Source organism: Pristis pectinata, chromosome 8 (genome assembly GCF_009764475.1).
Source record: "Pristis pectinata isolate sPriPec2 chromosome 8, sPriPec2.1.pri, whole genome shotgun sequence".
Taxonomy (NCBI): Eukaryota; Metazoa; Chordata; class Chondrichthyes; order Rhinopristiformes; family Pristidae; genus Pristis; species Pristis pectinata.
The window spans coordinates 27,474,776-27,535,723 of NC_067412.1; the positions used below are offsets into that span (position 1 = coordinate 27,474,776).

The 60,948-nt window shown below is 40.9% G+C and overlaps 1 protein-coding gene and 1 long non-coding RNA gene across 2 annotated transcripts; one reads left to right on the forward strand and one right to left on the reverse strand.

Moving 5' to 3' along the window:
- Positions 1-43,264: 43,264 nt before the first annotated feature.
- On the reverse strand, positions 43,265-50,457 carry LOC127573192 (uncharacterized). Its single transcript, XR_007956761.1, has 3 exons — positions 50,326-50,457; positions 47,752-47,852; positions 43,265-44,455 (listed from the first exon to the last, which is right to left on the reverse strand). It is a non-coding gene; the product is annotated as an uncharacterized LOC127573192 (long non-coding RNA).
- A 219-nt stretch (positions 50,458-50,676) lies between these two features.
- LOC127573191 (actin, cytoplasmic 2) lies at positions 50,677-54,642 on the forward strand. Its single transcript, XM_052021189.1, has 6 exons — positions 50,677-50,801; positions 52,175-52,310; positions 52,390-52,629; positions 53,152-53,590; positions 53,694-53,875; positions 54,012-54,642. The coding sequence occupies exons 2-6, from the start codon at positions 52,188-52,190 to the stop codon at positions 54,153-54,155; spliced, it is 1,128 nt and encodes a 375-aa protein (XP_051877149.1). The 5' UTR covers positions 50,677-50,801; positions 52,175-52,187; the 3' UTR covers positions 54,156-54,642.
- The last annotated feature ends 6,306 nt before the right edge of the window (positions 54,643-60,948 follow it).

The following is a 60,948-nucleotide window of genomic DNA, read 5'->3' on the forward strand; positions in this document are numbered from 1 at the left end:
TCAGTCTCTGAAGAATATTAGTGAATAGACTTTCATGATCACTCAATAGTTCTGAGACAAGACATTTTTAAAAAAAGGCCAGATACATTTAATTTAATTTCCCCATCTGCTATGATGCGTTTAAGTTCACGTCAGTGGATCAACAGTCTGGAGCTCTGAGCACTAGGCTAATAACTTCATCACCATGCCATCATATTCCAAGTGGGCCCTTAATCCACAACCTATTGCCTCAAAGTCATGGTTGCTACCAACTGATCCATAGCTGCTGCACAAATGCCCAGCTGTAGTCTGGCATGAAATATCCTGTTTTGGGGGAGTTGAATTCACCAGGAAACCTTTTAGTAACCAAGTGGTGATTCAGAACATTACATTTCAAAAATGTGGTGTTGCAAGGAAAAATGGATTAAGGGTGTCACCTTTTGCACCCGCATAATCTTTGTTACTGGCAAGTAAATCAACATATTAATTTCTCTCCCATTTTTCCCCTTGGTACTTTATGCTGGATTCAGAATCTAACCCTTCATATCTCATGCAAATGGTTATATGCTATATGCCTGTGATGCTGCTACAAGTAAGTTTTTCATTGCACCTGTGCATACATGTACTTGTGCATACGAAAATAAACTTGACATTGACTTTGACTCAGTATGCTTTTAAAGTGGAGTTCACTGGACTGGATAACACAGCAGGACAGTCTCCAGTTCTGGATGTTCAGCCAATTATAACACATATAAATGCTGCCTCTACTCAGATCATCACAATCTGGATGCCATGTCATTCTTGTGAGATTAAAGCTTCCCCAGTATCTCATTAACCCCAACTGACTGATCAGGGTTTATTTGTAGATTAGTCAGTCTATCTGGTATGCCAAATCCTACTGGTTGCATTCACAGATATTTATGTAAGTGCACTAAGTAAATATGCTAACAGTGGGAGGCTTTCTTACATTGAGACAATGAACAGTAAACACATCACTACCATCATGAATATGAGTCTATATGCAGTCATGCCTTATTTTGGCCTAAATATGGTCAGGCAGTGACATATTGAAGGAAAGGAAGCACTGTTCCCCTATTGAGAGGTTTGAGAGGACCCACTGCAATGTTTTACATTATGTATGCTTGTTGCTAGTGGAAGTAACAGTAACAGCATTAACAGTAGTAACAGTCAGCTAATCTGAAATTATCTGTCTATCCATGATAATATGTTACCCTAACCCTATGAGTCCATACTTTCTACTGTAATCTTTTGTGTGGTACATTTCTCAATGAGTGCCTTTGGAAAATCCAAATATACCACATCCAGTGGTTTCCCTAATCTACCTGCTAATAACAATTACAATCTCAACAAAAATGTTAGATTTGTCAAATTTAATTTTACTTTCATAAGATTAAGTTGATTGTGCTCCAACCTAAGGAGAAGTGGGATCTTAAATACGCAGGATGCTGACAACATTGATTTCCATTGCATTTCTGGACTGTTACTGCCCTACTAGTATCTTAAACCAGAGTGGTCAGTGAGATGAAAATAACCCTGCACTTTGTTCCAATACGTTGTCCCACAACACAGCTTCTTGTTTATTCTTATTTTTATTGTTCTGATCAAAAAATAATTAATATATGCTGTACATGAAACCTTCCAACATCTTAAACAAATTGTAATTTGGAAATGACATGATGGAATTTGCTTCTATCCTGAAAAAAGTACATTTGTTGGCAAACCTTTCAGTAACTATAGCATTTTGAACTACACTATTTGGGATTTTTTGTTGTGCACTTCGGAGGCCCTTGGTTGAATAGATGGGAAACTCATGGGCTATAATGAACACACAGCAGAAAACCCCAATAAGGGTACATTTTAACAAATTCTTGCCTTCCTTTACTAAAGCCACTGGTACTATGGCTCAAGCAGCTGTTCTTTATGTTAAGTTAGTCTGGGTAGGCTGTTTGATCAGGGAAAAATCACAGTCTTATTCCAAACATTGGTCCCTGCAAATATATTAAGCAGGAAAGTAGCAGAAGCAGGAATTTTGCTGATTTGTACCCCAACCCTAACCCTTCCTCCTTAACTTCCTTTGTCTCAGGTTCCTAAGCAAAACTGTAGCATCTCATTTGGCAGCTGAGGCAGAATCAGCTTAATTAGTCCAATTAGTGCAGCCCTGGAATAGCATTAGTGACATTTGGCCTATATGGATTAGCACTACTCTCAACAGTGGTTCCCCCAATTGGTAGGAAATTATTGATCATCTACTGCTTTAGTACAGATCACCATTAGAAGGTTCAATTTCATTGACTGTTGTAATCTGCTACCACCATTCAATAAGTAGGTGCAACACAAAGCTAAAGATAGAATACCAAGAATGAGAGTTTTCTGAGTTGAGAGAAGCTGCATTGTATTCCTTAGAGCAGGGAAGATTAAGGGTGATTTAATAGAGGTTTACAAAATTACGAGGAGTAGATGAAGTGTGTTTCCTCTGACTGGCAGATCAGTTACAGAAGAATGCCTTCAAGGTAATTGGAAAAAGGATCGGAGGGGAGATACAAAACTTTTTATGTAGTTATGTGTTATTATATGGGAAGAACTGGATGAAATGATGATGGGAAGCAGATTCAGCAATAACATTCAAATGAGAATTGGAGAAATACTTGGGAAAGAAAAAATTACTGGGTTATGGGAAAGTGCAGAGTTGTAAGACTAATTGGATAGTACCTTCAAAGTGCTGGTACAGGAATGATTGGCTGAAAAGCCTCCTTCGATGCTGTATGATTCCATGAATGCTTGGTAATCATTTATTCTCTAACTTTCCCTCTCACTGACAGGGCAGTTTTTAGTCTCAACATCCTTTTCACATGATGTTCTTATCAAATCTGTAAAAAGTATAAATATCCTGTTTATAAGCAACAATTGCTGACAGGGATATGGTATTCTATTCCTACTTCAGAACTGAAAAGACTATGTGCCATAAAACAGATCCAAGATAGTAGATAAATAAAGAAGCCATAGACTGCTGGTTCTGCTTAATGTCAAGCAACCTCCCATCATTCTCTACATTATGATGAAAACTCCATAGCATTATTGAGAATATTGAATATTTACAGCTAGTTTATATTGCCATGATGTCAGAATAGAGGAAGTAATTTCTTGAATGGGAGAACAGCTGACGGAATCTGGAGGCTACTAGCCAACATTGCAGGAGGTTAACTTTCGTTGCCTTTGCGCCTACTATTAATGTGTATGAGTGGGGTGGAGATGGGGCAAAGCTCTCAAAATAAGGTTGACAATCTTACTGCCCCATAAACACCAGCAATACAGGTGGCTCCATTTTGGGAGGAGCTTATCACCTGTTTCAATGTTTAAGTTCCATTTTAATGTGGAAATTGTTATTCCTAGGACATACCTCAGATTCAGATTGTCATTTTAAATTAGAAACAGTCTAAGATTGCAGTAAACCCATTAGTTCCATGGGCAACGAGGCTTGCCAGCATTATACGCTAAATTAGTGTGGTGGGGGAGCAAGATGATCTACATATCTAATTTGAGTTTCTGCTCCACAAGACCCCCCACCCTCAGTTATTGTGCTCTCCCTTTAATCCTCCACCTGCCCAACTAATACCTTGTTGGTGGTTGCTCTGGATTAATTTTGAGCCATTTCAAGGTGGTCTAGGTACCACAATGCTGGCAGCAGGAGGGGTATTTATGATAGTGGAGAAGGGAGTCCAGAGCTGTAGCAGCCCAGTTTATTTTTAAGAGGGCCCAAAGGAGCAACACTGGGTTTCCAAGCTCTGCAATAATAACTTTATTTTTGAGGCACTACCCTTCCTAGACACCGAAGAAATTCATGACATAGCTGCAGAAGTTGTTTCAGGTTCCTATCTGCATAAGAGGACCCCAATTTAAAAATATTCATGAGATGCTCACCTGAGTCAGGTAGCACTTTAAACCACAGGTGAGAAGATGGTAGTGAATCAGAAAATTAATGAGATTTTCATCACTTCTTCTGCCCAGTTTCTGCATGGAGGAAGAGAATTAAAGTCCTTAGGATCTAAAATCTTCTGAAGTACAGATCAGACCAACTTAATGATAAATACTCTAAAAGATATATATTGTAAAATATTCTTTGATTCAGCTTGAATCCTTTTCTATTCAAAAAGCTGAAAGGTCATTTCAGCTTCCTGTCATCGGCTGTTTCTTGTGAATACTGAAATATTCATAGGATGGCTGGCATTTATTATCCTGCTGCAGCATTTTAGAAAATATTATTGTAGGATTAATAGGAGTGATGTGTTGAATGTATTAGCATATTTTATTAATGTATGAAACTACAATTGGTTTAATTTATTTATGAGGCAGTATCTTCCATTTGTGATTGGTTATTTTAAAATAGCATAAACCAGAGACTTAAAATCACTGATGTGAAACCATAATTATGTGTATATAAATCTCTCAGCTAAGCCCGTATAAGCATTCTGGTTTTGCATAATTTGAGTAATGTAGAGCAACCTAAAAGTTCAGTTCATCTTTCAGATCCAATCTGGTTCAAATCATTAACTATCATTTTGTACTCACGCTTCGGACTTTTGGTGCTCAGTTGAAGTTGACTGTTTGCTGCAGGCTACTATCATGGAAGGGTGGAAAGAAACAGCCCTGTAAAAGTGGGGCAACAATATTAATAAAAAGCAGCAGTTCACATATGTCATTGTACATGATGCTTCTTGGGATTTACTGTTTTATCCTATGGAATGTACATTATATTACCAGGATCACTGATTTCCAGCTATCGAAATTTCTTATAATTTGTTGGCTGTGGAAGTGTTAGCAGTATTTCTGTTAGAATTTCATGATTCACGTTTTTCGTCACTCTGATACGTTCAGTTAAATATCTGTACATTAGATTCCTTTTCTTTTGTTTAAGGGCCATGGTACAGTTGAAGATAACAGGGAAGATACTCCTAGCTAGCAGACCTGATGCCTCACAGCTCCAGCGATAGGGTTCAGTCCTGACCTCCGATGCTGTGTGGAGTTTGCACATTCTCCCCGTGACCGCATGGGTTTCCAACAGGTGCTCCAGTCTCCTCCAACATCCCAAAGACATGTGGAGTGGTTGGTTAATTGGCGATTGTAAATTGTCCCTAGACTGTAAGAACTAGAATCTGGGCAGAGTTGGGGAGAATAAAATGAGAATATTGTAAAAAGGTGCTTGATGGTTGTGTGGATATGGTGGGCCGAGGGTCTGTTTCCATGCTGTATTTTTTTAATAAGATTTAGTTATTAGTCACATGTACCTTGAAACACAGTGAAATGCGTCTTTTTGCATTACTGAGAATGTGCTGGGGGCAGCCCGCAAGTGTTGCCACTCTTCTGGCGCCAACATAGCATGCCCACAACTCCTAACCTGTACGTCTTTGGAATGTGGGAGGAAACCAGAGGAAACCCACGCCGACATGGGGAGAACGTACAAACTCCTTACAGATAGCGGTGGGAATTGAACCCGGGTCGCTGATGCTGTAATAGCGTTATGTTAACCACTACACTTCAGATTGCAATTTCTTTTTTTCTGGTTTTTATAGGCCAGTTGAAATTTATTAGACATATGTGCATTTTCATATTCATTTCTTCAGATGTGGATATGTCAGACAAAGCCAGTGTTTATTGGCTACCCTTAACAGTCTTGAGAAGGTGGTGGTGAGCTGCCTGCTGTCCTTCTGGCAAAAGTATTCTCACAAAGGTACTAAGTAATGAGTTCCAGGATTTAGACCTAGTGATGATGAACTAGGCAATACACTTCAAAGTCAGGAAGCTTTGTGTCTTGCAAGTGGTGCTTCTATGCCAGCCACCCTTAGTTCTTTTTGGTGCTTGACATTACAGGTTCATTCGTTCCACTGTGTCACTATGCCACTCAGCTATGGATGGTAAGTTATTTAGACTTTTTGATTTATTCCAAATAAGACCATAACATTTTGTATGACCTGGGCAGTAAAATGAGTCCTGGTTGGACTCAGTACTCCATGAAAGCCCCCATCTGGTAGATACCTGCTGCACCAATATATCAGCTGTTATCTTAGCCATATTAATTCTAGCAGGAAATGCTTTGACCCACTTACTTGAGGTGTAAGTGATTACCAGGATGTATTAATATCATTCCTTGCACGGTGGGAGAGGATGCATGTAATCTATTTGTAAGTCCATCCAGAGTCCTTCTACTGGTCTGGTATGTGCTTGTCTTCTTTGTTAGCATAATGATCTGGATTGTCTCGGGCACACACCAGATTATTTACGAGGCAGGGCATGTTCCATCTCAGATTTATTTTAAGTCCTTGTCCACAGTTGAGCCTGTATAAGGTTGTCAGCCTTAGTCAGGTTAACAATGACTGTGTCTACTTGCATACCTTTTGAGGGTTGCCATGATTCTCCATCTTGGGGCACCTAACTTTGCAAATTCTTTTTCTTGTATGTTCCCTGCAGGGGATGATTTATAATGTGCTTTTACTGTAATTATGCTATATTCTTTCCCTCAGACTATTTAGATAATGTGTTTTAAGAGGGGCACAGATGGTAAGGGTATATCAACAACTGATACAAAGCCCCTTGCTTCCCATTGTAGCAAGAAATCAATTAAACTGTTACATACATACTTCTGTCCAAATATATGTCTGTTGGTGGGGAAAATGTTGGGATGACTAACCACATTCCCTACTGCTGTTAACTTGGCTGTCTGAGTGTTCATTTTAGCTGGCAGCTTTAAAGCTATTTCTTCTAGTGGTGTACCTTGGTGGCTTTCTATGGAAGTGCACATCCTGTTTTCCGATTCCTTCCTCCTCCACAGAAGATCCATCAACAAAATTTTTCGGGGTCTGGTTAGTGATTTCATCCCCATGTCCAAGTTCCTCTTCTTTTTCCCTTGGGATCATTCACTGTTCTACCTGGGATTTATGCAGCTCACTGCAAAAGCTGAAATTATAAGCAATAAAGATGGGTACCTTGATCCACTCAGTTACTATATCTTGACCCTGCACTATCAGAATCCACTGGGCTATGTGATTTCAGCTAACTGCACTGTCCTTGATCTATCAGTCAGGCAACATTGGATAGGTATATGTTCAGTGAGGACCGTTCAGGGATTCAGGCTAATTATGTACACAAAGTGCTCTACTGCCCAAAAAACTGCCAGAACATGTTGTTTGCAGACAGAAAACCCTTGCTGTCCTGGAATTAGGAGCCAGGATACTTAAGCAACCAGCCCGAGTCTCCCATGGTACTCCTTGCCAAAAACCTCAAGATGGTCGAGTATATGTGGCAACTTCCAGTAAGAAGCAGAGTGCTGGGTTTGACACCTGCAAAAGCCAGAGCCTTGGCCAGGGTGAGTGGTGCCACAATGATCTGAGTGTGTTTCTCTGCCCACAGTCATGGCGCATCATTGCTAAGAAGGTCTGATAGTGGGGAGACTTTGGAGGTAAAATCATCACCGTGGTTCTGACAGTATCCTACTGTCCTAAAGAGGATCTGAGGGATTTCAGATGGGGAGGGTAACTGCAGTGTTGCCTCAATACATTTCTTCCCAATTTCTCGCTTACTGTAGGTTACTGTAGTTACCAAATGCATAATTTGGGATTTTATGATTTGAGCTATTTTATGATCTGAACCCAAGCATTCATTTGAGATACATCATCGTTTGCCCATTATTTTCATCTGGTTCCATAGTTTTGAATGTACACTTCACACCCATATGGGGTGAAAGCTGTGCCTTTAATTTATGACTCTCATGTTGACACTTTGGGGGATCAGGGGTTTTATATTTATCTTCCCTGCCCATCTTGTGGAGGACTTTTACTGTTGCCTGTAAGCTAGCACACTTGTTCATTACTTCTTCAGTCTCAGCCTCACAGTTCCTGACAGCCCTTTCTTTTTCTAATAGGGCTGTTCAAATTATGCCTGAAACTGATTTATGTGTAACAAATGTATCTGATTTCTTCATTCCTCCTCTGACACCCATAAGACCTAGGAACAGAATTAGGCCATTCGGCCCGTTGAGTCTGCTCCACCATTCGATCATGGATGATTTACTTTTCCATCTCAACGCCATTCTCCTGCCTTCTCCCAGTAACCTTTGACGCCCTTACTAATCAAGAACCTATCAATCTCTGCTTTAAATATACCCAATGACCTGGCCTCCACAACTGTTTGTGGCAATGGATTCCACAGATTCACCATTCACCACCCTCTGGCTAAAGAAATTTCTCCTCATCTCTGTTCTAAAGGGGGGTCCTTTTACTCTGAGGCTGTGCCCTCTGGTCCTAGACTCTTCCACTACTGGAAACATCCTCTCCATATCCACTCTATCCAGGCCTTTCAATATTCGGTAGGTTTCCATGAGATTCCCCCTCATTCTTCTAAACTCCAGTGACTACAGGCCCAGAGCCATCAAACGTTCCTCATACATTAACCCTTTCATCCCTGCGATTATTCTGATAAACCTCCTCAGGACCCTCTCCAATGCCAGCACATCCTTCCTTAGATATGGGGACTAAAACTGCTCACAATACTCCAAATGTGGTCTGACCAACGCCTTATAAAGCCTCAGCATTACATCCTTGCTCTTATACTCTAGTTCTCTCGAAATGAATGCTAACATTGCATTTGCCTTCCTTACTACTGACTCAACCTGCAAATTAACCGTCAGGGAATCCTGCACTAGGACTCCCATGTCCCTTTGCACCTCCGATTTCTGAATTCTCTCCCCATTTAGAAAATAGTCTACACCTTTATTCCTTCTTCCAAAGTGCATGACCGTACACTGTATTCCGTCTGCCATTTCTTTGCCCATTCTCCCAACCTGTCCAAGTCTTTTTGCAGATTCCTTGCTTCCTCAACACTACCTGCCCCTCCATGTATCATCCGCAAACTTGGCCACAAAGCCATCAATTCCATCATCCAGATCATTAACATATAATGTTGGAATTACGGCGTTGTGGCCATTACAGAGACTTGGCTGTTGTAAGGGCAGGATTGGCTGCCTCATGTTCTGGGGTTTAGAAGTTTCAAATGGGATGGGGGGGAGGTAAAAGAGGGGGGATGGAGTGGCATTGCTAAACAGGGATAGTATCACAGCTACAGAAAGGGACGACGTCATGGAGCGACTGTCTACTGAGTCAGTGTGGGTGGAAGTCAGAAACAGGAAGGGAACAATCACTCTATTGGGAATATTCTATAAGTCCCCCCAATAACCACTGGAAAGGTGCAAAAATAACAGGGTTGTTGTCATGGGAGACTTCAACTTCCTTAATATTGATTGGCACCTCCTCGGTGCAGAAGGTTTAGATGGGGCGTTATTTGTTAGGTGTGTCCAGGAAGGATTCCTGACATAGTATGTGGACAGGCTGACTAGAGGAGAGGCCATACTGGATCTAGTACTAGGCAATGAACCTGGTCAGGGGACAAAACTCTCAGTGGGTGAGCATTTCGGAGATAGTGACCACAACTCCCTGACCTGTAGCACAGCCATGGACAAGGCCAGGAGCAGACAATATGGGACAGTCTTAAACTGGGGAGGGATAATTACAACAGTATTAGGCAGGAACTTGGGAGCGTAAATTGGGAACAGATGCTGTCAGGGAAATGCACAGCAGAAATGTGGAGGGTGTTTAGGGAACACTTGCATGGAGTTCTGGATAGGTTTGTCCCACTGAGACAGGGAAAGGATGGTAGGGTAAAGGAACCATGGTTGACAAGAGAGTTGAAACATTTGGTCAAGAGGAAGAAGGAAGCATACTTAAGGTTTAGGAAGCAAAAATCAGGCAGGGATCTTAAGAATTGTAAGGTAGCCAGGAAGGAGCTTAAGAAGGGACTTAGAAGAGCTAGAAGGGGACATGAGAAGGCCTTGGCGAGTAGAACTAAGGAAAACCCAAGGCATTCTACACATACGTGAAGAATAGGAGAATGACTAGAGTGAGGGTAGGATCACTCAGGGATAAAGACTTGACTGCAAGGATTCAGAACTGGCTTGCTCACAGAAGGCAGAGGGTGATAGTAGATGGAGAGTATTCTGCCTGGAGGTCAGTGACCAGTGGTGTTCCACAGGGTTCTGTTCTGGGACCCCTGCTCTTTGTGATTTTCCTAAATGACTTGGGTGAGGAAGTGGAGGGATGGGTTAGTAAGTTTGCAGATGACATGAAGGTTGGAGGTGTTGTGGATTGTGCAGAAGGTTGTCCTAGATTACAATGGGATATAAACAGGATGTAGAGTTGGGCAGAGAAGTGGCAGATGAAATTCAATCCAGAAAAGTGTGAAGTGAAACACTTTGGGAGAATGAACATGAAGGCGGAGTACAAGATTAATGGCAGGATTCTTAGCAGAGTGGAGGAACAGAGAGATCTTGGAGCCCAAGTGCATAGATCCGTCAAAGTTGCCATGCAAGTTGATAGGGTGGTTAAGAAGGCGTATGGTGTGTTGGTCTTCATTAGTTGGGAGATTGTTCAAGAGCCACGAGGTAATGTTGCAGCTCTATAAAACTCTGGTTAGACCACATGTGTTCAGTTCTGGTGACCACATTATAGGAAGGACGTGGAAGCTTTAGAGAGGGTGCAGAGGAGATTTACCAGGATGCTGCCTGGACTAGAGAATATGTCTTAAGAGGAAAGGTTGAGCGAGCTAGGGCTTTTCTCTTTGGAGCAACGCGGGATGAGAGACGACTTGATAGAGGTGTAAAAGATTATGAGGGGCATAGAAAGAGTGGAGAACCAGCACCTTTTCCCCAGGACAGCAATGACCAATACCAGAGGACATCAGTTTAAGGTCAAAGGAGGAAGGTTTAGGGGAGATGTCAGAGGTAGGCTTTTTACACAGAGAGTGGTGGGTGCCTGGAACGCACTGCCGGGGGTGGTGGTAGAGGCTGATACAATAGGGAAATTTAAAAGACTCTTAGATAGGCACGTGGATGTAAGAAAAATGGAGGGCTATGGGCTGTGTAGGAGGGAAGGGTTAAATTGATCATGGAGTAGCTGTTTATATAGGTCGGCACAACATTGTGGGCCGAAGGGCCCATACTGTGCTGTACTGTTCTATGTTTAACATGAAAAGTAGCAGACCCAACACCGACCCCTGTGGAACACCACTAGTCACTGGCAGCCAACCAGAAAAGGTGCCCTTTATTCCCACTCTTTGCCTTCTGCCAGTCAGCCAACCTTCTATCCATGCTAGTACCTTTCCTGTAATACTATGGGCTCCTATCTTGTTTAGCAGCCTCATGTGGCACCTTGTCAAAGGCCATCTGAAAGTCCAAGTAAACAACATCCACTGACTCTCCTTTATCTATCCTACCTGTTACTTCCTCAAAGAATTCCAACAGATTTGTCAGGCAAGATCTCCCCTTAAGGAAACCATGCTGACTTCGGCCTATTTTATCATGTGCTTCCAAGTACCCCGAAACCTCATCCTTAATAATGGACTCTAAAATCTTACCAACTACTTAAGTCAGGATAACCGGCCTATAATTTCCTGTCTTTTGCCTCCCTGCCCTCTTCAAGAGTGGAGTGACATTTGCGATTTTTACCCTTTTACATAAATTAAGATTTTAATCTTCCTTTGTGCACAATTCTTTCATACAGTTGGCTATTGCTGTCATCTTAATGAGGTTAGAGGTGCATTTTGCCTACTCTTTTCTAGCATCCTCTCAATGCTGTTGTATTGGTGTTGGTTTATTACTGTCACTTATACAGAGGTACAATGAAAAACTTGTCTTGCGTACCATTCGTACAGATCAATTCATTACACAGTGCATTGAGGTAGTACAGGGTAAAAATAATAACAGAACACAGAGTAAAGTGTCACAGCTACAGGGAAGTGCATTGCAGGTAGACAATAAGGTGCAAGGTCATAACAAGGTAGATTATGAGGTCAAGAGTCCATCTCGTCGTATAAGGGAACCGTTCAATAGTTTTATCACAGTGGGATAGAAGCTGTCCTTAAGCCTGATGGTATGTGTCTCAGGCTCCTGTATCTTCTGCCTGATGAGAGAGGAGAGAAGAGAGAATGTCCAGGGTGGGTGGGGTCTTTGATTACACTGGCTGCTTCACCAAGGCAGCAAGAGGTATAGAGAGAGTCCATGGAGGGGAGGCTGGTTTCCGTGATGTGCTAGGCTGTGTCCACAACTCTCTGCAGTTTCCTGTGGTCCCGGGCAGAGTAGGTACTGAACAATTTAATGTTCTTTCAGCATATTCAACCCACCTGGGGCTGTTTATGACTCAGGTATTTCCTTGAGCACTTTTTCCAGTCTGGACACCCAGGAGTTATTATCTGCAACTACTGTTTCGATTCAATTGGAAGGTCACAGGAGGCAACCGTAATTGTGGTCTGACACTTCTGATATACAGCCGGGGACGTGTGTTGCACAACCTCTCTAAACCCTCATCAACAATCCTTTTTTGCTAAATTCCTGTCCGATCCCTGCAAGTCAATACCCAGGAGATATGTTGAACACCCCTGAGGGCTGACTTCTAGTGTTTACTCTTGCCTGTCAAATAATCTATTTCCTCTACAACTGTGTTTTTCTGTCCGTTGATTCGAACACAGTGTGATCACAAGACTCAACCATGCCCAGCCAGAGATACCAAAATGTTGACTCTCTTACCTTTATGGGCTATTAACTGATGTTGACGACACGAAGCCACTTAAAATAAAGTCTAGTAGAACTCAGTCTTTATTAGTACTAAAATCATTTGAAGTGTATAGGCATTCAATTACTTCTTGTTGACTGTTCTAGTGTGTTACTCATTATATTGAATCGCAAAACTCAAGGCTTGGACTTAATACTGCTCTTGGGAGTTGAATTAGCCAGTTTGGGTATGACGCTACACCCTTGTCATCTGATCCTTCCCTTGGTCACTTTGTCAAGAAGTTAACAATGCTTATGAGAGAGGAGATGAGGCTAAAAATGGAGGAAGAGAAGAATATGTTTGTATCTGAATATATGTTTGAATAATAAAGAACATTTTTCCATCAGTACCTTGGGATTTCTTGGATGGTTCAGCGAATGAGCAGGTGAACCATGCAGAACCAAGGATGTGCTGCACTCCCAAAGGCGCGCCCTTTTAAACCAAGACTCTAACCTCTCAGGTGAACATAATACATTTTTGAGAAGAACAGGGAGTTCTCCCTGGTGTCATGGCCAATACTTACCTCTCATTCAACACTGCTCTTTGTAGCATCTTGTTGAGCATAATTACCCACTTCATCTCCAACTTTCCACATTCTGCAGCCATGATTGGCACTAAATAAATAGTAATTCTCTTTGATTAATCACTGTGGCCTCTCATATTGTATGCTTTCAGAGCAATTAATCATAAAATTGCTATACAGTGAAATTTTCATTGTCATGGAATATGATATGGTAGCTAATGCCAATAATAATTTCTAATGCTGTTACCGATTGCTGACCATGCAATTAACTTTTTCCCAAATTTGAATAAATGTTAATCGCTCAAATCTAAGAATACATCTTTCCTATCAGCAGCAGCGCCAGCTGCTAAACTCTGTTGTTGTGATTTGAATTCTGTTCAGGGGAAAGTTTATTGATTTGGTGTTCCCAGTAGGGATATGTGCTATAAGGGAGAGTGTCTAGATTAGGGAATGAACATTGTGGCATGAATTCTCTAATCCATGCTCCCTTACAGCACTAGATCAGCAACAACTTGCAATTAGAAAATTGAATCATAGAGGTGTAGAATGATAGAGTAGTCCATTCAGCCATTTATGCTTGTGTTGATTCTTTTCAGGAGCTATCAATTAAGTCCCATAACAGAGTAAATGTTTCCCTGTCAATTCCCTTACGAAAGTTACTTTGAATCTTCTTCCCACGATCACGACAACACGCTGAATTATCAAAAATTTAATGATCCCATTCGCCAATTGGTCATGTCTGACAGTATCCTTCATTTCTGCTGATTCTGCTGCCTTATAAATTGTGTGAGGTGCCTCACTTGAAGAATTAAAACCTTCCAAGGTTAATTTCCCATTATATTCTTGTAATAATTTAGATTATTAAAATGTAATATCCTCAACTTTCACTACACATCAGCCTCATTTCCCCTCCTCCCCCTACGAAGAGGTAAACTCCATCATGACATCAACTAACACCCAGTCATTGACACTTTCCAGAAGCGGTGTTGCCATGGCTGCACATTAGCACCGGCTGAATCCATTTACCCCAATCCAGGCTAGGAACATCCTGGTCTCTATGGCCTGATATTGCACTGGACAAATGCATGTTCAAACTGAGCACAATTGATTCATTTTCAATAAAACTACATACATCCTATTGGCAGAAACACAAATGCGAACTGGGGAGGAGAAATGCTATCCTGAGGAAGTAGATCTTGAATGAGTTAAAATGGTTTATAAGTTTAACAGCTTTCCTAGTATGTTATTCACAATGCTTTCTCTTTGCAATGCACCCTAGTCACTGGACTGCTTTCAGAAATTATTTAAGAAATGAGAGATAAAAACCTTTTGAAGCAAGTTGTGCCAAAATACAATGAATTGCACTCATTGTGCCAAAAAGAAAATCAGCAAAATGCTTTCTGTAGTTTACTCCAGCACTCAGTTGATGCAGCTGGTCTTCATCAATGGAAATTTCAACATCTCAGTACTTCCCCACTGGGACTGATAGGAATAAGCCTTTTGGCAATGGTGACAATTAACGCAAGGGGGAGGGGATGCATCTGCCACAGTTAAACTGGAATCTACCTCCTTTGATTATCTTAATTGATCCTTCCTCCTCCCTGCACATCTACCCAGTGTCTGTCCTCTACTAAGCACTAGTTCATATCTTCCTTTTGAATGAGATGTTAAACAGAAGCTGCATCTGCTCTTTCAGATGGATGTAAAAAAATTCCATGGCCTCATTTTAACGAAGAACAGGAGAACTCTCCCTAGTGACCTGGCCCTATTTATCCCTCAAACAACACCTTTAAAAAGTAGATTGTCTAGTCCTTATTACTTTGCTGTTCATGGGATTTTGCTGTGCGCAAATTGGCTGTTATGTTTCCTAGGTTATAATAGGGATTGCAGTGCAAGTATACTTAATTGGTTGTAGGAACTTCAGGGTTTCCTGCATTTGTGAAAGGCATGATAGAACCACTAGTCTGTCTTTTCTTCATCCAGTACAAAATCATGCAGCACAAAAGGTGGTCATTTTTCTTGTCACTGGTCACACACTCTTCCCCACTTTCCCTACCGTTCTGTAAATTTCACCTTTCAAATTCTAATCCCCTTTTTAAAAATTCTATAGAATTTGCTTCTATCCCCCTTTCATCAATGCATTCCAGGTTCTAACCATTCACTTCATTGGCAAGATTTTTTTTCAAAATCTATGCTTCATTCTTAAAGTTTGCAAACACATAGTACATTCATATCTCACCATTCAAAGTACAATTTCAATTATTCCACTCACAATCAGCATTGTATCAGCATGACATCAATTTTTCCTTTACATATGTTCTAGGACCAAACAGGTTCCATTTCCTCAGTGTGAAGTAGCAAGAGGACCTTTCTTTCCCCATTGAGCCTCTCTAATAGCTGCTTCAGGCATCAGTATGCCCTCATTTCTTGGAAAGTGCCACACTGCAACATTCATTCATGTACAGCTCTTCGCATTGCAAGATCAGCAAGTTTTAGACAGACCAAAGGGCATCTTCCACCCAGTTGATGATCTTCCAGCAACAGTCAATGTTTGGCTCAGTATGCATCACTGGGAATAGCCCATTGAGCATAAAGTCATGTGTTACACAGCTGTATGTTCGAACCTCAGCAAAGACCACGGCATCTCTTACTAGACCTTCCTGGCAAATGAACAGTCCAGAAAGAAATATTGACAGTCTAGTCCGCAGTGCAACCACCTCCTGGGCAATATATGGTGGTGCTGAGACTCCAATCATGCAAGAAGTATCTGACAGAGTGGGCCCTTCTCAATGCCACCCAAGTAAAGTCTTGGTGTTTACTTGTATGTTCTAGTGATGAGGCATTCTGCCAAATAACTTCAACAGGCTGCTTTCCATCAAGGCGTTGAAGACATTCCATACAGATCACTGCCTAAGTGACACTGGTAGAATTTAATAATCCAATAAAGGCAATTCCTGTAAGAAAGGCAAGTTGAAAAAAAATGTACTTATTTATTTACCTTTTTTCCCACATAAATTCCATGAGAGTAAAATTAAAATTTTTGAGTAGTGATTTGTGAATTCCGTAAGGACAAATTTAAGTGACCCAAATGGCCATAGCGTGGGGTGGCCTGTGTGCTTACTTTCTGATTGCTAATAATTTTGTTAAATGATGGCTTTGAGTCCTAATGTACTAACACAGGACTACAGCATGCTAAACAGCAAAAAACAGCATGTAATACAAGGAATGGATTACATCAAAGCTCTGCAGTCCTGTCACATCATGTCATGAATGGTGTGGGATAATTAAGCAGGAGACACCAGGAACGTCTCTATCCTCCATAATGTTGGGAACCAACATGTGTGTACTGAAGACAAGTCTGAAATATTCCCAAACAACTTTAGCCAGAAGCGATGATCCATCGTGGCTTTCTCTTGAGATTGCCACCCATCACAGAGCCAATTGTCAATTTGACACACCACATAACATCAAGAAATGGCTGACAGCACAAGATACAGCAAAGGCACTGTGATCAAATGACATTTTGGCCGTAGTACTGAAGACTTGCCATTTGAAGCTAGCCACGCTTCTAATCAATTTATTTCAGTAAAGATACAACTTGGACAATGTGGAAGAATGCCCAGTTTGTACTGTTCACAGAAAGGACAAATCCAGTCCAGCTAATTACCAACCAAACATTCCATTCTCAATCATCAGCAAAGTGATGGAAAGTATCATTGGCAGTGCTGTAAGGTGGCACTCACTCAGCAATAACCCGCTCAATGAAGCCAAGTTTGGATTTAAACAGAACCACTCAGTTCCAAACTGCATCACAGCCTTGGTTCACATATGGACCAAATAGCTGACATCAAATCAGGGTGTGGCAAGAAGGACCATGTTAACATTGAAATCAAAAGACAAAAATGGGAGAAATACTCCAAATGTTGAAAACATATCTTGCACAAAGGAAGATAGCCATGGTTGTTGGAGGTTAATCATCTCAGCTCCAGGATATCATTGCAGGAATTCTTCAGGGCAGTGTCCTAGGTCCAACTGTCTTTAGCTGCTTTATCAATGACCTTCCTTCCATCATAAGGTCACAAGCGAGGATGTTCACTGATAATTGCATGATGTTTCATTCTATTTACAACTCTTTAGTATATGAAGCAGTCCATGCCCACATGCAGCAACCTTAACAACATTTAAGCATGGCAAGATTAGTGGTAGATAACATTAATGCCACAAAATTATCAGGCTGAAGCCATCTCCAACAAGAAAGAATCTGACCACCTACCTTGACATTCAATGGCACAACCATATCAAGTACCCCATCATCAATATCCTGGGCATCACCACTGGCTAGAAACACAACTGGTCCAGCCACATAAATACTATAGCTGCAAGAGCAGGTCAGAGGCTAGGTATCTTGCAGTGAGTGACTCACCTTCTGACTCCCTAAAGTCTGGCCATCATCTAGTAGGCATGTTGGGAGTGCTATACTTCACCTTTGCCTGGATGAGTGTAGCTCCAACAACACAAGAAGTTTGATGGCATCCATAACAAAGCAGCATGCTTGAATGGCACCCCATCTCCTATCCTGACCATTCATTCCCCATGTCACTGACACACAACAGTTGCAGCATGTACTATCAACAAAATGCACCACAGTTACTTGCCCAGGTTACTCCAATAGCACCTCCCAAACCCATCAAGAAGGACAGGGGAGTGGGCACATAGGAAGACCACCAAATGCAGGTTCCTCTCTAAATCACTTACCATTCTTGACTGGAAACATTTGGCGTTTCTTTATCATCAGTGGGTCCAAATTCTAGAAGTCCCTCTCAAACAGGCACTAGAAGGATTGAAGCAGCACAAGAAAGTGGTTCACCACCACCTTCTCGAGGGCAATTAGCGATGGACAATGTATGCTGGCCTTGTCAGCAACATTCACATCCCCAAATATTTAAAAACCCTCTACAGTCAGTCTAAAATCGTACTTTGAACCTTGGGTATAGAGTTAAAAGTAAAATTAAACAAAATATGTTTTATATAGGGGCTGTTTGTGATACTTACATTGAACAAGAACAATGAAAAATAAAAGAAAGTGTTTAATACAGGAATGTGCATACCAAAGACAGCAGCAAGGAATGCTTCTGTAATGCTGGCCCATTTAGTTAGTATAACTTTACTTATTGCAGAATTATTAGATTATGCACATTTCTGAAGGAAACATTTTCTGATAATTTTTCAGAAACCATTTTCTATTTTTTCATTTAAAATCTCTGTGCATTGCAATAACCCATTGCAACATGCACAAAATGAAATTGCTGGTGCTGACTGAAGGGGTTACATTCCTAAAATAACTCCACTGTGGCATCTACAGGCAATACGTTGCTATTACAGCAAGACAGACATGAAAACAAAGAACTCAGCCCAAGGACTATGATCTGAATAGAAATGTGTCTTTTCAAATCAGATAAATATGCAGCAATACTTCTTTCTGAGTAGCCTGACAAGACATATGTGAAATTTTCCGTAAACTATTTCAGACCAGTGATCCAAAACTAAAATTAGATTTGGGAAGTATATCTAGAGAAACAAAGGACTGCAGATACTGGAATCTAGATGAAAAACACGATGATGCTGGAGGAACTCAGCAGGCCAGGCAGCATTGGTGGAGAAAAGCAGGTGATCAACGTTTCGGGTCAGGACCCTTCTTTAGGACTGAAAATGGGAAAAGGGGAAGCCCAATATATAGGAAGGAAAAGCAGAGCAGTGATAGGTGGACAAAAGAGGGGAGGCGGAGTGGGCACAGGGTGGTGATAGGTAGATGCAGGTAAGAGATAGTGATAGGCAGGTGCGGGGGAGGAAGGGAGAGCAGATCCACCAGCGGGGGGAGTGAGTGAAAGGTAAAGAGAGAACAAAAAGGGGGTAGAAGAAAGAGAGAGAGGCTAGGAAAAGGAAGAAAAGAAGAGGCATGGTTGGGGGGGGCATGGGTGGAAGGGGGGGGGTGGGGATTATTTAAAGTGGGAGAATTCAAGGTTCATGCTGTTAGGCTACAAGGTTCCAAGACAAATGCCATATAAATACCGTCCAATATTAGTCTTGTCATTTTGGCTTCATTCCAAGGTCTTCAATGAACTTTTTTTCCGTAAACTGGGTGTTTTTCTTTGCACCAGCCACAAAGAAAGCAAGGAGCAATCTAGCAGTCCATTCTGCAAATTCCAGCTGTCCACAAAATCTGAAACAAAAGTCAAATAAGGACATTTCTCAGCAGGTCCGGCAGCATCTGGAAAGAGTGAAGTTAATGTTTCAGGTTGATGACCTTTCATGAAAGGCCATGACCTGCTGAGTATTTCCAGCATTTTCTATTTTTATTTCAGATTTTCAGTGTTAATGTTATTTAGGTTTTGGATAGAGACATTTAATTTCATAGTAGGACAGAACTCAGACTCCCCGCAGCAAATCCATTTTTTGTTCCACTGATGCTGCTTGGCCTGCTGAGTATTTGCCGCATTTACCGATTTTATTTCAGATTTCCAGCATCAGTGTTTTTGATTTTCATTTTCCCTACATCATGTCAACTAAGATCAGGAAGGCAGCACCCAAACCAATCAACCCTCTGCCTCTCACTTGTAAACAAAAATCAAAAAAAACTGTTCACTTTGTAAAGACATTTTATTAATTTAGGATATTACTATTAAGTCTATCCTTTACCTCTCTGCTCTACAGAGAACAACCCTGAAGTCCCTCACCATTGGCACCATTATTGCAAATTATCTTTGATCCCAAGTTTCAGCTTAAGAAGAAGGTACCCTTCTGATAAATATTCATTGCCCTCTGACCAAGCAACCTTCCTTAAGTGTGTGGTCCGGAATTGAACAAAATATTCCAGCTGAGACCATTAATAAAAAAATAACAAAATTGTAGCTAGTTCTCTGGACATCAACAAAGTGATCAATATCATTTGTGATAGCCAACCAAAGCATACTAAGTTATTAGCCTGAAAGGGTTTGATTCTGTTCTCTCCTTTTCCCATTAAGGTTCATTCTCCAGAAGGAATCATTACTTAGCAGCGAGAGTGACAGCAGCAATCGTATTTTGCTCTTCCTAACCAGCAGCAAGACCTGTTTTTGCAGTCCATTACTCACCTGTTTGGCTAACCTATACTGGACTAATAGAAAGCTACCAGGAAACTGCTTGGAGTAGCTCCTATCTCTTGAGGAGCACCAGGAGCCTGCTTTTTACATCTAACAGAGATTCCGATGCACTAGTGGTGAAGTAGGAGCAGCTATAAAGATAAACCATCCCAAGCATCATTTTCTGCACAAATGTCCACTTTAGGGGCAGCATTTTGAGATTGGAACTTTGTCAGGTTAAGTACAGATTGGGAGGAGTGACTGACACCCTGTGCCATTCAACCATGCCTCTGGTTACAAAGATTAGCATTTTTCTACAATGGTGACTAACCATTAAAAGTACTTAATTGGTTGTGAATTGCTCCGTTTGTGGAAGACACCACGTAAAGGAATAAGTGGTTACCATTTAGCCCTTCACAATTGCTCCAGCACTAAGGTCATGGTTAATGTGTGACCTGATTCCATATACATACCTTTGTCTCATAGTCTTTAGTATTTTTGGTTAACGAAAATCTATTGGTCTCAGATCTAAAATTAACATTTGATCCCTCATGACCTACCTATATAAGGGGAAGACAAATAAAACTGTAGATGTTGGGATCCGAAACAAAACCAGAAATGCTGAAGGAACTCAGCCAGTCAAGCAGCATCTGTAGAAAGAGAAACCAGTCAACATTTCAGATCAAAGACCCTTCATCAGAACATATGTAAGAGCAAGCATTTCTTTCATTGTGTGAAGAATAATTAGGAAGTTACACTGATCCAACCTGCTGAACATAAAGATACACCTTGGCACCAGTCCATTCTAGCCAACCAACCTTGGAACAGCAAGAAGATGAAAGAACCCTTTTCCAAGTAAATGATCTTAGGGAAGGCACTACAGGCACAGTCGTGGAAAAACAATCTCAAAATAGTCCCTGTGATCTTTTTGAGGGTTTGATTCCAAATGGTATTTTTTTGTGTGATGCTTATGAATCTTCACATTTAAGATGAACTTTATTTTCATTTCAAAGGAATTCTTTCAGGAAGTCTTGGTTTGAAAGCCACAATGTGGTCAAGACAGGAAGAAAAAAGAATTCTGCCATCTAGTGGTGCTACAGCAATTATAAAACAGCGGCATCATGCTTTACTCTGAACCAAACTTTGTCTGTGACAAAGGAATCCTGGAGCAGATCGATTTTCTACTAGTTCCTTCAACCAATGTGCTTGTTTCTCTTCAGTGCTACTGCACTGGAAGTTTAAGTAGAATACCAATTGTATTCCCAACTACTACTATCAAGGCTACAGTAAAAACAATTCCAGTGAATACATGAAAAGGAAGTAAGAAAATCTTTATTCTTCCACTTCATGTTCTGATACTGTTTTGGGTTAACCAAATATAATGGTATGACGATGGTGCAAGTGTGGGCTGATGAGGCACCTAAACCTCAACCTCCACAAAGCCACCAAAGTGTTTTGTGTGTCAAGTATGCTAATTTCTATTTTAAAAAAACCAAGAAAATTGGGGACTTACCACACAGAGCTCAAAGTCCCCGCATTTTTTTATTCTAGGGTGCTTCATGTGTCAGATATGAATGAACAACTCTGGTTATGAACAGTGGCCTACATTAATTCAGAACACATCTTGAACATCCCTGTGCACTGCAGGATTTTCAGTTGTGTGTGTGTGTCCTGTACTGTCTGTGTGCAGTCATGCCACAGTCTGTTTCTGCACAACTTCAAGGGGCCCTCCCTCAGCAGATCCTGCACTGGGGCTGGAAACATGACAAGCACTTCTTTGGCCTCCCCCACCCCATAGATCCCTATTCCCAGCCTCTATCTCTAGTACTACCACCCCTCCAACAATTTGATCCTCTGACACAACCATCCCCACTCCCATAAACCACTGATATCCCAAACAGATCGGATCCACCATCACACCAATCAACCTCCAGCTATAGCCACCTGACACACTATTTCCCACTTAGACATTATTTATAACTGCGCCACCTCTAACACCACGTCTCCCATTCTTGTGCAGAGGTTGCAGCCCTCCATCCCCAATTCAGAACTGCAGACCTCTTCCTCCATCACCAATGCCCTCACTCCTATTGCCACCACTACCAACCCCTGCTGTGGCTGGGGGTTGATGGTAGGGGTTGGTGGTGGAGGATGGTGGGGAGGAGGCGTAGGGGTAACAAAAGGGTGGAAGTGTTACCTTACAGAAGCCTCAATTCTGTGCAGTGTTAGTAAAAGCTAGTTGTTCCACAGGTGACCAACAATGGTCACTTCTCAGAATGACGTCGTCTAATTTCCCCAGTCATGTTCCCAATATTCCTGGATTGATGCAAAACAAGCTTTGAGTGGTGGTTATCATATTTCACTGTGGAGAATGTTCATTTTCAAACACATGGTAATGAACTAAACAATGTTATACAGTCAAATTTTCAGGCCATGCAATCAATAAAGACTTCCCAAATACAAAATATACTGTTAGATTCCGAACAGCAGTGGTCTTAAGTCAGTAAAGGTACAGCTAGAAATTGTCTAACTGTGTCTGCTGGTAATTGCTAGACTCATACATATGTTAATATGGATGCACAGGTTTGTTCACTTGGGGCCCTAATCGTAAATCCGTAACAGTGGGAAACCAACTCTGTAGATTTTCACAGTGTGTACTAATTCTACAAATGTAGTAATTCTGATCCTCTTGGAAGTATAAGAAGATTTTTTTTTACTTCACCTGCACACCAGATGCTGGCTGATTCTAGAAATTGTACATTCCAATAAATCTTGTGATTGATTACAAATGGCCTAACTGCTATCTCTACAATGCTGACTAGATTGAACCAAACTGACAAATCAATATTCCACTCTGATGTAAATAGTTCCAATCAGTGAAATTATCTGTAGGATCCTCAGTATAAAGTTTGCCATGTGCCTATCCCCATCAACAGCAGTGTTCGTCTTTCACACCATGGCTATTGATGAAGTGCAATGGAACAATGGTGCCACTCATTGGCAGTAACTGCCCTGATTCTTTTTTTGGATGCTATTTCCAGAGTTCAGGAATAACAATTAACTTAAATCCATCTGCTGCACATTTGAAAGCTATCAGAATTTGTTAATCCCTCCAGAGTTTGTAAGGCTCTTGCTCAGCTGCTGTTGTAAATTGTGTGTTTTGAGGAGATAGCACAATATCAAATAAAAATGATCAATGAGAACAGTATGGAAAAGATATCTGAGTACAGGCTTCATTGTGGGCCTTCATTCATATTGTGATCTGATCTTCTAACTGAAGGAGTTAAAATTGAGAGAGAAAATGATAGGGATGTCTTGGGGAATGTCCCCATTACAGCAGAGGTGCCGGATGTCTTAAAATGTATGAAGGCAGATAAATCTTCAGGGCCCGATCAGGTATATTCAAGAACACTATGGAAGCTAGAGAATAAATTGCGGGGGCCCTGGCTGCAATATATGCATCAATGTTAGGGACGGGTGAAGTGCTGGAAGACTGGAGGAGGGTGGCCAATGGTTATTTAAGAAGGGCTGCAAAGAAAAACCTGGGAACTATAGACCAGTAAGTCCAACATCTTTGTTAGGTAAGTTACTAGAGGGGATTCTGAGGGCTAAGATGTACATGCATTTGGAAAGTCAGGGGTTGATTAGGGACTGTCAACATGGCTATAGGAAAGATGGAAAGATTGCAGAAAAGATTTATTGAGGATGTTGCCAGTTATAGAGGGAGCTTCAGCTTTGCAGAAATAGGGGTGATATAAAGGTGTGTAAAATCAGGAGGTGCTTAGATAGGGTGAAAATGCACACTATTTTCCCCCCCAGAGTTGTGAAATCCAGAACTACAGGGCAGAGGTTGAAGGTGAGAGGGAGATATTTAACCTGAGGAGTAACTTCTTCACCCAAAGAGTAGCCCGTATATGGAATGAGCTACCAGAGGAAGTGGTTGAAGCAGGTATATTAACAACATTTAAAAGACACATGGACAGGTACAAGGATAGGAAAGGTTTAGAGGGATATGGGCCAAATGCAGGCAAATGGGACTAGCTTGGATGGGCATGGATCCATGGGGCCGAAGGGCCTGTTTCCACGCTGTATGACTCTACCCAAGTATCACTAATAATTACTTGAATTAAGGGCCTGGCAGAAATTCAAACATATGAAGTGAATGCAGTTAGTTTCTGGATTAATTTCAATCGGCACCCGCTTAAAGCCAAATACACAAAGGGTGAAGTTAAAATGTTGGGAAGGTGTATCTTATGTTGAACTTTTGAGGAGGTATTTCCTGATAGCTCTCCTGTAAAATTCAGGAACAACTTGTATGTTTATTGCACCTTAAAGCAGTTAAACAGTCAAAGTCACTTCAGTGGAAACACTGTGTAAACATGAAAACTGAGTTGCCACTGAACCTGTACTATGGAAAAGGAGCAGTAGAAATTCATCCCATGCTACACTCATGTGCTTTGCTAATCCCCCAATGCCTCCGTTGATTGATACACTATTGGGTGCTATCAAAGGAAGAGCGTACTTTTTTATATAGTGACATTTCATAACCACAGAGGATCTCAATGGCCTCTATACCAGTCCATTATTTATGTGACACTAATGCTTTGCAAGCAAAATGTGATACATGGTTGCACACCAATGTCCCACAAACACCATATACTATAAAAGGTCTTTGACAATTAATTGGGTTTATTTTACGATTAATATAAGTATGAACATTGATTCGAAACACTGGGAGAGATAACTGTTTACCTTCAAATAATGTCCATTTGTGTAGGCAGGCAGAGCCTTGACGTAAATGCAAAAACAAAAGAGAGGGCATACAATATTGTAAAAATTAGTGGGAAGCTAGAGGTTTGGGAAGCTTTTAAAACCAACAGTAGGTGACTGAAAAAACAATAAGGGGAGAAAAGATGAACTATGAAGGTAAGCCAGCCAATAATATAAAAGAGGATACCAAAAATTCTTTCAGATATGCAAAGAGTAAAAGAGAGGCAAGAGTGGTCATTAGACCGCTGGAAAATGACACTGGAGAGGTAGTAATGGGGAACAAAGAAATGGCGGACAAACTGAGTAAGTATTTTGCTTCAGTCTTCACTGTGGAAGACATCAGCAACATGCCAGAAATTCGAGAGAATCAGGGGGCAGAAGTGAGTGTAGTCACTATTACTAAGGAGAAGGTGTTTGGGAAGCTGAAAGGTCTGAAGGCAGATAAGTAAGTCACCTGGACCGGATGGAGTACACCCCAGGGTTCTGAAAGAGGTAGCCGAAGAGATTGTGGAGGCATTAGTAGTGATCTTTCAAGAATCACAAGATTCAGGAATTGTTCTGGAGGACTGGAAAATTGCAAAAGTCATTCCACTCTTTAAGAAGGGAGAGAGGCAAAAGACAGGAAATTATAGGCCAGTTAGCCTGACTTCAGTGGTTGGTAAGATGTTAGAGTCCATTATTAAGGATGAGGTTTTGGGCTACTTGGAAGGACTTGATAAAATAGGCCAAAGTCAGCATGGTTTCCTCAAGGGGAAATTTTGCATGACAAATCTGTTGGAATTCTTTGAGGAAGTAACAGGCAGGACAGAATCAGTGGATGTTGTTTACTTGGATTTTCAGAAGGCCTTTGATAGGATAAGATATCTTTATTAGTCACATGTACATCAAAACACACAGTGAAATGCATCTTTTGCGTAGAATGTGCTGGGGGCAGCCCGCAAGTGTTGCCACTCTTCCGGCACCAACATAGCATGCCCACAGCTCTTAACTTGTACGTCTTTGGAATGTGGGAGGAAAGTGGAGCGCCCAGAGGAAACCCATGCGGACACAGGGAGAACTCCTTACAGGCAGTGGCTGGAATTGAACTTGGGTCACTGGCACTGTAATAGCATTACACTAACCACTACATAAGGCTGCTAAACAAGATAGTAGCCCATGGTATTACAGGAAAGGTACTAGCATGGATAGAAGATTGGCTGACTGCGAGAAGGCAAAGTGTGGGAATAAAGTGGACCTTTACTGGTTGGCTGCCAGTGACTAGTGGTGTTCTGCGAGGTTGATGTCGGGTCCACTGCTTTTCACGTTATATGTTAATGATCTGGATGACGGAATTGATGGCTTTGTGGCCAAGTTTGTGGATGATACAAAGATAGATGGATGGGCAGGTAGTGTTGAGGAAGCAGGGAGTCTGCAGAAGGACTTGGACAGGTTGGGAGAATGGGCAAAGAAGTGGTAGATAGAACATAGTGTAGGGAAGTGTATGGTCATGCACTTTGGTAGAAGGAATAAAGGTGTAGGTTATTTTCTAAACTGGGAGCAAATTCAGAAATCAGAGGTGCAAAGGGACTTGGGAATCCTCGTGCAGGGTTCCCTAAAAGTTAACTTGAAGGTTGAGTCAGCAGTAAGGAAGGCAAATGCAATGTTAGCATTCATTTCGAGAGGACTAGAGTACAAAAGCAAGGATGTAGTGCTGAGGCTTTATAAGGCATTGGTCAGACCACATTTGAAGTATTGTGAGCAGCTTTGGTCCCCATATCTAAGGAAGGATGTGCTGGCATTGGAGAAGGTCCAGAGGAGGTTTACAAGAATGATCCAGGGGATGAAACATATGAGGAACATTTGATGGCTCTGTGCCTGTACTTGCTGGAGTTTAGAAGGATGAAGGGGGATCTCATGGAAACCTACCAAATATTGAATGGCCTGGATAGAGTGGACACAGAGAGCATGTTTCCAGTAGTGGGAGAGTCTAGGACCAGAGGGCACAGCCTCAGAATAGAAGGATGTCCCTTTAGAACAAAGATGAGGAGGAATTTCTTTAGCCACAGGGTGGTGAACCTGTGGAATTCATTGCCACAGACGGTTGTGGAGGCTAAGTCATTGGGTATATTTAAAGCAGTTGACAGGTTTTTGATTAGTAAGGACATCAAAGGTTACAGGGAGAAGGCAGGAGAGGGAAAAGTAAATCAGGCATGATCGAATGGTGGAGCAGACTCAATGGGCCAAATGGCCTAATTCTGCTCCTATGTCTTATGGTCTTATTATGGTCTAAATGAAAAATAAACTCCTATAATGCAACATTCCCTTTGAATATATTAAACCCCAGGACTGACTACCCTTCACCATTAACCTCTTTCCCGTCATCAGCAAAGCAATAAATAAGGTCATCAATAATAGAATAGCACTTATTTCCCACTTCCCAATAAGGCACTGTTCAGATTCAACAAAACCACTCAGCTTCAAATCTTAAAGCAGCCATGACTGAGACATGAACACAAGGGCTGAATGTCAGAATTGAGAATACTTGTCATCAACCTCAGCATGGTAGTCAATCTCAGTATGACATCAAAGAACCCTAGAAATATCAAGGTATCTGGGTTTCAAAGGGTAAAAGCCTCTGGTGGCTCAAGACATAACTGAAACAAAATATTGGTTGTTTGAGACCATTTGTAGCAGTTAAAGGACATCAATCACTAGAAGATTATATCAGGATGCTGGTTGACAATTCTGTTTTATGCTCCAGACCATTTATAAACTCTCTAATAATGGAGTCTTCAAGATTAGGCTAGCAATTATCAGGAAATGGTTAGGATGCAAAGTCCCAGGAATGATCATCTCCAAGCAGAAAATATCAATGCTATCTCCTTAAAACACTGTCACCAAGTTCCCAACATCAGCATTTCGGGGGATTACCATGATGAAGCTTATGTTAGCCAACATTATCAACAAGCATTGCAGCATAACAGGATAGCTCCAGCAATGCAAATTCAATCCTGAGTTCTGATGCTGTCTGTGTGGCGTTTGCTGTTCTCCCTGTGACCATGCGGGCTTCCTGGGGTAGTCTGGTTTCCTCCCACATCTCAAAGATGAGCAGGTTGGTAGGTTAATTGATCATTGTAAATTGCCCCTAGTGTGTAGGTAAGTAGTAGAATCTGGGAAGAGTTGATGGGAATATGGGGTAAACAAAATGGGATTAATAGTGGATTAGTGTAAATGGGGGTTGATGGTCAGAATGGACTCAGTGGGTTGAAGGGCCTGTTCTCTGCTGTATCTGTATGAATCTAAGACACATTGGCATTCTAATAAGTAGCTCACATTCTGACCCCTCCGCCTGTCCATCACCTATAGGGTGCATTAGGACTGTAATAGAATATGCATAATTTCAATAAAATGATACAGTCATTTCAACCGTCAAGAAGTTTGACTCCATCCAGGAGATACTAATTCATTTGAATTGGATTCTTGTCAGTGGATTTAATATTCTACTCTCTACTACCAGTACACTGTGGCCGCAACATGCACTGAAAGTTGGTTCCAATGAACTTCCCATTTCAACAACGTCTATCACTAAGAATAAAATCATGGGAACAAGTTTCTTCTGAGTCACACAGCATCCTGACTTAAGATATTCATGGTCTGTTGCTGGTTCAAAATGAGTGGAACAGAATCAGATCACACAAAGCAGAAGTTCAGACAGAGGGATAGTCATTGTGCACTGGTGCAGCTAGAAACAAGCAATCAAAACATGAACTTTATGCTTAACCACTCACTGTGAATGCTTGAGGTATTGCGTAACAAATATATTACATTTCCATTTTTCCTACTGATCTACATGGAGGCTGGATTCACTTTGCTGCAAAGGAGAGTAAACCACAGAGGCCACCTTCCCCACAGCAGAGGCTGAAGCAAATGTCAAGGTAATATGTTTTGAAACTGGGCCACATGCCCAGAAGTTCTAGTGTACCCTAATGATGGCCTTGCCGCTGAAAATCAGTAGGTGCCACAGCCCATGACTGTTGCACTTTATAATGGTGGAAAATGAGCTGCCCAGGACTGAGGCCAGATTTAGGGGCTCAAGAGGGAGAGTGAAGGGGTTGACATGGGAAGGGGGTGGTAGTTGTAGGCCAAAAATTATGATCTGGGGGTTTGGTCAGCAAGTAGATATGTGGCTGGGAAGGGACATAAGGAGTAAGAGCTTGAGCCTTGTTGGGGAATTATTGCTAGAGTAGTTGGTGGGACAGGACCATTGTCAGATTAGGAGTTCTGAGAATTGTGGCCTGGGCCTTGTGGAGCTGAAAAAAGTAGTGCCTTGTGACGAGTGGGTGGGGGAGTCTAAAGGATCAAAGTTAAGTATGAGGCTTATTTCAGAGAGGTCCCAATCTAGCTCTATTGGTATTAACATCTAGTTGTATGAGAATCCTCAACAACGGTAATTCCCAGGCTGACTTGGTCTAATCTCCCTCACAATGCTGCAAAGCAATATTGTACAGGGAAAGACATAATCCTTTGGACAAATGTTGCAGAAATTATGTCAGGTGTGCATGAGTGTGATGTGCTGTGAAGTGCATATTATGTCATTGAATTTCTAAGCCTTTTCTAAGCTGTCACTCTCAAACATTTGGCTCCACTGATATTGATCTTAGCTAAGAAGAGGCAGTGAACGCCACAATTAGTCTGAAACATCTTAGCCATGATAAATGAAAGAAAGTAGACTTACATTTCCAGAATGCACTTTACAACCTAAGGGCATCCCAAAGCACTTTTCAGCCAATTAAATACTTCTGACATTAAATCATTCTTGTAATGTCAGAAAAAAAGACGACCAAGTTTCATACGGCGAACTCACATAAAATGCAAAGTGATGATAATTGATGGATGGCCAAACAGTGGGAATGACAGTGGGGATAACTGCCCAACTCTTCATTGAAATGATGCAGCGGGATCTTCTCCCTCTGCTTGACAGGGCTAAAGAGGCCATGTGTCAAGCAGAAATAATACCTCCCCTACTGCAGCACTGATTTAATACCATAGAATGTACTTGGGATACATCTGTACCCTTTAATCTTTTAGGGCCATGTGTGAAGCCTGGCCAGTTGGACAATGTAAAGACAGTTCTGTCAACAGATTTGAAACAATACTTAGCAAACACCAGTAAATCAAAGAACATCGAAAAATTGTTAGTTTTGTTTAATTGCAGTACAGCTCCATCTTGTTGTTAACCCACACTATAGAATGCTGATGTCACTTCATTTTAGCTGCCTCAGAATTCTCAACCGAGGAAGCAGTGAGGGATAGTTATTTGATCACCAAGTCTCAAGAGTGTACCTGCACTTTTCTTCCTTTTATGGTGATTGTTTTGGAGCTTGATGAGTGATGCCCTTCAGACTTTGTTAACCTCAGTTTTTACAAGCCTGTGAAGGCTCAGTTAATGACTGATTTTTTAAAAAAGAACGTTTTCTGAAAGCGGAGAGACGGCAATAATGCCTTGAAACAAGGCATAAACAATTGCTGAACTAGATGCATAGTCAAGAGTATTTGTCAGTTCATTGTTATTAACTTTATGAATTCTTTCTAAGTTATTTTCCAATTTAGTTAATAGGAAGATGCAGATTTTGACAATTGGCACCATGACGAGTTAAGGTGCCCATTGCAACAATCAGGCAGAACTAAGTCCACAGTTTGTTTTGCAGGAAATATTTGCAAGCAGTTATGGCCAGAAATGTGCTGCACACCATGTCACAAAAGGGAAAATAAAACATCATACAGTGCCCATATTTGAAAATAGGTAACAAAGGACATTAACACTTGCTTGAGGCCCATGCATGGCTTGCCTTGAAGCTGTTTTGGGGCCTCATCAATATAGTATGTTTTTGAAATATGCTTATCTGCATGTGCAACCGAAGTATCAATCTTCCTTTTCCTAAATTTAAAGAAAGTGGGACCCTGGTCCGTCCTGACCTGGATTCTGATTACCCCAACCCTCAACTTCCACTGTATCCCATGTTCATGTCTTCTTATCTCATCCCATTGTCTGAAATCACTTGTTTCTCTCTTCACCTCCACCACCCTTGGCTTCTTTTCCCTTCTCAGTCACACCAGCAGCATGATATCTGTTTGTTCTTTACTGACAGTTTGTTCACATGGTCTATGCCAACTTGATGCTAATGAGGCTCATTCATGGGCACCTCCAGCCTGCTATTCCATTCAGGCACTGGGAATGTATCCTGTATGAGACAGAAAGTCATGGCACTGTCCTCCAATCCTTTACAATGCCCTGTACATTTCTGGAGATTCCACAAAGGGCAAGGTGAATTGTTTACATCACTGACTGAGGCAGGAAAGAATGTTCCAACTACTTCTTCATTTTCCTGTGTTTCTGCAGACAAAATACACATTTTGAAGGTTGCCTATACAAAGTGTGCCTAAGACCCTGTACCTGGTTCCCTTCAAATTCTCTGGCCAATGAGGTCTGGACAGTCAAGCCTCAGGAGTATGATTCTCTCCTCTTAAATTGGATATGAGATCAATACTGAAGGCTCTTTGGCTAATGTTTTGGACAATATACACCTTACAATTATCTTTCAGGACTGTAGCAGCTACCTATTTTCTTCTCCACACACCAAGCCATTAAAATAAACTGAATTTTTGAAGCCAGGACATCTCATACTTTAACTAAATTAGGAAATTCTGGAAACACTTTGCAGGTCAGGCAGCATCTCTTGAAAGAGAAACAGAGTTAATGTTTCAAGTCAATTATCCTTCGTCAGAACAGTTCTGATGAAGGATCATTGACCTGAAACATTAACTCTGTTTCTCTTTGCAGAGATGCTGCCTGACCTGCAGAACATTTTCAGTATTTTCTGTTTTTATTTCAGATTTCCAGCATGTGCAGATTTTTAAAAAAAAATTCTTATACTTTAACTTGCCATTTGCTTTAAAATTGCAGTCCAATTACTTGTTTTGCTAATCCCACTGTGCTAACTGCTCAGAAGTTTGGTATGTAAACTTTTATGTGGCATGGTATTTCCATGATTGTCAGATGATGGATTGTCCAAAAGGGATTTATTTATTAAATATTTTATGCCGCATGCTTTCGTACATGATGCCTTAATAATAATCACACAATGACTGGGAGTAAATCAATCTCAATGCGCCTTCTTGTGGTAAACTAGGCCACACAAGTTATGAGAGTCTGGCTCAATTGCAGCCCAGTGCCTAGTTAGTTGATCTCTGCACACTCATGCAATAAAAATACTGTGATTGACCTCAGATACACCTGTGTGGTCTGATATGAAAACCCTCAGATACAGTGAAGTTCCACATTTGTCAGCCACTGAATTGCCAAATGAGCTACTTTGGAATATAAAATATATTATTTGTGATACTTTGAGATTCATTAAGTCATGATGCTAACTGTGCTAACTATTGCCCTTCTATCTCCTAGAAACACAATAACATTGATCTGATTAATCCCTTGTTTGGTGGGATTAGATTTTCCCGCTCTCTATACATAATGAGAAGTGCTTAGCAAGGAAACTCAAGAGCAAAATGTCATTTGATTGTTCATTTTGTTATTGCAGCATCATCACTACAACAGGAGCCAAGGGACTGAAACAAATGCTTATGACAGTTCTGAAGGTGTGGATCTGTGGAAATAATGACAGTCCCTTGACATCTACAAATAAAACACCACCTTAAATAAAAACAAATAGGAGTTTATTGTAATTTTCCACATGTGTATGTCTGATGTAATAAAGCTTTTAATCAAGAATTAATTTCACTTAACTTGCCAATTTTCTGCATCCTCCCAACCAACACAAAAAAAGTGACCTCTTGGGCTAAGATCCTAGAGACACACAAGCTTAGAGATAGAGCAATCCTGTTTATTTCAATGCGATGCGAATGGGAACACTTGAATGAAATGAAAAACATGGTAACAACAATATCTGACTCACTCCTCATCACTCTGGATTATTGGTCTGGATGGTTTTGCAGTGAATTGATATGATTTTAATGTTTGACGGGCATCAAATTACGTTTATCATCATGCAAAATTCCATTTGAGGCATAGACAAAGATATTATTCCAAATTGTCTTGGGAGTGGCCATCATTAGTTGCTTCTGAGACAACTGTGTTTTACTGGTGCAGCACAAGAATAGTTCCCCACTAAATATAGTGTCATCCTTACTGATTGTCCTATAAGCCTTCCCAACTTCCCCTCGCCTCAAACTTACTCATTGATCAGCCTAAGCACAGGCCTACTGACTTAACCTTTTGATCATCTCAAGTTCTGAGCCCCCAGTGTTCTGATTGCTGAATACTAATAGCTCCAACCATCAGGAAACTCAGGCCCTCAGTTTCTCCTGTGTAATGCTGTACTTTTCCTGAGTTAACCTTTATTTTAAATGCAATTTACCCACATTAATCCTTTTGTAAAGTTGGATCTCCTTTGCCTTCCACTCTCACCAAGATTCCAATATATTCATAATCCCCAAATAGTGCATGCCGTAGCCATTTTAATGAAGCTATTTTTTTCTTCAAGACTTTTAAAATTTAGGTACAACCCCATCCTTTAGTTCACCTAAACCATTTATGTTTGAATCTTTCTTCACTGTTGATTGATGTGCCTAATAATTTTTACATTGTCTTCTTACACTATGATCTGTACAGGAATTTAGTGCTTCCTTCCTGAACTTCCATCCCAAAGTTTGACATATATTCCAATGGTCTATCATTCTTACAGCTTCTACTCTGTTTAAGGAAACATATCTACATAATCCAGGTTTTCTTTTGCCACAGTTCCCAAAAATCATTTTTTTCCATTTATTTAGTGCAGTGGTTCCCAAACATTTTGACTGAATGTCCCACTTGTTTACACTTGGTAAAATATGCGCACCCACTCCACAAGTGCCAGATGATATTGTGGGCTGTTCCGTTTAAAGAGCTGGGGCTGCCCCGTGATTCCCAGGGTAAGCTGTTGGCCCTACCATCAGGACTGTTAGCATGCCAAGTATATATTTTTACATTAATTGTGAACTTTGTAATTAAATTATCTCAATATGATTAAAGTCTCATGGGCCTCTCATAATCTTTGCTGCCCTCTCTTGTGGGGGTGCACATCACTGGGTTAGGACCACTGGCTTATAGATTGAGGGCATAGTTTGTAAGGCCAGCATTTATTTCTCATCCACAAGTTGCCTTGAGCTGGCTTCTTGAACCTTTGCAATTCATCTGTTGAAGATACCCCAATAGTTCCGGTTGGAAGGATTCTTGGATTTAGGATTTAGACCCAGCAACAACAAGGGAATATCGATATATTTCGATGTCAGACAAATGGTGGTGGTAGGGGAGGCGGAGAACGTGCAGGTAGTGTTCTTGCGGACTTCCTGTCCTTCTCCTTATAGGCAATAGTAGTGCAGGTTTGGGAGGCGAGGCCGTTCTGTTTTTTTCTCCATTTATCTAGGGCAGTGGTTCCCAAATATTTAAACTGAATGTTCCACTTGTCAACACTCGGTAGAACACAACCACCCCAAAAATGCCAGAAACCTTGGCAACTGACTTTAGTACACCATAGATGCCAGTAGAGGAGGAAATGTTTAGGGTGCTGGACTGGGTGCCAATTAAGGATCCTGCTTTGGCTTGGGTGGTGTCCAGATACTTTGGAATTGTTGGAGCTGCATTCAACCAGGTGATTGCAGGGTATCCCGACTTGTACTTTGTAGATGGAGGAAAGACATGCAAATCAGGAGGTAAATTAACTCATAGGCAGCCTGTGACATGCTCTTATAGCCATTGCGTTTATATGGTTATTCCATATCAGTTTCTGTCAATAGTGATCCATCCCTCCCTGCACCATCCTTCCATCCATCCCCCATCCTCCCCTCAACCCCTGGGATACTGTTAGTGGAATGTGGCAAAGATAAGGCCCTTGAATATCAAGCGGACGGGATTACTTTTTGTAGTTGAAGTTGTTCATTACCAGCACATGTCTGGTGGAAATGTTACTTGCCACCTGTCAGCCCATGCCTGAATATTGCTCTTGTTGCTGCAGGTGTGGATTGCTTCACCATATGATGAGTTGTGAATGGAATTGAAATCAGTAAACATCGCTACTTCTGGTGTCATTAATGAAGCATGTGAAGATGATTGGACCTAAGACACTGCACCATCTCTTTATTGACCTACATAAACCACAGCTGCCTTACTTTGTGCAAAGAAGGACTTTACCATGTACACCTTGCTTCTCAAATTCTCATTTTTGCTAAGGCTTCTTGAAGCTGCATGGTCAAATACTGCCTTGATGTTAGGTTTAGTCACTCCTAGCTCATGTCTGGAACTCAGTTCTTTTGTTCAAAATCTAAAACTTTGCTCTTGTCTTTTATTGTTGGTCTCTTATCCTAACCAACATTCTTACTGATCCATCTGTAGCATCAAATAGAATGGTGTCTCATTAGTTTCTTCCATAAAACTTCTCCTTATTATTTTGAATGCCTACTGAATTATACCTGTCTATTGTAGAATTTGGGCTATGTGAGACACAGGATTTTTTTTGTCTTTACTTATATCTAACCTAATGCCTTGGGATGTCCTTGCTACATTATAAGCATTACATTATAGAAGGTGTAATGTGAATTCCTTTCAAAAACCAGTTGAGATTGAAGTTGGCTAATTCAACACAGACTGAATTACAACTGCTGTTTGTCCTAATCTGTGTGGCAGGCTTACATATTTTTCATGTAAAATAAAACAATGTTTGTACCTTGTAGTTAGCTTGTAATTTGCTTTATGGTTTAGATCTTTACCCTGGACAATCATACAAGATAACTATAATACATTTGGTAGTTGGTGTATTTTGCATAGAAAACATACAAATTAGGAGTAAGCCACTTAGCCCTTCACATCTGTTCCGACACTCAATGTGATCTAACTCCTTGTATATATTTAATGATTTGACTTAAAATGCTTTCTGTGATTGAGAATTCCACTGGTTCACCACTTTCTGGATGAAGAAATGTCTCCTCATCTCAATCTTATTTGATTTAACCCTTATTCTTAGACTGTGAAGCCCATTCCCAATCAATCACTTAGCCCTCCTTTGTTGAATCCTAAACTGTTCCCAGTCCTCAGGTTTGCTGCTTTTACTGGCCATTTTAATCATAAGATAAGTTTCTCTCCTCTTGGAACTAATGCTGTTTCTAATTTCTTTTGAAATCAATGATGCAGCTAGTAGAGCTGCTGCCTCACAACTCTAGTGAACTGGGTTCAATTCTGACCTCCAGTGCTGTCTGTATGGACTTTGCATGTTCTCTCTGTGACCAGCTGGGTTTCCCCTAGCTCCTCTTGTTTCCTCCCAAATCCCAAGCGAGTTGGTAGGTTAATTGGCCTCTATAATTTGCCTCTGGTGTAGGTTGATGGTAGAATTGATGGGAATGTGGGGAAGTATAGGTTGGTTGGTGGGGGCATGGTACTTTTCTATGAGCCAGCATTGACCTGATGGGCTGAATAGCTTCCTTACATGTCAAATGAAATATGGAAAAATGGTTGAGCTACTTTTTCTGTTTTGTTTTTGCACCAGACAGGAATGAACAATTATAATTCATCCATGCACCCCTTAATTGCTTGCCATTGGCTATCCACTATGAACCCTTTATGTAACATTTCCCAACTGATCATAGGGAACCCACACCTCATACTTTCATAGCTTCCTCTATTTGGATTCAGGACCCTAGTCTCATTCTCCATCTTACTGAAGAATTCTATCATTTTATTGTTGCTCTTCCCTAGGGGCACCGCATAATAAGTCTGTTTATTAATCTTTTCCCCATGCAGAGTATCCACTCTTGGATGGTCCTCTTTCTAGTTGGTTCCTCAATATATTGATTCAAAAAGCCATCACAAATGCAGTCCAGAAATCCCTTCTCTACAGTATTATTGCTAAATTTAGATTGTACAACATTTATGTAGATTGCAGTCAATGATAATTACAGTTGTACTCTTATCATATGTGTTTCTGATTTCCTGTTTAATGCCATCTCCTACATGACAGCAACTGTTTTGGGGTCTATATCCAATCCCCATTAACATTTTCTGCTCCCTGGTGTTCCTTAGCTCCACCCAGACAGATTCCACACCAGGGTTCTTGGAGCTAATATCCTTCCTCACTGCTGTGTTTTCTTATCTATGCAATATATGCATGAATGCAGGTATGGAAAAATAACATAATTTCTTGGTAAATGAACATAACATTGGAAAACATGTTTATGGTTAAGATAACATATATTGTAAAAAATAAAATGTGAACTGGTGAGCTGCACAATATAGAAAGCCTTAAAGCACTAACATATTAAGTATAGTGAAAGTGGTTTAAACATGCATGATCTTGCTAAACATTTGTAAAGTTCATGCAAAAGTTTACAATTTTACAATAAGCTAACCTTTGCAAACATGAAATTGTAGAAAATCAAAATAGTTTATTTCAAATGTTAAAATATTCGGAGGGTTAGAATGATTTAAGAAATAGGTTTAAATAAAGGCACTTTTCAGTTACTATTTGTATTTACTCTCAATGTTGATTACTTATAAATTGACTATCCATGAACAATTTGTGAGTATTGGTATTTATATGAAGCCAATGCTGAGAGATTATATCATTTTATAGGCTATTTCTAATGATGTGATGCAATAATATTTTAAAAAGGCTAACTCTTGTCAAGCTGTAATTGAAAATGAAAATTATAAATAGGAGGCACAATAACAAGTTGAGGTTTTCATTTCCCAAGAGGTCATGAGAGGATATTGTACGCCTGCCTGAGCTGAACTTTTCATTATTACAGGATGTGAGTTTCTGCTTCAAAGAACTTCTGGTTCTTTGACGATATTGATTGGCTGATGTACTTCACACCACTGCCTCTTTTTCAAAAGAAAACAACTTTAAAAAAGTCCATATAAAGAAAGATTTTCACGAGTGTCTCTGGTTCATGTCCTGTATTCGTCCATTTCCATGTTAGGGCTTGAAGGTCAATTAATTGAAATTCCTGAGCAATGTGAAGCCATTTTTGAATTACTTTATGAGAGACGGATGGATTTTGTTGATTTTATATTTTAAATATTTTTGCTTCATAGATGCATCAAACTCTCTCATTGAATACCCCCTCTCTCTGACAGCTGGAGTATGTATTTAGGGTACATTCAAATCTTCCTGCTTTTTTTCTATTATTGTAGCTGTGCATCTGAGCACTGGAAACCAATATTCAAATTAGTTTATGTCCAGTAGAAATTCTGTGGATTGTGGAACACAGTTCTGCTAGTGTTCTTTATGGAACTCTAGCAGAATTAACAGAAATCATTGTCCATGTGATCTCCTAAACTAGTTTTGATCGCCTGAGGGAATTTTTCAGAGCATTATTTCCATTAGCACTTGCTTCTTCTTTAGATTTGGCCTCACCCAAGGAGGTCACATGGGTGGGAGGGTTTAGGATTGGGAGTAGGAGGAATTGCCTAGTCATGATGCTCTGGCTACCATGAATGTTCAGTGGATCATCTCTCCTTTCCTGCTTTTTCCTCTGTCAGGCAACAGTTTCAATTCTCTAAGTGTACACATTATTGCTTGCTTTTCATTCTGCTGAGGCTGCCATGTTGGAGTGACCATGAACAGGAGAGGAATTTCTGTCAGTCACTCATTTCTCACAGATAATAGAGGATGACCAGCAACAAAAGCTTTAGAATTTGTGCATTCAATTACCCATCAGAATCGGTTTTCAGGTGGCTTTGCAGTCAGCTGGACAGCAGTCACACACAAAATACCCAAGAGACTTTTTCAAAAGTGTACTTCTGTGCATATCGTTCACTTTAAATGAACTGCTGGAAGTCTCTCCCAAATATTTTGTGGTTTTCATGGACTTTTGACAAGAAGAGCTGGGGTGCTTCTCTTGGGATTAACCATGAACCATTACTGCAACTGTTTGATTTCAGACAGATACCAGGGATGGTCTGAGTGGCTAGGGAACAGAGTCTGTGATAAAGCAATAGCTTCAATCCTGCCAATATTTAATTGATAGCAATTTCTCCTCACCCAGTCTATGTTGGTCATGCAGTCTAATATCTTAGAGACAGTGCAAGAATCAAGAGTGATCATGGTAAGGAATAGCTGGGTGTTGTCAGCATTCATGGGCAAACTAAAGTTGTGCCTCCAGACAATACTGGCAAGGGGAATCACATAGATGAGAAAAAAAGAGGGATCCAAGCATAGATCCCTGAGAGGCAGCAGAAGTAACAGAGTATGAGATTCAGAATCAGGTTTATTATCACTGACATATAACGTGAAATTTGTTGCTTTGCGGCAGCAGTACAGTGCAAAGTTGCAAAGTTACATATAAGTTATAAGTCTATATGTTACAAAAATAAATAAATAGTGCAAAACAAAAGGAATAATGAGGTAGTGTTCATGGGTTCATGGATCATTCAGAAATCTGATGGTGGAGGGGAAGAAGCTGCTGATATTACAATAGCTGTAAAAATATTAATTATTGCAGGAGATCAGTTGTCGTTGTGTTTGATGGAGGTCAGTGGCAATTGTGTTGCACCTTAAAGTTGCAGGATAACAGAGCTGGAATTTGTTTCTATTCATTATTCAGGATGCAGCATTGTTAGCAAGACTATTTATTACCCCTCCCTGATTGCCCTTGAGGTGGTGGTGAGCCACCTTCTTGAAGTAATGCAGTCGTTTCTCAGGTATGTTTACAATGATGTTGGGAATTTCATGGTTTAGACAAGTAATGATGAAGAAATAGTGATCTATTTCCAAATCAGGATGGTGTGTGACATGGAAGGGATCCCGCAAGAGGTTGTGTTCCCATATGCCTGCTACCCTTGTCTTCTTGGTGGTACAGGTTGGGGATTTGGTAGGTGCTTTTGGAGTAATATATGTGTTTTGCTCAAAGGTAGCAGTTTGCACATCATGTGGTAGAGCACCTCAAGCAGCTGCTAGGCATATGCAACCTCTTAAAGGGTTTATTGCTCTCTCCATCTCCATTTCAGTTTATGCCAGATTGTGAACTTGGCTGGAAAGAGGAGTTGGAGTTGCCACTCTCTGAAGGTGTTGCTGTCAAAGGTGAGAGAAAGGAAGGAGATGCTTTTCCCACACATAGAAAGATGTTATCAGATTCTTTAAATGTGCCTACTTTCAAATGGCAGAGGAAACCAGTCAAAAGAGCATTAATCACACCAAAGATCTGGATCCAGAGTATAAAGAGGCTGAATGACCTCACATCACCAATGGTAATAATAGCTCCTTTCCCTGTACATTTCATTGAAACTGGTTAGTACATTCTCTTCAGCAATTATTAGCAATCTTACAACAAGTGAACTTTATACCAGCTCTTGCATCCACTCCTAATACACACTTATTTTCTGTTTACTACCTTCATTGCTTCTACTCATAGCATTTTCTTTCCACTTGCTCTTTTTATTAACCACTTGTCTGCTTAATAACCCCTATTCTCGGAGGTGCAACCTCTCCTGCACATTTTGAACTCTGATGCTGCTAAATAACGCTTAAGTGATTAATTTTTTTTATCTTACACATTGCATGTAGAAGTATATAAACGTACCTCTTCTTTGCCATCTAAAACTCTCTCCTTACCTCCATGTAGCAAGAGGCAGCACAAAATATGAGGAAGCATGAACATTGTGGCCTACATCTGGATGGTGATGGAAATAAGTGGGAAATCAAAAGCAGGCACTTTAGATATTGAGAGACTGGAGGCTCATCAGAGGAGAGTAGCTGTTTTTCACTTGTACCCTTTCATGAACCACAAGCAATTACAGGTTAAGCCAACTTCAGAACACAGCCATTATAATCAATTACATTTGGATAAACTCTCATGGTCATCCTAACTCTTATTGCTTTTTATTTTCTATTTCTATGGTTCTGTTTCAGCATCACCATTTTGTGGCAGAAAGTCAAAATGAAGTCACCTTCGATGATGACAGCCCTTCTGAGAATATGCCATGAGAAGAGCCCCATCCCAAATGAGATAGATAAGGAACTAAACTTGCCATTCACAAACCCAGCTATCCATGAATGCAGTCAGCAGCATCCTAGAGTTGCCAGCTATCTTCACTGTTGCCACTAATTAAAAAACAAAATGCCTCCCTGGAATTTGTCTCCTCTTGGTAAACTTACATATTGTTGACTACACGATACAAGATATCTAGAGTTGCACCCTGGAATGTTTCAGGGGCGAAACAATGGTTGTCACCTTAACAGTCACTCGCAAGCATGGTTCCCTGATGTGACAGAGAGCAAGTCTTCCTGTAGGAAGTGGCAAAGGCCAGACATAAGTTAGGTCCTCAGGCACTGCTCCACAGATCACTTTGGGCCCTATTGAGTGGGTAAAGTCTTTGGTGAAAACCCCTATTCTCAGAGGTACAACTTCTCCTCCACATTGAGAACTCGGATACCCTGTTGATATTCTCCCTACTCCATCCAATACAATGTTGAGCAACAACATCAATACTCTTCACTCCTAATTGAGGGAAACTAACAAAAAGGATTTACTATAAATACACTATTTATCAAGTAACTCAATTTGACTGCAACAAAATGGCAAAACATAGATGCCACAAATATTAATGGATATGTGGTTAAATTATTGGACTAGTGTTCATCCGAAGGCACAAGTTTGAGTTCCACTATGGCAGTTGGAAACTTTTAATTCAACTTTTTATAAAATGTGCAATTAAAGAAAATATGAAGTGAGAAGAAAAAAGTAAAAGGAAAAAATGGAAAGGCCAAGAGTAAATAGAAAATTAAAATATCAAGGAACAGAACAGAATTAGTAAAGTGTTTTATAGACACAACAAAAAATAGGTTTGGATGGGAAAAGAAACAAGGGCATTAAGGATAGCCAGAACAATACCACAGATATCAGATAGGGAGATGACAGAAGTATTAAGTCATTGTTTCGCTTTGGTATTTAGTATGGAGATAGAACAGGAGGGCATGATATTGGATTACAAAATGAGTGCATTCCAAATAGGAAAAGGGGATATACTAAATGACTTAGTCAAAATCAAAAGGGATAAAATCCCTGATTCAGATGATGTACATCCATGCGTTTTTTAAAAAATCTATATTACAGATAAAAGATGAATTACTGCAAATATTTAATAATTTGTACAAGGGGTCATGCCTGATGACTGCTGGATAGCTAATGTAATACCTTTACGGAAGAAGAGGATTAATCTTCAAGTAGTCAGCTTAACTTTAGTAGTAAAAATAACAGAATCCTTACTAGAGAACAACTTGCAGAGATGCATAATAATGAACAATCAACATGCACTTCAAAAGGAAAAAGCTTACATGAATGTTTTTAAGTGACAAAAAAAATGTTAATGCAGTGGATATAATTTATCTAGGATTCAAAAGGTACTCCATAATAGATTAAGATCAGAGAATGCAGAGTCAGGAGACAGGTAGCAGAATAGATTTCTCATGGGAGTAATGGATAGTTATCCACAGTAGATGGTGGTTCACAACTTACATTGAAGGTTTAGATTGTGGAATCACAAATATAATTTCTAAATTTGCAGATGATACCAAATTGAGGTGACGTAGTCAATAATGAGGAAAATGAGAATCAGCTGCAAAAAGGATTGGGAGAGATAACTAGTGCTTTATATTGAATCAGACAATGAGAGTGCAAAAAGATCTGCGATGATTTATGTACATATACTCCAAACCCAAGAAGCATACTGAACAGGACTGGTGAGTTGCAGGCAAAATTGACTAAGTGGGATCATAATGCCATGCCAATAACAGGCTGAAAAAAGAGCAGGAATGGACTGTGAATATTCCTAGATACAGGATATTCAAGAAAGATGGGAAAGGGGAAAAAAAGAAAGGAAGTGGCAGTAATGATCAAGGAGAATATTGCAGAATATAAATTATCAGTTTAGAATTAAGAATAGAGATATAGTTGAGATCCAGGATGGGATAAAACTTGATAAGGAGGAGATATTAGGAAGTCCAGCTGCACTTGCAGTGAATGATGCACCTGGTCCTCATGGGATGCTATATAGATTGCAGTGAATAGCATGGGAGGAAATTGCAGAAGCCCTGGCTGCAATTTGCCAAACATCTAGAGATTCAGAGATGGTATTACTGAAACTGCAAATGTTACGGCCCTTGTTCAAAAAAGGTGTAGGGATCAACCCAGTAACTGCTGACCAGTCAATTTAACCACAGCGATGGGGGAAGTTCTAATGACAATAATCAGGGTAGAATTAGCTAGCAATGATGTGTTTAAAGACAAATCAAACCTAATTAACTTAAAGGTTATTTTTGATGAAGTAGCAAAGAGGATTGTTCAGGGAAATTTGTTATATATGGATGTCAAAAAGAGTTAGATAATATCACAAAATAAGCTGTCATCATGACTAAAGGTCATGCAATAAAAGGGGCTGTGGCAGTGTGGATTGGCTCTCTAACAGAGGAGTGAAGGTTAATTTTTCACACTGGACAGAAGGGTACACTGGAGGTTCTTAGGACCACTGCTCTCCTTAATATAAATTAATGACTAAGTACAGGGCAGAATTTCCAAATTTGCAAAACTTGGAGGTATACTGAGTGAGCTATGAGTAGAACAGTAATGGAACTCGAGATGTAGCCAGACTGGTGGTTTTGGCAGAAAGGTGGCAGATGAAATTTAACGCTAAGAAATGTGAGGAGGTACAGAAGCGATTGACCATAATGATTCCAGAGATAGGGCACTATAGTTCTGTAGATAGATAGATTCATGTAACAGAGTAAGTTGCTCTGTCTGTACCCTTCATGATTTTAAATGGTTTATTGGTTTATTATTGTCACTTGTACCGAGGTACAGTGAAAAACTTGTCTTGCATACCAATCGTACACGTCAATTCATTACACAGTGCAGTTACATTGAGTTAGTACAGAGTGCATTCATGTAGTACAGGTAAAAACAATAATAGTACAGAGTAAAGTGTCACAGCTACAGAGAAAGTGCAGTGCAATAAGGTGCAAGGTCACGACAAGGTAGATCGTGAGGTCGTAGTCCATCTCATTGTATAAGGGAACCGTTTAATAGTCTTATCACAGTGGGGCAGAAGCTGTCCTTAAGTCTGGTGGTACGTGCCCTCCGGCTCCTGCATCTTCTGCCCGATGGAAGAGGAGAGAAGAGAGAATGTCCCGGGTGGGTGGGGTCTTTGATTATGTTGGCTGCTTCACCAAGACAACGAGAGGTAAAGACAGAGTCCAAGGAGGGGAGGCTGGTGTCCGTGATGCGCTGGGCTGTGTCCACAACTCTCTGCAGCTTCTTACGGTCCTGGGCAGAGCAGTTGTTGTACCAAGCCGTGATGCATCCAGATAGGATGCTTCCTATGGTGCAATGGTAAAAGTTGGTGAGAGTCAAAGGGGACATACCAAATTTCTTTAGCCTCCTGAGGAAGTAGAGATGCTGGTGAGCTTTCTTGGCTGTGGCATCTACGTGATTTGACCAGGACAGGCTGTTGGTGATGTTCACTTCCAGGAACTTTAAGCTCTCAACCCTCTCGACCTCAGCACCATTGACGTAGACAGGTGCGTATACACCGCCCCCTTTCCTGAAGTCAATGACCAGCTCTTTTGTTTTGCTGACATTGAGGGAAAGGTTATTGTCATGACACCATTCCACTAAGCCCTCTATCTCCTTTCTGTACTCCGACTCATCACTTTTGTGATACGGCCTACAATGGCGGTATCATCTGCAAACTTGTAGATGGAGTTAGAGCAGAATCTGGCTATACAGTCATGAGTGTATAGGGAGTACAGGGCCGAGGATGCAGCCTTGTGGGGCACCAGTGTTGAGAATAATTTTGCCAGAGGTATTGCTGCCTATCCTCACTGATTGCGGTATGTTTGTTAGAAAGTCAAGGATTCAGTTACAGAGGGAGGTGTTGAGTCCAAGGTCTCAGAGTTTGGTGACAAGCTTGCTTGGGATTATTGTATTGAAGGCAGAGCTGTAGTCAATAAACAATAGTCTAACGTAGGTGTCTTTACTGTCCAGTTGCTCCAGAGGTGAGTGTAGGGCCAGGGGGATGGATCCGCTGTAGACCTGTTTCATCGATAGGCAAATTGCAGTGGGTCCAGGTTGTCTGGGATGCTAAAGCCAATGCTTCTATTGATTGGAAGTGTGTACAATTATGAATAGTGCTTCATTTCGTAAAGGGATCAAAAATCAGTGAACATAGAATGAAGTTGATTGGCAAAGAACCAAAACTGATGAGTTTTTTTATATACATGTGGTTAGAGGTCTGAATACACTGCCTGGAGTGGTAGAGGTAGCAGATTTGATTGCAGTATTTAATAGGGAGCTGGACAAGTATCTGAAAGAAAAGAAATTGCAGGGTATGGTGAGAGGATAGGGGACTGGAATGTTCTAACGTGTACCCAGTATAATCTAGATAAGATTCTATGCTGTAACAATTTTGTGATTCTGTTCAATTTACAAAGATGATACCAGGAATGGAATGGTGAACATAGCAGAAAGGATGAACACACTGGGTCTCTTCTCTAGAGAAAAGGCCAAAGAATTGCCCAGTGGAGGTTTTCAAAGATATGGAGGGCTTTGATAGAATGGACACAGAGAAAGCGTTTCCACTTGTAAAAAGGAACATAAATAGAGATCATCAATGTACGACAGTCACCAAGAAATCTAATAGCAAATTCAGAGGAAACGTGTTTACCCAAAGAGTGGTGAGAATGTGGAACTTGCTACCATATGGTGTGGTTGAAGCAAATACTATTTAAATAGAGGCTGGACAATCATGTGAGGGAAAAGGGATTACAGGTCTAGACTGATAAATTTAAATGAGGAAAATCAGCTGGAGAAAAGACACTGACATGGATGGACCTCTATCTTTGTTTAGTATCCTATAAGATGCTATATAAATGGCCATAAAGTTGCTTAAAACCTGCTATGTTAAAAAAGAGTAAAAGTAAAATTGCATGCACCACCCAGCACCAACATAGATTGAATTTCTGACTTTCAATCAGGATTTTCATTAGCACTTGAAACGTTTTCCCACAAAGCTCCCCCAAATGAAGTCAATAATAGTCAGAAATCAACTCCTGTCCAGATGACCTTCCAAAGGGCTTCTCACATACATCTGCAGACCAGTGTCTAAATTAGAGTAGTTATCCCACAAATTAGCTCAGCAACAGAATGACATCCCTTGCACTATCATTACCATCAAGCCAGGGACAAACCCTATTTCAATGATGTGAGCAGAAGAGCATGCTGGGAGCAGCGCTGAACATTATCTAAAAGTGAGATGCCAACCTGGTGAAACTGGAACAAACACAAGACAACACACATTCTCAACAACAAATTAGATATAGGCTCTGTGGCCCTGCCAAATCTAGTCATCAATGACAGTGAACAGTTAAATAGCTTATGACTGAAGGAGATTCCAAGAACATCTCCATCCTCAATGATAGTGGAGCTCAGCACGTGACCTCTGAAAAGGCTGAAGCGTTTGCAATCCTCTTCAGCTACGTGCCAAATAGATGATCCATTTGCAGCTTCCTTTTTAAATCATCACCATCACAGAAGCCAGTCTTCAGCCAATTCAATTCACTTCAAGTGGTTTTTCCAATTGGCTTTCAATTTTTCAATTAAAATGGCTGAATGTCCAGAATACAGCACAGGCTATGTGACTATACAACATCCCTGTTTGCTATCCAGCACTGTCCAAGCTGCTGGATTACAACACTGGCATCTCCCTGACAATGTGGAAAACTGCCAAGCATATACTGTCCATAAAACGTGCAACAAATTCAATCCTGCTAATTACTGTCCAATCAGTCTTCTCTCAATCATAAACAAAGTGATGAAATATGTAATTGACAATGTATTGTGCAGTACTTACTGCCAATAACTTGTTCAGCAATGCTTAGTTAGGAACTGCAAGGATCATTTGACTCTAGACTTCAATCCCATCCAAACATGGACCAAAGAGCTGAGTCCCACAGGTGAAGTCACATGGCCATCCCTGCCATCAAAGCAGAAACTGATTGAGTGTGTCATCATGGAGGCCTAGTAAAACTGGAGTTAATGGGCGTCAATGAAAAAACACTCCAGTGGTTGCAATCATTCCTCAACCAAAGGGATGTGGTTGTGGTTGTTGAAGGTGAAATATCCCAGTCTCAGGACATTGAGGTAGAAGTTCTCAGCACTGTTCTATGCCCAATAACCTTTCAAATACTCTAATGACTTTCATCAGTTAGACCAGGGAGCTTGTAAGTGAGGTTGGGGACAAATTTTGACTATTGCACTATTGTTGACTTCATTTAGTGGAGTTTTATGGGGAGAAGTTTCTAGTGCTAATGAAAATCCTGATTGAAAATCCTGATTAAATTTCCCACCAGCCATTGAGGCTGACAAATCTGCACAATATGACATAAACCACAAGAGGTTTTTCAGAAAAGTAACATTTCTTGTTAACTCAAAAACAATCAGCTTTCACCAAACCTGTTTCTCTGAAAACATGCTATTTAAAGGGCCAATGTTAAAACTGCATTGTTTTGTCCACACTGAGATCTGTAGCCTCCGAAATTTCAAACACAGGCTCACACATGGATCTGAAATGTTTTTCTCACGGAGGTCGATGTTTTTGTTACTCTCAGCTTCCTACCTTAAGATATCTTTATCAGTCACATGTACATCGAAGCATGAAGGATCATTCCAGACCACTGGTGCTGATCTCTGCCAGATCTCTCAGAATGCTTCTCATTTCTGCATCAGAGAGATCACCTGAATTACATATCTCAGCATAGAAGACTTTGTCTACTTTTCTTTTTGCCCACAGCAGTATAGGGATTTATTAGAATTGCAGGCAGCCATAAACTGTAATTATCCAGAATGGCTGAGTGCCTGGTGAGTCTCTGTGGCCCTTGGCAGTGTTTTTACCAGCCTGTCCAGGTTCTTCTAAGCACCTAGGAGCACTCTCCCAGTCCCCTCCCTCCCATTAGTGCAGCATCATTCTTTAAGCAGCAGCCCGTCCCAGTAGCTGAAAGTACACTGCTTGTATTGTGGCATGTCCTAATAAAGGCTGTCCGCCAATGTTGCAGGTGCTAGGCTAAGTTTCAGAAGCTGCAACATCTTGCAACAGATTAACAGGGGCTGAAAATTACACAGGATGGTATTGTACAAGGAAACCTGACAATATTGCTCTGGAACGTTTGCAATTGAAGATCATTGTGTTTATGGGACTTTTAAAACCAGCATTTGGGCAACAAATAATACTGCTTAAACATTATTAAAATGTAGTAAGGCATAACTTAGGCCAACCATTCCTGGATCTAAACACTTCAGGCAGAAGAAACAGTTGCCAGTCAGGCCTTATCAGTATCCCATGCTTCAATAAGATCACCACTTATGCCTTTAAATTTCATTGAGTATTGACTTATCTTACTCAGTTTATCCTTAGAGAACTACCCACTCTTCCCAGGAATGAACCTGGTGTATCTACCCTGCACTGTCTCAGAGGTAAAAACAGCCTTCTTTGGCCACAGAAAATATCACTCCTCTTCAATTGTAGTCTCATCAAATTCCTGTATAATTGCACCATTTACTCCAGTACTTCAATACCCTTGCAATGAGGACAGATATTACCATTTGTCTTCCTAATAGTTTGCTGTACCTGGATGCTGACTTTCTACATTTTGTTTACCTGCACACCCAGATTCCTTTGTACACTAACATTTATTGTTTATCACCATTTAGTCTATTCTTCCTCACATTTCTCTATATTATATTCCATCTATGATGTAATTGAACACTCTCTTAACCTCTCTGCAAACTCATTGTGCCTTCTAACAGCTCACTTTCCAATGAGTGGCTCAGTGCCAGATAGCTCCAGGGACAGTGGTTCGATTCTGATCTCCAGTGTTGTCTGTGCATTGTTTGCAAGTTCCCACTGTGGCCATGTGGGTTTCCTTTGGGTGCTTTGGTTTCTTCTCACATCTCAAAGACATACTGATGGTAAACTGACTCAAGTAAATTACCCTGTTGTGGAACTTTATGGCAAAAAGAATCAAAAGAGGAGCTAATGGGCATGTTTGAGAGAGCATAATATGTAGGGTATAGAGAAATAAGGGGGGGGGGGTAAAGGGACTAGTGGGACTTTGGGATAAATAGTGATCCTTGTGGCGCCCCACTAGTAAAACACTCTAGAAAATCCTGAGGACAAGAAAGGTGCTTCATACTACACACCTGTCTTTTAATCACCTCTATTTTAATATACTTCCTTGCTCAAATACGCAAGTACATGGTTGGTGTAGGAAGTGAAGACGGACCATTCTATAATTGCTAAATCAAGTGGTTCTCTTAATTGACACAATTAATTCAGCTGACTTTTCTATGATTATAGGAGATGGAACCCAAGTCAATGTTGGATTTTGGTGTTCTAGGTTGCTCTAATGTTATAAATACTAGATAGTATTTATTGAAAAATACTTGTGCATCCTTACTTACAAGTGGTTTAAATAATCCTGCAGTTACCCAACAAGAACGTTTTGTTTTAAAATCCAGATAAATATTAGTAGTAGCACTTATGTTAACAACAATAATTAAAATAATTTGTAATTATCTCAGCCAGTATTGCTATGTCATAGCTAACAATTGCTAAGGTATTTTTGATTGCACTTCAGTTGAAATTTGAGGGCCTCTTGCTGACCAGACAGATGCTCAGCAAATATACATTTAATGTATTTTGTCCAACGTTTAATCGTTGCCACACTATCGTCCTCAAGTTCTTCTTTTGCAACAGGATAAGTGGTTAACAGAGATTCAATACTCTGAAGTACAGAAAGTAGAAGTGTTTTTTCTTCTCCACAGAAACATTTCATTAAGAACTATAAATAGCAAAATATTAAATCTATAATGGTAGTAAGTCAGTGAAGTAATCTTATAAATCAGCCCTAAATAAATAATGTTATAAGTTTGAACAGTAATATTTTATTCTGTATTACCGGTTTCCCATTTCAGTTAACTACCATGTTTTACAATAAGCTCTGTCTGATTGTTCAGTTCCACAAGAGCAGCGCAGTGATCTGTAATTAATGATAAACGGAGAATCGGAGAACTGCACCGTAAGATTTGGCCCATCGTGCTCGCAATACCGAAAAAAAGTATGTTCAGTTTCACACCGCCCTTTCCCTGGGATCCCTTTGTTTTTTCCCAAGCTTTCAATTATTTATCCACTGACCTTTTGTAAAACTCTAACGCATCCTGCTTCCACCTATTTGCATATATGGCAACTACATGACAATAAAGGCACCAACAAAAAGCGGGGCAAAGCCATCCATTCCTATTTCATATGCATGGGGGGGGGGGTGGAGGTCTGATCAGATTGCAACGGGGGCTTCGGACACCGCAGGCGGCTGGCCGTGAGGAAGGGCAATGATCCTTGCCTGGTTACTAGTGGGGGTGGGGGGGTGGTGGGTGGAGGGAAGGGGTCGCTGGTTGGGGGGGGGGAGAGGGAGGAAGGGTGGTGACGCTGAGCCAATAGATGCCGAGCTTTCGCAAACGTTCCCTTTTATGGTTACAGAAGGGTGTGGGCGGGGCCCGGGCGCGAGGCCGGTATAAGAGGGGCGGACGCGCCGGCTCGAGGCACTCTGAGGTTTGTTTGAACTCACCGGCTGAGAGCGCGGCCAGGCTTGCACCCGTGGAAGGAAACCAACGGTAAGGATTCAGACCACTGATGGGCAAAAGGCAACGCAAAGGCCACATCAATATCATCTTCTTTATAAAAAATATCAAGAGATTTTAATGGGGGGGGAAGAAAAGAGCCGCCATAGGTGGACACACATGGGGGGGGGGGGGAATGAGAGATTTCTATCGGAGCGTCATGGAGTGTTTTGTACTCGGGAGGGGTTATTGGAGGTGGGCGTTAACGAAGCGTTGTGCTAACGGAGGCTTGGATTAAAGCTGGAGTCCGGGAATAACGGAATTCTAACGGTAGGGAAAATTTGACTAAGGCGTATAAGGCGTGGGGTTTGGTGTGGAGCGGGAGGGGGCTGAGGGTGGATGAGGGGAGGGGCGATGGTGGAACTTTCTGGAAGAGCCGACCGCCGAGCCGGTGGGAGTCTCTTGTGCCGGTTAGGGAGGGAGTGACTGGCTGGTGAGGGTTTGCCAGCCCGCTGTTCGAGGGTGGGTGGTGGTCGTTTGTGTGTGTGTGTGGGGGGGGGGGTGTGTAAAGCGGTGAAATGCCGCCGGCCGGCCCATCCCGTAGTGGCCGCCACCGGGTGTGGGCGTGATGCCGGGCAGTGGGTGGCAGGAGGCGCAGCTGCCGCCCCTCTAACGGCTCCCACTTGAGCAGTTCTGGGGCGTGGTTCTCCCCTGAGGGGCTTTCGGCGAGGTTGCCGCACTCGCCGATCGGGGATGAAGCGTCAGCATCCCCCGCCTGAAGGCTGGGCGATCGGTGTCCAATGGACCAGCGGGTGGTGGAGCGCAGCTAAGGATGCGTCTCCGCGGCACAGCGCATGCGCCACGCCAATAAAACTACATATCCCGGCGTGCCATGCGGAGGGTGGGCGGAGCTGATCTGGAAGCTTCTAGTTCGCTGTGGCTGGGTGGCTTCATGGGGTTTCTTGGGAGACTTGGCGTTGGGTATCGGCAGCGTCCTGTTTGGTGCAAGGACTTCGTTCCGTTGAGGGAGTGGCACCAGGTTCTGTGTTGGGTCTGGCCGAGTGCCACCACACCGCTTGCTTCCAGCGCTGCAAGCCGTTGCCTTTTATGGTAACAAGAGGGGCGGCCGGCGTTCCTTTGTCTGCCGGCTGAGCGCTGCAGTGCCAGCGCCCTCTGGTGTTGGTGCACCCACGCGTCTGTGCCGGGACCGAGTCCGGGGAGGACTTGGCTAGGGAAATGGGGAAAGATGCTTGCAGCCATTCCATCCTGTAGAATTGGTGAACTAGTATTAATAGACAATTTTTTTACATTTCTTCAGTTCTATCAGGAGTTTGATCTCTTCATTGCCTATTTTCAGCGTTCATTTTTATATGGATGGAATGGGAATTTTTTTAACGTTGTCCTTTTACATTTCCTTGTTTCCATAGCTAATATACAGCCATGGATGATGAAATTGCAGCACTGGTTGTTGACAATGGCTCTGGTATGTGCAAGGCTGGCTTTGCTGGAGATGATGCCCCTCGTGCTGTCTTTCCTTCCATTGTTGGTCGCCCAAGACACCAGGTATAGAAATGACTGCTTGCATTCTAGATCATAGTTCTTCTGACAACTGGTTACTAATAGATATCCTTATGTTCTTCAGGGTGTGATGGTTGGCATGGGACAGAAAGACAGCTATGTTGGTGATGAAGCCCAGAGTAAAAGAGGTATCCTGACTTTGAAGTACCCCATTGAACATGGCATTGTAACCAATTGGGATGACATGGAGAAGATTTGGCATCATACTTTCTACAATGAATTGAGAGTTGCACCTGAAGAACACCCAGTCCTACTTACAGAAGCTCCCCTGAACCCCAAAGCCAACAGAGAAAAGATGACACAGGTACTGAAAGTGACCACATTGTGCTACCTCTGCCCTTTACTACTTTCTGAAAACTCTTTCATTCTTTCCTATCCTTGTTCACAGGGAATCTTTCAAAGGTGACATTCTTTCCTGGAAGTTGCAAGGTTTCATTTGCTTTCTCACTGTTTGAGTTCCATTAACTTCTGCATGTTTTGTGTGCTGTTCTAATCTTCAGTTGTCTTATTAGTTAGTATTGCAGGTTGAGTTTTGGGATTTTGGGTATTGACTGAATTTAACTAGGGTTCCAGTTGTTTCAGGAGTTCAGGGAAGATGGCTTAAAGTCCCTGTTAATAAATAGCAAGAGCCTGACTTTAGCTTTGTAAATCTAGAGTGGTAATTTTGCTGTAAACCATTGCATGCTTAACTTGACTAGTTCTGATCTACCACAATATCTCAGTTTAGCATGTTGATGCCTAATTCTTTGATGGCTGATTTCTTGGCATTCAGTTGAAATTTTAGCCAATAATCATAACACTGAATGTTTGCTTGTCTCTTTTACAGATCATGTTTGAAACATTTAATACCCCTGCAATGTATGTTGCCATCCAGGCTGTGCTGTCTCTGTATGCCTCTGGTAGAACCACTGGTATCGTGATGGACTCTGGTGATGGTGTAACCCACACTGTGCCCATCTACGAAGGTTACGCCCTGCCCCACGCTATTTTGCGTCTGGATTTGGCTGGTCGTGATCTGACAGACTACCTCATGAAGATTCTGACAGAAAGAGGCTACTCCTTCACCACTACAGCTGAGAGGGAAATTGTCAGAGACATCAAGGAGAAACTCTGCTATGTTGCACTGGACTTTGAACAGGAGATGGCCACTGCTGCTTCATCATCTTCTCTGGAGAAGAGCTACGAGTTGCCTGATGGGCAGGTGATCACTATTGGCAATGAGCGATTCAGGTGCCCAGAGGCACTCTTCCAACCTTCTTTCTTGGGTATGTAGGCTAATTATTGACACTTCAATAGTAAATGTCATAGTGGTGAAGTGCTAGTGATAAGATGCTGGCAGTTTGTTAATTAACTTATTTGCACCAACAGGTATGGAATCCTGTGGTATACATGAGACCACTTTTAACTCCATCATGAAGTGTGATGTAGATATCAGGAAGGACCTGTATGCCAACACTGTCCTGTCTGGTGGTACCACCATGTACCCTGGTATTGCAGACCGAATGCAGAAGGAAATCACTGCTTTGGCTCCAAGCACCATGAAAATCAAGGTAATTGAGAATATAGATTATATATACTAATTGTGTAGTTTTGGATAACTGATCAGATGAATATTTATGATCTAACAAAAGTAGGACTGATAAGCCATTAGCATCAAGTGTACTAATAAGTATCATTTTGTTATAGATCATTGCCCCACCTGAGCGTAAATACTCAGTCTGGATTGGAGGTTCTATTCTAGCTTCCCTGTCTACCTTCCAGCAGATGTGGATTAGCAAACAAGAATATGATGAGTCTGGACCTTCCATTGTTCACCGTAAATGCTTCTAAGTGGACTGTAACTGTCACAAATGATTGCGCGAGATGAATTGGCATGGCTTTAGTGCTTGTCTCAGGAATAAAAACTGGAACAGTGAAGGTGTTGGTGGTATTTTTGGCAACAAGCATCCCAGAAGTTCTGCAATGAGTTTCAAGGACTGAATTGTACATTTAGGCATTCCAAATATTGATGTAAAGGATTGCATTGTCTTAAGGTTATAAAGCCTCTGTGAAGGCTGCCCAAAAGTGGGAGCAAATACTTAACCTTGTGTAGTATTGCTTATATGTAAATTATGTAACCGAAAAATGTCCCATTTTGTACTTTTCCGCCTTAAATTTTTGGTCCTCTTTGATTTTGGTATGCAAAAGCTTTACCTTTATACAACACAAGTGAGGTTTACATCCCCGGGCACAAGACAAACCATTTAAAACTTGATGATGCCAGTTTGTGGGACCTACACTGACTAATACAATAAAGTGCACATGTTTAAATGGAAAATTTGAGCTTTGTGTAGATTGCTGTTTATTTTTAAAAACAATTGTCTACTGTGCTGTTATGAATTCCTCTTTCAGGTTTGTTTGGTGCAGGCTGGGCTGTTTAATCTTCATTGTATGAGAAGATCATGGCATCAATAATAAATAGTAATCTTGTTCAGCCCTTGCCTTGCAATGTGGGATTAGAAGATGCATCCTTCCTCAATTAAGGTCTTGTCCCAAGGGAAAGATTGTATTCTTCTTACTAATGGTCATGAGATTGCAAAGGCCAATGCTATCTTGATTAACAGAACTTGGAGTGGATTTTTTCCACTACAGTGTTCTTAATTGCTATGCTATTGACCAATTTCTCTGGGCACTTGAAGACAGGATGGTATTTTTCCACTTAAGTTCTAGGTAAGTTTGAGCTTATTAAATTGTAATTTTAGTGATCATTTCAATCAGAATTTACAAACTAGATCAGTGGTGGATAAATAGAACTACTCTAGTCTTGTTATAGAATATGTCTGGTTACTACTTGCTCCAGACTTGGGAGATTAGTTAATGTGCATTTGGTTAACAATTATTTTTTTTTGGAGGGGAGGGTGAGAGAATAACTCCATTTAAAATGGTACACAAAACATTGATTTTTCTACTAATTGTCTAATTTTCTTCCCTCTCCTCCCAGTTGGTTTAATGTCTTTAACCTCCACCTTTCACAAAGTAGTGGAGTGTACAAACGCATGTGTTTCCTGACCATTGTTACAGAGTGGGAAGTTACTACAAACCACAGACATCTAGCAATTAGTGCCAAAACCCAGATGAGTGGATCAAAGCACATTTAAAACATTTTAATAAGGTATTCAACTGAACAATACCTCTTTAATTAGCTCTAACAAAAGGTTTTTCTCCCTTCCCTACACCCCCAAAACTTAACCATTTGGTTTTGTGTAAAGTCAGATCATTTGTATATGTTTAGTGCTATGCATAAATATTCCTGGAACTGTAAGTTGGAGGTAAATAAATCAGAAGATTTAAACTTGGGATACTTGGATCAAACTTTAGGTATCTAATCCATTAACAAGCTAAAGAGTTACTCTTTTAGCATCATTCATTGTCATTATGTATTGTATAGAGTGGAAAGTTGGGTTTCAGCCATTCAGGTATACTACATAAATGAAGAGTTGACTTTAGTTCTAATCATTGACTATCCAATAATTCTAGCTAAATGAGTATATGGACTTCAGAATAATGTCAGTTTATAGTGAAATTCCATACTGAGCTAATGCTTGTATATGAAAGCTACTGGAATGTCAGAATCATTGTATGTCTACTGACTACCATAAAACAATACCTGAGTTGGTACTTGAAGAGAAATCAAGCTAATTTTATTTGGACTACCAGGGTACAAAATAACATCTAGAAATGGAGTTTTGGGCTCATAGCCTTCAGTGCATAATGTGGGAGTCTAAAGGATTATAAACTAAGGAATTTCCATGTTGAGGTTTTGTGTAATTTCACATTAATCTATCAGCAAGTTTCATAGCCATTTCAATAATGCTAATTTTAAACAATGACACAGGTATTGATTATTAGAGGGCCGGATGAGACTCCCTTTGTAAGAGCAAGAAATGTAACATCACGGCTTATATAATCTTGGCTTCAATTACACTTCCCTGTGCCCCCCTAACCTTTGAATGCCCTATTAGCCAAAATCCATGTACCCTGTCAAGCCACCCCCCTCAGACTAAGTGTTTTAAGAATGTCAGCTCTTGTTTTTAAATAAATGTAGGCTCAAATTGTTCCTCATAAGATGCCTTCATGTCAGGAGTTTGTGCTTAAATGCTTCCCAAGTAACTATATCACACATACAGTGCTCAAATCTTTACGGAGTATCAGATTTATTATCAGCAATGTGCCATTAAATTTGTTCAGAGCCAGCAGTACAGTGCAAAGCCATAAAATACAAAAATAGTGTAAAAAAGAATAATGAGGTAGTATTGATGGGTTCATTGACTTCTGACATCTGATGGTGGGGAAGAAGCTGTTTCTGAATTGTGTGTGGATACTTCTGATGATAGGAACAAAAAGAGGGCATGTCTTGGATGGTGAGGGTCCTTTCGTGATGGATGCCACTTTTTGAGGCACTGCCTCTTGATGTCCTTGGTGGGGAGGGTCATGCCTGTGATTAAGCTGGCTGAGTCTACAACCCTCTGCAGCCTCTTGCGATCCTATGCATTGGAACCTCCATGTTAGTATTCCAACTGTGTGCTCTACACAATAGTTTGTAGCAACATTTTGGTACCATACTGTAATAAAGGCACTTCTTGATTACATGTGTCTATGCAAACATTGTGTTTCATATACAATGATATTTAGAACATTGTACAACATTCTGCAATAACCCTTCTAAACATTTTCTTGTCGATGAAAGTAGATCACATCACATACCTGCAAATCTTTTGTCTAGTTAACTGTATGCCATTGGAAAACCCTTCACAATTTGCTATCCCATCTACCTTTGTATCAGCAGGTGCACCAAAATAAAGAAAATGTTGGAAACACTCAGCAGGTCTGGCAGGCTATGGAGTGAAAAGCTTTGTTAAATATTTCAGGTGAATGACTTCATTCATCACTTGAAATGTTAATTCTGTTTCTTTCTCCACACATGCCTGATTTATGGCATATCCTGTATTTTGGGATTTCCCGCATCTTCAGTTTTTTTTGCTATAATACAATAATGACTAAGTCATTAATACAGACTGCATTGTTCAGGTCCATGATTGATCCCTGTTGCATGCTACTGATGTAAGAAAGGAGTGGATTTTAGACAGACAAATTGAGCAGCAATCAGTAGCTTGTGTAAAAGATCACTGCCAAAATCCATACTTAACAGCAGGTGATCGTTGACAATATATCATAACCCTTGAACTCCAGAGCACCTCCCCCAATGCCAATGTCATCCTGTCTGCTCACTTCTTTCCTATGCAGTCCTTAAGTATATGTGAATCTTTCTTCCACATACTTAGCTTTATCCCTTGATACTCAAAGGCCACTTAATCAATGTCCAAATATAGTCTTTAGCAGAATCCACTTGATTTCATTGGATCTAGTAGTCAAAAATCCTACAGCCATTGAAGACCCCAAGTCAATTTTTTGATCCATTCTCGTGGTATTTTGGCCATTGTTTACCATTATTGCCCATTCATACAGATCATTCACACCTGCTGACCCCAGTCTTATGAACAATACTCCCCTGTCTTCATGACTTAATATCCACACAAGTTCAGTTTGGCTTTTGTAATTTTTCTAAATGTAGACAACTGAAACACTTCCATAAAGAGTCATCTACACCTTGTCTTAGTTCTATACCATATCTTTAGGTAATTGCAAAACCAAACATCCTTATTGCAGAAACACCAGCACATGTGTGGTTTACATTTTAGCCACATAATTCTTTAACCCAAGTGTCCCATCATGCCTTAAAATTTATAGTTTTACAACTACAGGTATTCACAAAAGACTGAGGGGTTTGATACTACATTGGTTACAATTTACTGAACTGAAAACGATCTGTTAATACCAGTTCTCTTTTCTATTAATTAGCTAATTCTCTATCCATACAAAGGTATTATGACCAATGCAACAAGCTCTTTACAATAACCTTTTTTGTGATTCTAATTGAATGCATTTTGTAAATCTAAATACACTATAGCTACTGGTTTCTCTTTGATTGTAGTAAAAATCCATTTGGTTCACTAATGCCATTTTTCCATTTGGGGAAAGAAAGAAGAACACAAGAAAATGCAGAAGCAGCCCATCAGGCCCTTCAAGTCTGCTCCACCATTTAATATGATCATGGCTGGCCTCAACTCTTCTGTTCCATTTCTCTACACCCCTCTATTCCTTGATCTATCAAATATTTATACACTTACACTTCAAATACTTCTAATGATCCAGCTTCCACCACTCGCTGGGGCAGACAATTCCAGAGATTCTGCTAGAAGAAATCTCAATTCTGCTAGAAGCCTCTGCTAGAAGAAACCTCAATGTACTTCAGTTTTAAATGACCATCCTTTATCTTGTAGTTATGTCCCCTTGTTCAAGATTTTCCCACGAATGAAAGCATCCCAACATACACCCTGTCAATCCCACTTAAATCACCCCTCATTCTTCTGAATTCCAAGGAATGCAGCTCCAAACTATTTAGTCTCTCTTGGTAGGACAACCCTCTTGTCCCTGGTGAATCTCTTTTGTGCTGCCTACTATGTTGCTATATCTTTTTTACATAAGGGAACCAAACCTGTATGAAGTATCCATTTAAGGCCTCACCAACACCCTGTACAATTGCAACAAAACCTCCCTATTTTTAAACTCCCACCCCTTTGCAATTAAGCCAAAATTCTGTTTGCATTCTCAGCTACTTGTATTTGCCTGCTAGTTCTTTGTGTATCATGCACTAGAACACCTCGATCCTTCTGTACTTCACTCACCTTCAGTCTCCATTTAGATAATAATCTGCCTTGTGATTTCCCTTACTGAAGTGTATGACCTCACACTTCCCCACATTAAACTCCATTTGACAGTCTTTTGGCCATTCACTCAGTCTGTCTATATCCCACTGCAAATCTAACATCCTCCCCAGCTGTGACCCTAGATGTAATGTAATTAAATCAAATGGTCTAGCAAACCATTTCAACGTTCCACAACTGATAAACACTGCAGCAGTTCAAGAAGATGGCTCACTGCCACTTCTTAAAGAACAATTAGGAATGGGCAATAAATACCGACCTTGCCAGCGATACCTAGATCTTGAAAAATGAATTTTAAAAATCCTGCTTCTACTTCTGCGATAATGGATTGGCACATTTTCCCAATGACAGGTGTCAGACTAATTAGCCCATAGTTTTCTACCTTCTTCCTCTTTTTAATAATGGTGTCATGTGCAATTTTCCAATCTACTAGGATCTTTCCAGAATTTAGGGTTCTGTGTGAGATTTACTTCTAAGTCCACACTACTTATGTGTAAGCTTTGGGGAAAGGGACTGAAAGCAGGCTATTTCACTGTAGAGGAGGAGTGTAGAGAGGTCAAAACTTTTTCAGCTCACAATCCATTTTCATCAGGAGTTACTGGACACATAAGGACTCTGTCCAAAGCAAGGATCAAATCTGGCAACATGGTGGTCTCTATGGCTCAGAAACTCACTATATAAAATTGGCAAACTTTTAAAGTAGATATGTTAGCTTATGTAATTCAACAAAAGTGAACATGGAAAGGCCATTCTACATGTATTTTAATACTGTAAAGAATACCACCTTAGACATCCACACAGTGACATAATAAGGCATTCTACTTCCCTAAAGATGTGTTGAAGGAGGAGATCATTTTGTTCTACTCCCGGGCAATGGGAATAGCACCATGTATGAATGTAAGAAACAGAACAGAGATAGGGCACATGCCTGATCTGCCCATCAATAAGATAACAGCATTGAAACATAGCAAAAAGAAAATAACTTCAGAAGTAGACCATTCAGCCTACTCCACCACTCAATATTATCCTTTGTTTCAATACCATATTCCTGCTTTCCCTCCATTCCTCTTGAATGCATCTTGTATTTAGAAATTCACCTACCTCCTTAATTATATCCAGTAATCCACCCTCTGACTTGCAAGCATTATACTCCCATAGCCATCTTGACTGCACCTCCCCCATTCTCCCTGTTTCTCCAGCTGTGTCATATTTGTTTTGATAAGGCACCTTTCACAACAGTGCTTCCAACATGTCTTACTTTTCCTTAACTGAGGTTTTCTCTCTGCCATTGTTAACAAGGATAGGGTTCTCCTTGTCCTCACCTTTCATCCTACCAGGCTCCACATTCAACAGAAAATCCTCTAATATCTGCCCCCTTTGATCTTTTGCCACCACCAGACACAAACTCCCCTGTTCACACTTACAGCATTCCAGATGGACAGTTCCCACCATGACCTCCTGAGTTACTTTTCCATCTCCACAAACATCCATCCCTCCTCACAGCACCATCCCATACAAATGCAAGAAATGCAACATCTGCACTTTTACCTCATCCCCACCCACCACCTAGGAACCCAAACACTGCCTCCAGGTGAAGCAGTGATTCACTTGAATTTCCTCCAATTTAGTGCATTGCATTTGGTGCTCACAACTTGGTGTCCTCTAAATTGGAAAACGAAATGCAGGTTGGGGTGACTGCTTTGTGTGTTCAGTCCCCAAGAGTGATCCTCAGCTTTCAGTTACCGTTTACTTTAATTCTCCATCCCAGGATGTTGTTGGTGTGGGACTCTACAATGGAC

Excerpts from the sequence above, each read along its gene's own strand:
- LOC127573191 (XM_052021189.1), top strand. The coding sequence starts at position 52,188 with ATGGATGATGAAATTGCAGCACTGGTTGTTGACAATGGCTCTGGTATG. Across the intron at positions 52,311-52,389 it reads TTGGTCGCCCAAGACACCAG|GGTGTGATGGTTGGCATGGG; the intron begins GTATAGAAATGA and ends TATGTTCTTCAG. Across the intron at positions 53,591-53,693 it reads CTTCCAACCTTCTTTCTTGG|GTATGGAATCCTGTGGTATA; the intron begins GTATGTAGGCTA and ends TTGCACCAACAG.